Source organism: Anastrepha ludens, chromosome 3, assembly GCF_028408465.1.
Source record: "Anastrepha ludens isolate Willacy chromosome 3, idAnaLude1.1, whole genome shotgun sequence".
Classification (NCBI taxonomy): Eukaryota; Metazoa; Arthropoda; class Insecta; order Diptera; family Tephritidae; genus Anastrepha; species Anastrepha ludens.
This window is the reverse complement of record NC_071499.1, coordinates 52,683,287-52,738,004: the sequence shown is the minus strand read 5'-3', so window position 1 is coordinate 52,738,004 and position 54,718 is coordinate 52,683,287. Positions and strand designations below refer to the sequence as shown.

General features: G+C 35.9%; 1 protein-coding gene across 1 annotated transcript; it reads left to right on the top strand.

Moving 5' to 3' along the window:
• Nucleotides 1–24,374: 24,374 nt before the first annotated feature.
• On the top strand, nucleotides 24,375–54,056 carry LOC128857943 (alanine--glyoxylate aminotransferase 2-like). Its single transcript, XM_054093800.1, has 4 exons — nucleotides 24,375–24,833; nucleotides 32,469–32,587; nucleotides 50,727–50,961; nucleotides 51,044–54,056. The coding sequence occupies exons 1-4, from the start codon at nucleotides 24,745–24,747 to the stop codon at nucleotides 52,053–52,055; spliced, it is 1,455 nt and encodes a 484-aa protein (XP_053949775.1). The 5' UTR covers nucleotides 24,375–24,744; the 3' UTR covers nucleotides 52,056–54,056.
• The last annotated feature ends 662 nt before the right edge of the window (nucleotides 54,057–54,718 follow it).

Sequence of the window (54,718 nt, the reverse complement as noted above, 5' to 3'; positions counted from 1 at the left end):
TTATTTAACGGGAGTATTGCTAGGCATCAGCTGATAAGGACTTCCAAATGTAAACAAAAATCAGCTGTTGAAGGTAACTTCAAATTTCTCAAACCTGGCAGTTCGGCAACTGGCCTATCTGGTACCTTATTAATCGTATACAGTTTTAAAATATATACATACATACATCGGACATGTTTGCCAAATAGTCGTATATTCTAATTACAATGAACTTCATAGATATAATTCTAGTCAGCGCAATTTCCCTCTACCTCCCGTTTGTATATTTTCCGGGGAAGCTAGCGTTTAAAGTAACTGTGTAATTGAGAGCTCTTAGAAAAGCATACATATCGCTTATTTGCTGCAACGTCGTCATAACTCAAAAATTGTGATTTTACAGGAGACGCATTTTTCAGTTTTTAAATTGTTTTATATATATTAAAATTGTATATGAAAAGAAGATTATGGTCAAATTTGCTGAAATAGAATCTGGTTAAGACGTATATGTAAATTAAAGGTTGAAATGTATAATGGACTTTTTTCTGTAGCTTCAAAAGTACTCCGAGTTTTTTTTATGACGTTGTTGCTGCAAAAATAGGTTTTATGGTCTGACATAATTAAAATTGTGACTGCAAATAACAAAAAGTTTTATAGCTGAAAACCTATTGCAAATTCTGACTTGTGACTGTATTATATTTGCACCTTACTAAACATTATAAGAGAAAAAAAATATGGATATTAAATAAAATTTATTGCATTCCTAGCATATTTTATTGTAGCATAAAAATTAACATATTACTTCAGATAAAATAAAGAAACATAAATTCACGTAAAAAATAATATTCATTTTAAATAAAAAGATGAATTGAATAAGTATTACTATTGCTCGTAAAAAGGTCTATAATACTTAGGAATGCGATTTTTCTGTATCAATTCTAGCAGATCTTTTTTTTTTTTGCGGTCCGATATCTGAGGTTTTGTATAAAATGCTCTTGTCATTGTAATATCCTTTATGTTTTTCTTTTTAATGATATTATTTGCCACCTTAAATTCGTTTTCGTTATAAGATGTTTTAAAGAGAATGGTGTTAGGTGAATCGCGCCGAACTTGCAGAACCACCACTGTGGAAATTTTTACCTGTGCCATATTTTGGAGTCCCATTTCAGTTGCTAAAGCCTTCATATCAAAGAAGTCTTCAAAGCACAGTTCCGTAACGTTAAATGGCTGTTTTTCCTACATAGCCAAATACCAGTATGATCTAAAAATTACCATCCGTTCTTCTGTAAATTTTTCAAAACATTTTCGCTTACACTTCTCTGTACATGGAGGTTAAATTTTTCTCTCTTTTCGAACTTTTTGACACGTAGACCTCATTTTGTATTCTTTTCCACTATTTATCAACTTTTTGTTTACATTTCTTACCCAATTACTCTCATTTCGTTTACGTTTTACTCATTTTTTTAGTGGACTCGTTAAAATCATCGGAGTTTCGACACCGGTTGTGTTAACCTCAGAACTGTCTGATGTTGAATTTGGTTCGCAGTGACTTTCCATCTTGTTTTTTAAACTCATTCCCACCATTTTGGCGTATCGAGAATTAGTTTCCATTATTTTTTGACTGAAAATGACAACAATACTGACATAAATGGAAATGATTCATAGCAAATAATTTATACTTAAAAAATATTTAGTGCAAGAATGTCATAACAGTGAATAGTTCTTTAATACACTATATTGTAATAGTGTTTCAATACATCTTATTTGTAATAGTGTTTCAAAACAAAATAGTACTGAAATACAAATTATTATTTTCTGCAAAAACGTCATGACACTCAAAAACACTACAGGAATTCACTCTAATTTTTACATGCACAACGTCATATCTTAAAATAATGCAATATACACGATAGAGAAAGAGATATAAAAGTAAACTTACCTTTTATTAATATTGTCACAAAACGAAATATGACACTTTTCTAGAGAACTTCACGATGTTAACCACACAAAAGCCGACGCACAACTGAGATAATACGTTGTTGCAAATACGACACAATAGGATATGTAATTAGAGCGAAAGGCATCTATCGCGATGCTGCATGAAATGTTAAAACTTCGGATATAACACTTTGTCAGTTGATCAAACATATTATTTCCGATATATTAGTGATGTTAACTAAAATTTTGCGATTTTTGAGTTATGACGACGTTGCAGCAAATGAGCGATATATAGAAATTTTAAAAATTCTTTTTTTATTTCATTGAAAAAATTTAAATTTTCGAATTTTTGAAACATTTTCAAGTTTCTTATTCATATTTCCTTACATTTTCATGTACATATATTCATTAATTTTTGTTCCCCTCTTTCAATTGCGAAAATTCCATATCTTCTCCAAAATAGCAACACCGATTTTCACTGAGTACAAAGGCTACTCACAGTTATAAGTACACATACACTTACACATGTATATGAAAAACTGCCAACTTGCAATAAAAATATGAATAAATATGTAATTAATTCTGTTGTATATCCTTCTACTCACTTCGCAGCCAACACTACTGTTATACAGACATACATATATACATTAAAAAATGAGAATTCACTTTTAAAAATGCTGCATTTGTAAATAAGCACTAACACTAAAAAAACATGCGGATTAAAAAGTATAAAGAGAATAATGTACATACATACGAGTATATGAGTATTTTAAGAACTCTCCACTTATTGCTTGGTTATTCCTTTTAAGCATTTACTGATTTTCTATGAATTATAAAATATATTTGTAAGTAATATTAATTGTTTTTTTTTTAGTTTAAATATCTCTTGAGTTTAATGATCTCTAAAAGTGTCATCTGTTTGTCGTCTTTGACGCTAATGAAATATACCAACCAAAGAAAAAATTAGAAAATTATAATTATTTGACACTAAAAGTAAGAAACACGTACATATAACACCCATGACATCAACACATAGCAAAAGCAATATAATGGTTAACAAGCCATATAAGTTGAAAAAAAAAAATGTATAACAAAAAACTCAAAACGCGTGTGTTGTAGCAGTTGAATAAAAAAATAAAATATACACCTAATCATGTAATTCGAATATCAGCCACATTTTAGTGTTAATGAGAACTAATAACACAATTATTTAAAGCACACTTTTCGGCGCTGCATACAAAAAATATGAAACCAGAGAATGTTAATCATTAGCATTAACCATTAACATCTCTGCTAAAAGCAATAATTAGCAGCAGAGAATGTTAATGGAATTATTAAGGGGGCTTCAAAAAATCGATTTTTTCGTGAATTTTTTTTGGGAAGGAAAGAAATTTTCAATTGAAATTAAACTTTCAGGTTTTATTGTTAAACATTTCAACAGTCTTCTCAAATTTTTTCATTAAAATATATGTCATATTATGCCTGGTACAAGCATTTTGCCGAGGCGCCTCGAGTGTGCATGTGTCGTGCGGCGGGAAAGATGCAGGTCGCAATTTTCATCTGAAACCGAAAACCCAAAAAATTTTTATTTTAGTATAGTATAGCTTCTAGTTAAACCAGGAAAATTTAAAAATGTGAGAAGTTCAACAATTTTTCGCTAATTAAAAAAAAAAAATTTATTTTTTAGGAAAAACAAATTCACTTTAGATTGTTTAAAAAGTGGTTTAATCATAACTTTCTTAAGGTTTTTTAGGTTCAACTAGGAGAGAATTTAATTTCGAATACAATCAATGCTATCTCGTTCCAATAGGACGTTTAACTTTTTCTCTATCTTTCTCGCCAATTAGGAAAAATCGTCAAAATAAAAAACCGAGAAATCGCACTTCGAGCGATCCGGCCGCTCGCTCACAATTTCTTCTGTAACTCAGAAAATATTCTGAATTTGCTTCTGAAATTTTGAGGACACATTCTTGGATAGTTTGGGAAGATATTTATCCAAAAAAAAAAATCGATTTTTGGAAGCCTCTAAAGCAGGCTCCTCCCTTAACAAAATTACTACGTCTCTGTTATTATTATTAATGAAAACTAATGAAATTAACCTTCTCTGTTAGCAGGATTTTCGTTTCCAGCCGCTACATATGGTTGCTTAATATTTTATTTATTTAATATTTTATTATCATTACCCATTTGAGGTGGATGTTCGAGTTAGATAATTATATGGTAAATGGATAAGCTTAAAAAAATGTATAAAATGGATTTTAAAATGAAATTCAAATAGAAAAGCAGCAACTAAAATTGTACAGCGAAATGTTCAGTAAACAGTAGTGACAGTAACTAGCGTTTTGCGTTGTTAAACTTGTAAATAAATGCTAATCTCCCTCCAATTTTCCCCTCCTGAAAAACAAACGCAACTCAGAATTTTTGCAAACAAATACTTCACGTAGGCATTTACAAAGAAAAAAATTCATTCTTCGGGATTTGTGTTTGTATAGATTTAAACTAAACTATACAAACACAACTTAGTGTCTCAACTTTTACTTTTTATTGGTGAAATGTTTGAAGTGCCAGTCTGGCACTTCTCAAGTAGCACTAAATCGCCGTTTATTAGTTTTATTATTATAGTTCAAGATATTTTTTTTGAATCTCAAAAATAAATATTTGAATTTGTCTGTGAGCACAAGCAATAAAAACTAAGTAAAAAGAAAATTTAACAAATGTTCATCAAAATTTAAAATTTTTTTGTCAGAAATGTTATAAAAATTTCGAGTATACAGGATTATAGTCTATAGAATGTTTTTCGTAGACAATATTGAATGCCCTTTCCATATGAAATGTATCGAGCATTCGTTATATGGCGAAAATGCACAAGGCCACCAGCCTCTTGAAACTTATACTTTTTGGGTGTGGCGCGTACACCCTTTTGATGTTGTTCCACAAATGGAGCGACCTACAGTTTCAAGCCGACTCCGAACGGCAGATATTTTTTATGAAGAGTTTTTCATAGCAGAATTACACTCGGAGGTTTGCCATTGCCTGCCGAGGAGCGACCGCTATTAGAAAAATGTTTTTATTAATTTTGGTGTTTCACCGAAATTCGAACCTACGTTCTCTCTGTGAATTCCGAATAGTAATCACGCACCAACCCATTCGGCTACGGCGGCCGAATTTACCAAAATTCAATTAGCAATAAAATTGCTTTGGCGGCCGCCCTAGCCGAATGGGCTACGTGAGACCATCCGAAAGTGCACAGGCTCGAAGTTCCGGGCTCGAAACACCAATTGATGAAAAAGTTTGTTTCTAATAGCAGTCACTCCTTGGCAGTGTACAATGGCAAACCTGCGAGTGTATTTCTGCCATGGCTCGCCATCTGTCGTTTGGAGGCGGAGAACCCCGTAAATCCCTCCGTTTGTGGGAAACATCAAGACGCTCAATACAAATAGGAAAAGGAGTTCGGTCAAACACCCAAACAGGATCTAAGCGCCAGATAAATGTATATATAAAATTGCGTACCCGAATTTTTTTCAAAAATTCTGGTTAGAAAGTATGAAATTCTTGATGAAATTTTTTTTAAATTTTTTACATGGGCAAAAAGTTTGAAACTTAGATTTACATGGTTTTTTGGTGAGTAGAGGCACTCCATAAGACGGTGTTCCCTCACCTTTTCCCTGTGTTGTCTTTGACTTGATGGCGGAGTTGGTGAGAAGTGGCTGCAGGGTGATTGCTTACCCGGATGAAGTGGTACTAATTGTCAAAGAAAAGTTTGCGGATGCTTTGCACGATTTGATGCCGGGATTACGGCCTATCGGTGAATTCTCTCATCCTCTTTACGAGGAAATATTAAATACCCGGAGCTCAACTCCTTTTAAGGTACTTCCTAGGTACTTTCAGACGAGGTGAAAAAATTAGGTCAGAAAGCTAACGTGGAAGCCCAATACTGAAGAGAAGAAAGGAAGGCAACAGTTGCCTTGTATGGATGCAAGGGCACTATTAGCAAGAAATGGGGCCTCTAGGCTAAAGTTGTATTTCGGCTCTATAATATCATTATAAAGCCAATTCTGTTACGTGGAGATCTTCCATGATGGAACTCACAGCCGACGTCTCCATTGTCCGCCCAGATGGAACATAAATCATGCGTAGAATAGTTTCTGTTTTGTTGGAACCTCATAACATATCACTAATATGCCGTGAGTTGTACAATTTTCATGCTTGTTTTTACCAACTTCAAATCTACTTGATTTACCAATTAAGCTGAGTAGTTTGTCAGGAGTTAGTGAGCCCAGTCGTTCGCCTCTAAGCACACATTTTCCATAAGCGTCGTGTCTAGTCCCAGCGAAGGTGGAGCAGACACAAGTCAGTTCCCAGTGAGTTCGAAGTAATCAGCTGATTGGTTGACGTAATAAGTGAGATGATAGCGGTTTGTTTACAGCAGAGGTCGGCCCACATTCGTTTGTTGCCGTCTGAACCACAATTGATTGGAAGAGCGTAAGAATACGTGTGGAATGTGCGGTTACAATTGTGCTCCAATGACGTAACAGCCAAAGTTAGAAATTTTGTATTATATTAATCTTCGATTCTCAATCATAAACCACAGACATGGACCCAGTTAGGGAGCCAATAATGAGCGTTTTACAGGGTGTAAGCCGCGGTCTCAGCATTGCGCTTATTCAATATTGTCTCTCCTCAGTAGAAGTATAAGTGACAGTGGCCTACTCTTCGGGGACATGGAAAAGCTGTACGAATGTTGAGTTATGCTAGGCGTGCTGCTTTTATGAGAATTTACTCGCTTGTCATAGAGGCCTATTGCAATAGCTTGGACGGTTTTTCTCAGCCCCAATCCTACATGGGGTGAATTCAATCAGCTCTCTCAGTGAGTCTGTGCCTAAACTGTGCACGTACTCAAAGAATTGAAGTTGAAGCGTATTCTTCGAACTGTGGGCGTATACACCTGGTGGACTACTGACCTCTCACCATCCAGGCTCGCTTGTCCACATCCTATTTGCCCGGAAAATCCTTATGCTCTAGAAGTAACTGCAAGTTGGTGCTATACTGCCGGCTAAGTTGTAGACGAAGGAATCTTATCGCAGCCTGACTGTTTCTAATGAAGGAATGCTGACTCATATCTGTTTATAGGGTTCGCCATTATGCCAATTACAATGAAAACCAATTGGGGAGCCTCCTCGCATCTCTTAATAAAATTTGCTGGCGGAAATCATCTCACTTAAGCCCGGAAGTGATTTTAGTACGCGATATACAGAATGCAGTATTGGCAAACAGGCGGCATCCTATAACGAATCCGAAGCGGTAGAAAAGGCTGTCCTCAAGGCGTGCGCAAAAGGGAGATCTTCTCGCTATTCCAGAAGCAGGCCGTTGAAAGATGGACTAACACGGACACCTGTAAAAGAACTAAACAAACGTGTCCCATTTTCAACTAATCCAAAACTGTCGATTTGTTAAGAAAGACACGAGCAGACATATTCAGAATTACGTCAACGATAACCGGCCACTGGTCTGTGGGAGGCCATGTCAGGAAGATGCAATCAAGATGAATCTAGGGACACCGTCTTTCACTATCTGTGTGAGTGCCCGAGGCTGTGTGATCTACGACGTAGAATGCTGGGGAGCTCTCGATGGTTAACTTGAAAGAAATTGCAGAAAAGAAAGTAGACGAGATAGACAGATTCATAGTCAAATCATATTTTTCCGCGGGGGAGTATAGGGCCACAATAGAATCAAGAATAGAAATCAAGATGGTGCGCCTAATAAAAAGCAGTGGTTCCACAAGTGACGTATCACAATGGCATCTTTTAGGTTTTTTTTTTGTTTTTTTGGCGGGTCAGACTAGCAAGTGCAGCACTCAGACACAATTAAGTCCATTGTACTGCACTCGGATTCCCTTTTTAATTTTCTTTAAATCTACTCGACCTCGGAAGAAATCTGAGTAGATCGTGTGGTGCCAAGGAGCCAAGGTGATCGCTTCTTAATACATCAGTGCCAAAGACCTCAAGTCTGATTCGAGCGAAGGCGGGACAGATGCACAGGAAGTGGTCCGTCATCTCATTGGGTCTGGGCTGTGCCACTCAGACAACACATGCGCAGCCACCATCACACTGTGACACTTCTTAGCTGTTGATTTTCTGTGAGGATTATAAGAAGTGGAGAATTATTGCATATTGAAGTGGGTAAACCTCTTCAGAACTTCAAGTTTATAACTGCTACAAGTGGCATGTGAGACTTTTCGTGCATAGCGAGTTGTCTTAACTTTTTCTTAACTGCTCATCTTTTTGTTAATTTTGTTTTATTTATTGCGTACGATTTTTGCTATACAGGGTGACCGGTATGAAGTGTTACCTATTCAAAATACCATAATTTTGTTGGGTGAAATTAGTTTTTATTGATTTCAAAGACAAAATTATTCAAAAATGATTACAATTTTAACATACATATGTATGTATAATCACTTTAGCTCGATATGACCTCCTCTTGCCTTGACCAGAGCCTTCAAACGGTAAAAAAATGAGTTGCATGCTGCACGAATGTGATCTTGAGGTATTTTGGCGCATTCTCGTATAATCGCTTTTTTCAGCGCATCCATACCGGCATATTTTTTAGTCCTCTCCTTGCTCTCCAAGTGTGGAACATGATTTTTTAAACATTCTTGGTTCACACGAGCTTTATGAGACGGTGCCGAGTCTTGTTGCAACGTCTATGGTCTACAACCGAAATGTTTGCGTGTCCACGGCTCTAAAGCAGCTTCTAAAACATTTTCCCGATAATAAGTCGCATTCACTTTGACACCAGGCTCGATAAAAACGATTGGAGAGCGTCCATCAGCGGTCACTGCGGCCCAAACCATTACTTGCGATGGGAAATTGCTTTGAGTGGCCATACGAAGGCTCAAATTCTCGCACGAGCGTTCGGTCAAGTAAACACGATCGTTTTGAGTGCTTATGAACTGCTCAATTGGGAAATTTTTTTCATCAGAAAACACAATGTTAGGAAATTCGTCACGTTCGTGCAAGCGCAACAACTCCTTTGCTTTTTCGCACCGAACTGTTTTTTGCTGGGGTGAAAGATCGTGTGCTTTTTGGAACTTGTAAGTCTTGAACCTGAGCTCATTTTTCAATATACGTCGATTGCTGTCTTGCGATATTTTCAGTTCTTTGGCCATTTTTCTTCCACTTCGTCGTGGATTTCGTTCAAGTCGAGCCTTCACTTTCCGAACCATTTCTGGGGTGTGTGGGTTTTTTTTTTGGTCCACCTCCATAGCGTTTTGCAATGCTACCAGTATCATTGTGACGCTTTATAGTGCGATTCACATTAACATTTGATGCACTTTGTGGTGACTGAGCTCACGAACCCCCACTTTCCCACTCCTCATTGCTTTAAGGGGTTACATGGGTTTCGTCGGGTAAAAAGGCCTATTTTCAATATTTTTTTTTTCTATGTAAAAAATTATTTATTTAATTCAAACTTTTTTCTGTCTTATAGATACATATTTAAAGATAAATTTCTGACATTTTCAAAAAAAAAAAGTTAAAACTCCTCCATTGTGACGTCATTTCCGGTGACCCCTCGAAAAAAAGGTGCGTCCGCGTTGCCAGCATAACTCCTGACAGGCTCATCAAAAATGAAAAAACAAAATAAATGATTTAGTTAAGACCATAAACTCGTGCTTGAAGGAAGGAAAGAAAAAAAAGTAAAAATTGGAATTTTGGCAGGCATTTTTCCAAAAAAATGAAAATTTCGGTCAAATTTGCTTGACATTTTGTTTTTTTTAAATAGTTGTAATTGAAAAAAAAAACAAAATCCTTCGTTCAAGCACGAGTAAATTGTATTTCGATTTCATCAAGAGCGGTTGAGTAGTTTTCGAGAACATTTGACAACCGACTTTGAAAACACGGTTCCGAGAAAAACGCGTTTAAAGTTTTGAGTAACAATAAAAGTGGCTTGGAGCGCACATCTTTCAAAGGCTGTATCTCCGAATTTATTACTCGGATCGACTTGAAAGTTTAGGATAATATTCCTGAGATGTTGTAGAAATTAATAAGCAAAAAAAAAATAAATCGAGTTTTTGAACTAACGAAACCCATGTAACCCCTTAATCGCGAAAACTGTTTTCTATTTCTCCAAGCGAAATAATGTTTTTGTCCACTTATTACACACTTCCGTGCTCTACTCTCAATTAAATATGTATTTGTTTTTGCAATTTTGCAAGCCCCCCCCCCCATATATGTACATATGTTTGCAGGCTTTTAAAATGTATTCATGCAACTTTATACACACATACATGCATATATGGATATGTATACACACATACATATGTAGGTAAATAATTATATACACACATATACATACATATATTATTGCATGCATATACTTACATACATGCATACATACATATACATACATATAGGTGTAGATGCATGCACTTATACATATAAAGATAAAAGTAATATATTTACACTACATATTAATTAAGCTATTTAAAAAAAATGAAAAATTACCTCATTCTTTACAATTTTACAATTAATTACAATTAACATTAATGATAAATACTTAGCGTGTATGTATGTATTATTGCAAAAAGCAAAAGAATAATAATTTAAATACTCGTCACATGCAAAGTAGTTGCAAATGCAAAAAATTATTCAATTGCATAGACATTTTTAAAGAATTATGTAATTGCATAGGGTGGCAATGTGTCATTCAAGAAAATATTGTACTAAAATAATATACGTACATACGTACATACATATGCAATAATAAATACAAATGTACATATATATGTAAATGTATGTATGAAATAAATACTACGTAGCGGCGTTATAAATAGTTCAAGAGCTTGTAAATATGTAAAAATTTACGTGTGCTGTATGTGTATGTGAGCGCATACAGACATACTATATACATACACGAGGTAATGCGGGCAAATTTGTAAGAAATGTGCACATTTTTTTATATTTTTTTAAATTTTATTTTGTTTTATTTTATTTTATTTTATTTTATTTTATTTTATTTTTTGAGCTTAATCCATCTCGGCTATTGCCGGAGATTACACATTCCGGATAAAATTTTCAAGGGATTGTGCTCTGGTGGAGCGTAGTCCAAGTTCTACGCCCATGCGATTGCTATTGCTTAAATATTTAAAAATCTACGAACTATTGCACATGTGTCCAGTATGGTCGACTTCTGCATGTCTTCTAAGAGGTGTTGGCAGTCATACTTCTTCAAGTTTTTTATTAAATGGTTAGGCACTAATCCAGTGGAAGATATAATTATTGGTACTATATTAACTTTCCTCGCTTTGTACATCCGTTTAAGTTCTATGGCCAAAGCTGCATACTTCGATACTTTGGTGGAGTATGTGCTTTGGATGTTGCGATTAAGGGGCACCGCTATATCGATTACTTCGATCGTTTTATTTGTCTTGTCGAACAAGATAATGTCAGGTTTGTTGGCAGCTGCTGTTTGATCTGTGGATATAAATCTATCCCAGTACAGTTTAAAACTCGCATTTTCCAATATTGCCTTTGGTTCATATTTAAAATACAAGACTTCTGCTTGTAAGAGACCGTGTTTTATCGCAAGTTGTTGGTGGAGGATCTTTGTTATATTGTTATGTCTCATGACATATTCACCGGGGGCAATTACGCTACATCCAGAATTACATGGTCGATTGTTTTGCCATGTATCGATCTTCGGAAATTCCTTGTTGGAATAACTCGGTCTTGGATAGCGATTGCGAAACCTTCTGTTTCAGAAAATAGCTTTCCTTTTTTCAACCATAAATTGGATGATTATGCGTCTATCCATTCCATATCGAGATCATGCGGATGGGCACCGTGTATTGTTTTTGCCTTCCATGCTGCGATCATGTCTGCTGGGGATTTAACACTGAGCGGGGTAAAGCCATTATCTGCCCTAGCGATAGCTTTAAATAGATGAGACTCGCTGCTTAGAAAATATGTACGTAGCTTTAAAGTTTGCGAAAAGTGTAGACGCGCTATATTAATGATTCCTCTCCCACCAACGTTTCGAGGAAGCGATATTCTTTCCACAGAGCTTTGAGGGTAATGGCTTTGGAACTTAGAAAAAATTGGTGCGTATCAGCGTTTCAATCCGAAGGATGTCTGTCTGAGACCATTTTATTACTCCAAACGAGTAAGTCAAAAGAGGTATGGCCCAGGTATTGATTGCTTTGCATTTGTTTCCACTGTTCAAACTCGTTTTTAGTACAGCTTTCAAACATGCTTCAAATTTGTTCATGAGGCTTCGCTTTACTAGCATGTGGTTGATTCCTTTAAGTTGCAGAAATCCTAAATATTTATAAGATTCACTGCTATGCAAGTTGTCTATAATAATATTTTGGTCTACTGCGTAGTTTTCTTCGGATTCATCAAGCTGACCTCTAATCAAGTGTATTATTTTGCACTTATCTGGTCCAAATTCCATTCCCACGTCATCGCTAAAAGCTTTAGTGGCATCTATCAGCTCATATAGCTTATGCTTTTTGTTTGCGTACAGTTTCAAGTCGTCAACAAACAGAAGATGGTTGAACGTTTGCTCTCTTACTTCAGTTTTGAGTATAAAGCCATTTTGTTTAAGTGTGAGAAGCCTGCTAAGTGGATTGAGACCAATGCAGAACCATAGGGGGCTTAAGGCATCCCCTTGGAATATACCACGTTTGATTGAAATCTGTTTTGAAACAGTTCCATTTAGAACCAGCTTTGTATTCCACTTGCTCATTATTTTATTTTATTTTATTTTAATTAAGCTTATACAATGTTAATAACTATTATATAAACTGAGACTGTCATGCAGCACTTGCTTCAGAGGCTTACAGCTGTCCGGGAAGTATGAACGGTTTTAAATCCTTCGGAGTAGGTCGGCGTCTTTTAGGAATCCATACATTGTTCTTATGTTCTTTCAAATGGGTTCATAAGAAGTGCGGTGGGGTCAGTTCCAACGAAATTCTGTTGTCTTTTGGCATCGAGAGCACGCTTGTTGGGGCATTAGAGAAAGGACATTGGTTGTTCCGATGAGCATGTGTGAGTATGGTGTGTGCGATGCGGAGCCGTATAAAAGGTGTGAGCATGTTTGTTGGTATGGATGAAGGGTTTTTTTTTTGTTTTTTTTTGTTCCGGTATGACGCCCGTGAAGAGGGAACTCTCATGAGTACTGCTATACCGGCATAGCAGTACGCACGACTTGTAGCCTCACAGCTACACCTACGTACTAAACACCTCTCCACTATCTACCACTCTCCCCGCGGAACTGTCCAAGAAGGAATTACCTCGCGGGGCTGGTTAGCTCATAGGCTTCTAGTTATTTCGTCTACGAACCTCCGCGCGTCTTAGATCATTGTGGATATATTTTGCATGCGCGCAAATTCGCTTCCAGTTATCGCTCGATTTTAGCATAAAATCTATAATTTTTTCTCCTTTTAATATACAACAAGTTTCGGGAGCATAGCACGGACATTGGAACAAGACATGGTTAGCGTTTTCTTCCTTATCCGTGCAGATTGGGAAGTTTGGGGAACTGTCATGGCCGAATCTATGGAGGTATTTTCTAAATACTCCGTGCCCTGAAAGAAATTGGGTTAGGTGGAAGTTTGTTTCCCCATGGTTCCTTTCTAACCATGTCATAAGAATGGGTATTAGCTCATGCGTCCATCTACCTTTCGGTGAACTGTTCCATCGATCTTGCAAGTGGGCGATCGAACGACGCCTTTCTTCTTCTGCAATAGTTTTACGACTTGCTCTACCGTCGTGTTCAGATAGGCTTATATACACTCTCTGCATTTCTTTCGCCAAAATGTCGCAGGGGACTAGCCCTGCTATAACGAAGCGATATACCATATATATGTCGCTCTTGATGACGAGGCTGGATGTGACTGTCGGGTTGAAAGTGTTGTCTTTGCCCAATTTGGTCTGCGTAGGTATTGCCGTCGATGCCGGTGTGGCTTGGTACCCCCACATTATCTTTATCTTATTTGGGTAGGAGTTGGGATTGTCTCTAATGCAGCTGATGATGTTATTGGTGTTATTGCAATGATTGATGGCGTGCAACCAGGATTGGCTGTCGGTACAAATTATGTATTTTCCTGTATTTTTAGTAGCGTGTTGGACATCGTGCAATATTGTAGTAGCTTCCGCTGTAAAGATAGAGCAGAAGGGGAAAAGTAGCCCGTATGAAATTGGTCCATTTTTCTCGCTTACGAAAGCGAAAGTAGTGTGCACGTAGTGACGCTTTGAAGCCGTCAGTGAAAATAAACCGTTAGTTATCTTGCTTGAATCGAGCCATGGTTTCTATATAGTGTTGTAGACTGCGTTGGGAGTGCTGGATTTGGGCAGGAGCGGTAACTGATCTATATATGTCGATTTTGAAACCAGCCACGGGGGTTACGAGGTTTACGTAAGAGAGGACTTTTTAGTGATAAGTTATTTTCTTTGGCGAATATGGTGCATTTGTAGATAGACGATTGTAATTTTGGAACACTGTTACGAGAGGTAGCTGAGTAGAAAGCATTACGAAGCGTCAAATTGGTATATGCACATTTATATTTTGCGCTCCACTAGCCAGGTCGCGGCGTCTGACAGGCTCATGGAGCGGCGGCAACAAATCGACTGCAATTCCTAGCAAAATTAATAAGCAACGACTTTTTTTTTGGTGGGAGTGGTAGGGTTCAAAATGCCTTTGCACTTACAGCGACCGTCGTCTACTGCGTCGAGTGGTGTGGTCACTAAAACAATCCCTCTTTTCTCCTTCGGGACTACTTTCTGCATTACTTCGGGAGGGCCCAAACCGGCATCCATTAAGGACCAATTCTACTTGTGCTCAGCGTCATTGCTCGGGTCTTCACAGTATATGCACGTGGGAACGCTTCCCTTGCTCATGTTGTATAGGTATCTCTGGAAGTATGGGTGGCTCGAAAGGAACTGAGCAGCATGGTTTGGCATTTCCGTTCTGAGAAGCTAGTGATGACGTTTTTCTGCTTGCTGCGTCTGGTGTACTGCTGATAATCGACAACGTCAACGAACTGTTAAGCATCCAGTTAAGGTTTACGTTTGGTCTGCTTCTTCGAAAAAAGATTTGGCCATTTATTTGGGTGTTTAGCGCCCATTTGAATGCAGTTTTGATGATTTACATTTACCAAAAAGCAGTATTACCGTCAGCTGCGAAGATTTTTGGAAGAACTAGCCAACCTTTAATATTACAAGAAGACAACGATCACAAGCAGCAAAGCCGAAGGTGTGTATAATGGGAACAGCAAAATAGGATTGAAATGTTGGATTGACCTCCACAGTCGTTTGATGCCAACCCTATTGAAAATGTTTGGAGTTAAGCAAAAACTCTAAGGAAAAACAAAATATGGACGGTCAAAAAGTTATAAAGTCACATTCGGTTGATTTGAAGTCGATTACCTCCGAAACTTGAGCTGAAGCACAAATTATGACTCCAAAATGTGAAAACATTATAGCTAATGGTGGGGACTATACATTCTACTGAATATATTGCATATAATAAATATTATAAGCCCATATAATGCAGTTTGTTAGAATCGAATTGGTCAAATGGTTTCAAAGTTATGGCGGCCACGCTTCTATTAGACAGACTGTACATTTAATTATAGCAGCCATCGTCGACGGTCCACACTCGAGAGTGTTACAGTGTGCAGATACTGAATATCTACATAAGTGAAAAAGTTTACTGTGAGCAATTTTCTTGCAAAAAATTCATAAAATTCACCGTATCTCCCGTTGGGATACAAATTGCACGCACCTACGAATTAGGTCCTAAACCAGAAACGTATGTAGATTTTATTTTTTGGTAGGAGGTTAAAATCCAACTGTCAGAAACAACATCAAAGGCACCGTCGCACCATTGGTATGTGCGGCATGCTTCCACTAACACATTCCTTCAAGTATCCACCAGGTACCTGCGCACAGGTCCTGCCTTTTTGGACGTATGGAGATTTTTGCGCTAGAGATAGTATACACCACTCCCACTGTATTCACAAGTGCAGTATTTACGAAATATCGTCTTGTCTTTTGTCTGATTTTATTGTGAGTGATTGACACAAAAGTCTGCGTTTGTCGTTGTCCTGTCCAGAAACAGCCAATCCCCATGCCATACTTGCAACTGTAGCTGTTGCTGCTGGGCTTGAATTGAAGTTGTCGCATTATTTTTGCAGCAAACGTTTGAACCGCTTCCCACATAGCATTGGATGAGCTCAGGTCCCGGATGAAGTTGATAGGACTAAGTGAGTGTTCCAAAACTACTTGAAGTATTGCACGTTCTCTCGCTTCTTGAGCATAATGGGCTATCCGCCAGTTGAAAGCCGTGGAGAAATTCCATAAAGCAGCCGTGACCGATGAGTACCTGCGTTCGTACGACAGTCGGTTCTATGTTACCGGAACGACCCGGATGTATATCCGGTCAAGTACTGCCACTTCAGCAGCATTCCCGGTACATGCATGGGGAATTTTTATGTTGCTACAACAACAACAACAACAAGTACCTGCGTAAGGTAATAATCAGTATCACCATGCTTTCTCTACACCCACTCTTCGAGATGTGATATTAGCTTGTACGTACATCGTCCTTTAGGTGGCACTTCCCATCTTCTGTGCCACTCGTACATTCATCGCCTTCTATCGTTGGCTTTTTCTGTTGCCGTTGGTTTTGCTCCTTGCTCGCTATAGAGGCGGCGAAGCTCTCTTGTGTGAATATCAACAGGTAATTTTCCAGCTACCGGTTTCAATATGTGCTGAATCGTCTGATACCCTTCGATATGCGTCCTTTCTCTTTCTTATCAATGCAGCATGGGCATCAGCGCCCAGACGTATTACAGTTCCTGTTTGGTTTAGTACTTATCAGTGTACTAATTTTTATTACGGAAGCTATGGGAACGTTGATGGAATCAAATCAAAGCTCCGCAGGGTCGTAGACCTTGATTGCAGTTCATTAATGCTCCCTGAAATTTTCCTTGCAAGTGTTCAAATCCATGAGAATGCGTGCAAAATATCATTTTAATTTATGCAAGCGCTTATTTATGTTTATGTCTCTATTGTTCAATCTCTCTGGATCATTAAATAAGCGATTGTTTTGAAAAGAAATTATTCTGCTTCACCTCCGTTAATAACAAAAAAAAAAATGTCTGACGCAATATCGAAGCAAATTTTTGTTGACCAAAATTAAATGGAATAATAATTGAATAATGAATAAACGTAATTCAAGAAAGTAAAGAGCTATCAACAATTATGCAAAAAAGCCGTGCGCGTATATGCATATGTATGTGTGTATGCACTTACACATAAGCCATACAATAAGAAAGAAAATATGAGTAAATAATTAATTATACAATTTTAAAAGCGCAACATTTCAGTTTCGCCTTCGATATGGAATCTGTGTCGGAAAGCACTAAGAAACTTTACACTCTCGCGAAAATAAATAGCTCACTGCACTATAAAATATACACATGTACATACATGTATACTTATACTATATACTTACATACTTATGGTATATGAATTAAATAAATATTAAGTACAGGAATATATCACATATACATACGTGCATATATATTATGCATACATACATAAATTAGCTGCTGTATTTCGAAAGGTTCTAAAAGGAAATAAATCAAACAATTTATGATATTTTAATTTTTTGTTACTTAAGTGACTATGCATTGAAGACAGTTTTTGCTTTCGATTTATGCGACAGTACTTTTTTGATCATACATGTTTTTAAATACATACATATGTACATACATAAATGCATACAAAATGTAAAAAAATTAATAAAAAGAATTTTAAATAAAATTAAATATTATAAAATTTACGAGTTTTGAAGACAAACTTTTTAATATTGCAAAATACATACATACATACACACACATATGTATGTGTTTCGAATACTTTTCATTGAAAAGCACGACTCGAGCCGCATGCAGTTTTAAATCTACAAAACTATAAGTAAATTGGGAGCAAATTTTAGTGAAAATAATGCAAGCAGTGGATATGTTGGGACGTACATGCATACAAACGTAATTAAGATTTTAATGAAGTTAATGAACAGCTCGATTTGTAAAAATAATCACGAAAAACTAAGAAAAAAAAACATCCTATATGCATATGCATATACATAAATATATACATACATGCATACAACAAATATTTCAATGGGCGTTATATACCTACATACATACATACGTGCATACATTCTAGCATATATGCAATATATATACAAAAACATATGCTATAGTTATACTTAAATTAAGAAAAAAGCAAACACACCTATACTATATACATACATACACATATACACACATGCAAATATGAATAGTAAATGAGATACACACACACATACACAAAATAATTTATATAAAATGTATGCGTTTTAAAAGACAAGTAGTTGTAGCTAAACTCTCATGCAAGCATGCATACATACATACATATATCTATATACATACATACATACACACATAATTATTAGATGTATGTAATGACAAAAAGTGTTCTTGAACAACAAAAAATAACTTGTTAAAAAAGGAGAATGAAAACAAAAACGCATAGGCGCTAAACTACCAACTAAATGCGCAAAAAACGAAAAATTTAACTAAAATAACTGTAAAACAAAAGCAAATGGATTTAAGACAATTTTTAAGCTGTACATTGAATGCAAATAGTAGTTCTGACAAAAACATAAAAAAGAAAAAAAAAACAAATTATAATAAATTAATAAAAATGAGAATTAATAAAAATTGAAATCAATGCCTGTACCGCCTCCCACTCTCCCCACTCCCCATTAACTCCAAAATCAAAACATAGTCCAGTTAAATTTCAAAGCCAACGAAAGCAAAAAAAAAAAAACAACAGCAGAACCTTACTTACATGTAAACATACACACATAGTACATACATATGCGCATTCTGCAGTACTGCACTCTTTTACTTTGCTACCGTGAAAAAATTACAACAAAAAAGCGTATAACTAAATATACCATACACAAAATTTCTCGCATATGCAGTTACTCTGCACCGCAATGTAAACTAATTCTTCTCTCAGCTTATTCAATCGTCTCCCGAACCGGCTTACTTTCGTATGTATACAACAAAAACACCATAACGAATGAATCTGTACCAAACAACTGTACGAAAAATGTGTTTATACTCGTACATGCATACATACATACATATTTAGCTGACAACAATTAAAACACACAATAATCAATTGAATACCTTAATACCAACAGAAAATAAAAACCAAAAAATCAGACTAAAAATAAAAAATATAAAATAATATGGCAGAAAACTACAACAACAAATTATCTAAACAATAACCACTGTAACCATTTTAAATTATTACAAAAACTGCAATCAACCAACAACTATAAGTACATGCAAATAAAGTAATCAATTTTAACCAACAAAACAAAAGAATATTATTCGAATTTTATTATTATTTCACGCAAAATAAAATTTTTAAACTACAATAAAATTACCAACAAAAACAATATACCAAATTGCTTACAAACAGAAAAGGTAGTACATACCTACATACATATTTTGATTTGTAATAAAAACTGACCGATTTGGTAATTGTTCTTTCATATTAACCACTTACATGCATACCTACATATGCTCATAGGCGAGTACATTACATAAATAAATAACCAAATAACCAATACATGCTTAACTAAGTACATTTACTTATACACAAAAATGTATGTACATATGTATTACATACAGTTATATAAAATGTATTTGAATATGGAAATAATAAATTGAAAACTGAAAAGCAAAAGATCCCCAAAAAGCAAGCGCATACAAACAAACATAAACCAAAAATTAACCACAATTTTAAAAGGAAACGAAAACACTAAACATCATGAAAATAAAGCAAAAAATAAACAACTTCAAAAACAAAAAAAAAACTTTTAATTTTTTCTCTTAAAATTAAGGAAATTAATGAGTATATTGTGTAAGGTAGCTACCGTTAGGTAAGGTTAGAAGAAGGATGCAAATCACTAAAGCTCTATAAGAAAGTTGGTGCAAGAGTAGCTATCTTCTCAAACAGTCAAGCAGCTTTAAAGGCCGTAGATTCCAACTCTTTTTCATCCAAACTGGTCTTACAGTGTAGAGAGGAGCTGGAATTGCTTAGTCATTGACTTGAAAGGACTCTGATATGGGTTCCCGGTCATAGGAACATTCGGGGTAATAAGATAGCGGATGAGCTAGCAAGAAAAGGTTCGACACTAGAATTAGCAGAAGCAGTGGCAGTCGCCACCCCACTCAACACATTAAAAGCATCCATTACTTCACACTATCATGCTTTAGCCGAAAGAAGATGTAAGCAATTAACTACATGTGTTGCAACAAAAAACACATGACCGTCGTACAAAATTCAAAGGGCGAATGATCTTTTAGGATGTTCTCGGCCAAACATCTCACGCATCACTGCAACCCTTACAGGCCATTGGAAAGTAATCTTATCTGCAGAAGCTGTCAAGCGGAAGGGGCGAAGGAAAGTCTTTTCCACTACTTATGTGAATGTCCAGGGCTAGCTAGGGCACGACTCCGCCCCTTCGGTATACATCGAGATAAAGAATTTGCTGCTATACTTGGACCTCACTAAATGGATCTGACTTAGAACAAAAAAAAAAAAAATCATCACACCAGGACAGTGGTGGTAAAACGGTGCTGGTGACTAATTAGGATTATTTCAGTGGAAATACGCAACCACTTCAACAACAACCACTCGCTTGCCTCGGGTTCGAGGGCATGAAACATCAAAATGCCAGATAAAGCTTTTTCTAAAATCGGCCGTCCATTGACAAGCAATGGCAAACCTCCGCGTGTATTTGTGCTATGAAAAAGCGACTCATAAAAAATTCATCTGGCGTTCAAGGGCGGCATAAAGCTGTAGGCCCCTAAATTTTGTAAAACAACGTCAAGACGGACACCACAAATAGGAGGAGGAGCTCGGCCAAACACCCAAAAAGGATGTACGAGCCAATTATATATTGTATATATATATACAATAATTTATGGCGAAAAGTCCTTACTCACTTTCAATATTCGTTCATAAACTTTCTTTGCTTTTAAACGTTCCAAAAATAAAAATTCAGTCCCAGCACGAAACTTGATTTTTTCCATTGTAGAAAATTCTATGACACGTCGATACTAAATGGCTTGTAAGCAAATAATGTATTTGACAGATGGAAATGAAACTTCACGGACGTTCATATGAAGAGTGTACCCAAGAATGAGAGAAACAAGATTAGGCCCATCAGAGCGTGCGTGACGTCGCATTAGCTGAGCTGTGCAGGGTTGCCAACCATTTGCTCATGCGAAAATTTTTAAGTTTGGTGTTTGTTTCTTTTTTTATTTACCAGGTGTATACTTATGAAGTGAGACTTTTTTTTTTATTTATTAACAAAAAATGGTCATAAATTTAATCTTCAAAATAATAGCCATAGCGACACATTTTTCCCATCTCTCAGGCAATTTGTGGATGCCGCGCCAAAAAAATTGGCCGTCTTTGGCGGCAAACCAATCATCGAGCCAGTTTTTGGCTTCTTCGTGAGAATTGAAGCGCTGCTCGATAATGATAATCGGAGCGCGCCAAGTCTGGTGAGTAAGCCGCATGCACTAGCGGTTCCCAATCGTACGTCTCCACCAATTCCCGGGTCGCTCTTGTTCGATGTGGCGGTGCATTGTCATCAAGAAAAATTACTTTGTGACGCCGATCGGCATATTCTGGGCGTTTTCGGTGTATAGCGCTGTTCAAATCGACCAATTGTCGTAGCGTGCACCGTCAACTGTTTCACCTGGTTTTAATAGCTCGTACCAAATCATACCACGCTGATCCCAGAAAACACACAGCATTGCCTTGCGGCCGAAGCGATTTGGTTTGGCCGTTGTTTTTGGCTTGTGGCCGGGCGGACCATACGATCGTTTATGCTTGGGATTGGAGAAATACACCCATTTTTCATCACCCGTAACGATTCGATGCAAAAAAGACTTCCTTTTGAACCGGGAGAGCAGCATTTCACAAGTGGTTTCTCGATGTCCGCAAATCGTAGTTTGAAGGCACGAAATTCGACATTTTTAAGAGCGACGAAAATGCATTGTTGTATGAAACGTAACAAGCAATGAACTGAATATTGTTGACAGATGACAGACGAAAAACAAGACCTTTGGGAAGGTTTAAAAATACTCCTAGCGACATCTATTGGCTAATAGCTGAAAGTCTCACTTCATAGGTATATACCTGGTAAAGCAACAGCAACTGTAAGTTACAAAAAAACAGTATTATTAAAGGTTAAAAAAGTTCACTCTGAGAAGATTTTCATGCTAATGAAAATTTGGTGATTCTTATAAAATTTGACATTTTCAAAGTGAAAATTTAATTTTTTTGTTCCTTTTAAGCTTTTGTGTTCTTCTCTCAACTCTTCTTAACATTGAAGACCTTTTTACACATTTTAAAAAGCGTTTGAATTTACTGAACGCGTATTAAAACCATAGAGGTGTAATCGTTTCTTCCGGTCCTAAACCCTTAGTGGGGCATAGGGTATCAAGAGGTGTATTAATAGTAAAAATAAACAAAAAAATACCAGAAAATACTAAGTAGATCATAACGACGTTTTTACAAAAAGAGTACCGTATCTTGTTATATAACCTCAAATATAGCAAAAAATCGCTCGCTTAACAAAAAACTCATAAATTAAATTGTAAATAAGTATAACACATTTATTTAAAAAAAACTCACATTTTAAAGATAATTTGTCACGCATACAATGTTCTTTCAGGAATTCAATAAAAATTTGGTATTTTATTTGGTTTAAATGGGCATTTTAGGTCGTTTTTATATCCAAGGTTAGGCAACACTGCAGTAGCGAGAGAGAGATTTGAAGGAGAAGAACACCAACAACAACCGCAATCGCGAGTAATGCGACCAGATGTTAAAAAAGTAAAGCTAAATAAAACTGAGTGAATTATTGAACTAATTTTTAAAAATGTATATTTTACAAAATTGTAAACATTACATTTTAATTAGAACAGGCTAGAAAAATGTCATGAAGAAAGAACAAAAACTCCGAGACTAAATAACAAAAAAAAAAAAATGCTAAATCAAGTGTTGGAAATGGTAACCTGGCCATACTGGTGATAATACGACGTCAGTTATTGTAAAATTGGCTGAGAGCAAAGTAACGGTACTAAGATAGGCGCCATCTCATTATTCTTTCCATCATGGAGTGTACCAACATAGCCAAAATAAATTTAGGTTGGTAGCAACGCCCTCTCTTATCGAACCGCACAACTTAATTGAACAACCTAGTACTTAGCGAATTAAGTGCTGTGGGAACATAGCATTACAAACAAACGCACATACAATTATTATTTTTTGTTTTTTTTTGCACATATTAATCAACATGGGCATGTGCTTGGGTACAACACAAACGAGGACGGGCTGCAATGAAATGGAAATCGATGTCAACGCGGCAGCGCTGCTTTGTTGATAACCTAAAGCTTCCACATAGCAGTTATCATAATTAAAAACATTTTATGAGCTTAATTTAATAATAATCATATAATAATTCATATAATCATAATATTCAACCATAAAAGATGACCCTGTATTGCTTTATTATGGGAATGGTGAAGTGATGTTTAGCTTAACGCCGCGTCGCCGTTGAGATGTTTAGTCCACATGTTGGTTTGTTCTCTCCATCGTGGGTTCGTTGGCTCATCTGTTACATCTGTCACTTTGACTGTCTGCCCCTCCGTTCGACTGCACAATTGTTAGTCGGTCACTCCATTTATCAGTTTATTGGTCTATTTGTGCAGTCTCATTTGTTTATCACTTATTAGCTAAAGCAATATTTAGTGCACATTACATATATACATACATACATAAATTACAATAATAAACTTGATACACATATAAATCCGCGTGGCAATAGGCCCAAAGCTGCATGGGGTGTCATATTAAAGCGTAGCGTAGCGTTGAGTACTGATAATAAAATCCAAATAAGAAGCCAACCACATTACTGTGTGTGTGTTTGTAGGAGGGTGGTGGTGGTGGGGTGATCCACGGCATGTCAGCGCTGGCGCGTAAATCAGAATGCAGATGATAGATAGACTTAACGCCACCAGCGCAAAACAACAAATGTGGCACTGTAATCAGCTGCCACCAATTCAACAAATCCAACAGCCAGAATATCTTGCCGGATAATCAAAGCTAAAGTGAGCGCTCGTATTTGCCTATTACACATACTAATACACACACATACATACTACATATTTGTATAGGTCGCAATAAACCGCGCTAACCGGGCCTGTCTGCTTGCCTGCCTACTTGTTAAGTGCGCTCTTGCTCGCTAGCCGGGCCTGCCTGCCCATCTGGTGCTAAATAGCGGCACATATAAAAACACTGCTCGCACACAACGCATTCGTCATTCACTGGCAACAGGCAAGCTCAAGCAGCGGAGCGTTACCGGCAAGAGTCACCAAAGAAGAACAAGCAATATTCTAAAACGTTCAGCAAAGAGCAGCCAGCGTATATCTACTACGTCTATACGTTCATTATCATCGGCAACAGCGCAAAAGCTGAAACTTACGCGAATCCGAACGGCAAGGACAGAACATCGACAATTGTCTTAAATCAGTTGCTCACAGGCGGTGAAAACGACTGCAGCACTAATTTGTGAAATTTATGAAAGTAATATAAAGTCATTTAAGACTATTTTTAGTGTTTTTCGTGCTTCGTAAAAGTTTGTTAAATTAAACAAAAAAAGAAAAAACAAAGTTCGTTAAAAATGCCTTTTACACGTGAACAACTGGAGTCGACGATGAACGAGAAGCTGCCCAAGTCGGACACCATCAAATTGCGAAACAAACATATTGGGTAAGGATAGCAGTGTGATTTGTTTTTTTTTTGTTAATTAGATGGTTAAGTAACTTTTAGAATATTACTAGAATTTTTATTTAAGTGCAATACGTATGTATGTATGTATTTATTTCGACCGTTTTGCTAAGTACTTTTAATTAGAGAAAAATACTATACATATATAGATCGGCTGGATATTTCGAAAATAATAAGACTACAACAACACTACATACTCGTATATAAACCGTTAGTATAGAAAGCAATTTACCACAAATAAAATTTATTAATTTAACATTTTTTTAATAAAATTTTTTTTAATAAATTTTTTTTTTTAATAATTTTTTTTTTGTTAAATTGGATAATATGGTGTTTTTTTTATTTTTAGCAGTACCCAGATATTAAATTAAATTGACAAGATTTTGTTTACCGCAATTCTTTGCAGTTCTTAGTTTAATTTTCGTAAAAAATTAAGTCCATTTATGGCGAAAATTCTTTTTTTATTAACAATTTTCTTTTTTTTTTAAATAATATAATTTAGTTTTTTAATCATTAGCAATATTTTCAGGTATACAATTAACAAATAATTTAAATTAAAAATTTGACCTTAAATTATTTTAAATATTTAGTAAAATCTCACAGTTTGTTATTTCGCCTAAGTTTGTATAAATTATTTACTTTAAAGTCGATCTTTTAAAGTAAATAGCTCAAGAAAATTTTTCTTCTTCCTCTTTTGAAGTTCTTCAAATCGATTCCTTAAAATCCAAGTATTCAGTATTTTGATTTGGAAATTTAGAATTAATTTTCTTGATTTTTTTTTTTCAAAACGGCACAATTTTCTAAAGCAAACAGTCTAAAAGAAGTTTTATTAAACTTGCGAGCTAAATTTTTTTTGAATTTGTTATTAAACACTCAAATTTTTGCGTAAGAACAAAAAACAAAATGATTAAATTTTTCTTTCATTTAAAATTATTTTAAATAAAAACTCAAAATTTTTAGTGAAGCTAACGCGTTTTCATTAAATTTTTTGCTTCCAAAATTGCTCAAATTATTTAGTAAAAAATCAATTGGCTCAATATTTTAATGTCAAAGGTAAAAAAAGTATTTTATTTTTGTTTTATGCAAAATTATTATTACTGAAAACTTTTACTAGCGTTCGTTTTTATTAAATTTTTCGATTCTAAAATTGCTCAAAAGCGTTTTTATTTTTTGCATTATTTATTTTTATTAGTTTTTATTTAATAAAAAATCCATTTTTCAAAGCAAACAAACTAAAATAACTTTTATTTAAGTTTTAGTGCTAAAATTTTCCAAAACCTTTATCGAAAATTATTTGTAAAATTTTTAATACTATAGGGTGGGCCATGTAAAATTTGCTTTTTGAACACTGTCATTTATGAATGAAAAATAATATCGTTCAAATGACTGCCACGACTGGCTTTACAGTAGGCCATTCGATCAACCCAATTTTGAGCACATTTTCGATTGTTTGGGCTCCAATTTCATGAATGGCAACTTCGATTTCGTGTTTCAAAGCATCAATCGTGTCTGGATGGTTCGCATAGCATTTGTCCTTAACGGCTCCCCACAAAAAATAGTCCTACGGGCTTAAATCATAGCTCCGAGGCGGCCAATTGATATCGGATTTTCGGCTGATTATTCGGTTTTCAAAAACGGTAGCCAAAAGTTCGAGTGTAACTTTTGCAGTGTGACAAGTTGCACCGTCCTGTTGAAACTAAATGTCGTCCATGTCATCCTCTTCAATTTTTGGAAATAATGTAACGGTAACGCACGCCATTTACTGTAACCGCGGCTCCTCGCTCATTTTCGAAAAAAAATGGCCCGATGATGCCGCCAGACCAAAAACCGCACCAAACAGTGACTCGTTGTGGATGCTTTTGCTTCTCTACAGTAACGTGTGGATTTTCTGAGCCCCAAATCCGACAATTTTCTTATTGACGTAGCCACCGATGTGAAAATCAGAAAAGAAGAAGAAGTCTCACTACCTTGGAAATAGGTTTTCAATATTTTCCAATTTTGTTCAAGCGTATAGCGTCCCATTTCGTAAATGTCAAACCTTTAAGGAAATTATGAACACATTTGACATGTCATTTGTGTTACCATTCTCAAAAAAATAGGTGGTTCAAAAGCAAACGCAATATGGCCCACTCTGTAAAACACAAAATTAAAAATCAAAATTAATATTAATTTCTATTAAATTTTTCATCTTCTAAAATTGGTCAAAATATTTATTAATAAAATCAATAATATAATAAATGTAAGTAATTCCATAAGTATTTCATTTTTTCTTTGAAATTATTTTTTTTATTTTTCAAGCGATTAGGCGTATCACAAATAAATAAATCATTCTAGCGTCAAATAAAGTTCAAATGCATTTATATTCCTCTTAATCTATTCACATTTCTGCTTTTCGTTAGCATTTCACAAGATTATTTTTCACAAACGATAATTATCTGTCCATACACAAAAAATGTGTGCGTATGTGTGTTAAAATATTATATATTTTTTATTTTTTTACTTGGCTATGAAAAAAATACCTTGTTGTTTAATGCATTTCAGTTATTATTTTAACTCGTACACTGAAACACTCAAATATGCATTTTCAGAATAACGCTCTTCATATCAATCCTAATTTTGCTCCAAAAATACACATTTAATCACGAAATTAATTTTCAATCATTAAATCTTTACAACGATTATCTAAATGAGCAAATAAAGTTAACGCAATGATTTAAAAAACAAACAAAAAATATATACATATGTATATATAGGTACATACATATGTATGTGCATTCACACAAGTGCACATGCATATGTGGTTTGTTGGCCACGCTTAAGCGCAAAAGTTCATGCAAACCAAAGCAAACACAAATTTGCGACTTAAGTACTTTCAAATGCACACACATACATACGCTTCACACTCTTATCGTGCGCTGGTTCGTGTGCCCGCTGCCTGAGATTCGTGGGCAAGGTCGTCGCATTGAGGATTTCGTTGCCAAGGTCATGTACTCGTATATGGCGCCAAACGTACAGTGCCGTACAGTCCTTCTTGGCAAATGCTGTGCGATGTACGCTGGCGAATTATGTGTGAGTGAAAAGCAAAAACCAAAGTATATACACACATAGTATGTGTATAAGTAAGGAAAACGGATTTTTTATGGAAAACTTTTAGCATCCTTTGTGCGCCTGCGCACCCCTTTTCACTTCTCACTTGTGCTTACCAAAATAGTTGAGTAGATGTGTACATACGAGTATATAGAGATTATTTTCATTGTAGGCCTACATAAATGTTGTATGTACATATACATACATATATAAGTAGATATGCATTTGAAAATTTAAGTTAATATTTTACTTGTACCTACAGGAAAATTCACTGAGCTCTCACACTGATGCTGCTCCAGTGAACACTCCACTACTTAGTCGTGTTGCTTAGTTTATTACGATTCTTAGCTACACTTTGTTCATATCTGCATATGCACTATATCTGCAAATAAAGAAATCAATAACATTTCGATAAAAAAATTTCAATTACAAGGTTGCACTCAAAGAAAAAAAAAATTAGAAAATTAATTTATTAACAAAAAAATTTTAAGTTACACAGAAATATTTAGTCCATTTGTAGTGGCTCTTGTAGCGAAAATCAGTTTTTAAAATTTGCTGCCCATCACTTTTAGCCCTCTAATGCACCAGGATATCGCATGAAATTAATTTTGAATGTCAAACATTTTAATCGTAAGCAAATTTTTTCTCTGCCGCTTTATGTGAATCGCTCTCACTGGCGTTACTATTAACAGATTTAGTTAAGTTAAATGGAAGTCATTTCTCAAATAATCTCGCCTGATGTCTAGGCTATGCTAGATAATGCAAATCCGACTTAAGCTATCCATTTTTCGTGCCTAAATTACGTAGAAAAAAATACGGATTCCCAATTTGCAGCAGTTAGGGATTGTACTAGGTGGCGCCAAATTAATCATCCAATTTAATTTTTGAATACCTTTTTTTTAAATAAAATTTTTTTAATACTTTTGTTTTTAATAAATTTTTTTTAATAACAAATTTTGAAATTATTTTTTTTAATAAAATTTTTTTTATTAATTTATTACAAAAAATTTTTGTTTTATATAAAAATGATTTTTAGTTATGGAAATCTTTATTCGGCTTTGTCTGTCTGCATACTGCAGCTGTATAGTTTAGAAGTAAGTTGCAATTAGTAGTACCGTAGCCATAACGCCATAGCCGCAACATTACAGCATTTGTCGATTAGTCATGTCGTAACCATAAGCAGCTGATATTGAAGTAGAATTAATGACACCATTTGCATTTTGTCATAAAAGCACGGGCAATTTTCCAAGAAGTCAATGAATTTTTCGTCGTTCATTTCTGATATTTAAATTTTTATCGCAAATATCAAAACAAAGGTAAAGTGTTTCACAGCTTCATACGGTTACAGGGGGAAAATCAAAATTCAATAGATACATACAGCTACGGTTATTGTTACGGTGTTATGGTCCGGCACCTATAATAGTTACAGTGATGGCCATATGTTTGATCAGAGCAGCTGATTGCTATGTTGGAAATGTTAGTTTTAAAATTTTTTTAATATTATACTTTTAATTTTTTTTGTGAATTTTGCAAAAAGCGGCCTCAAGGCTAAACTTGTTTTGTGGTAGAGGAAACTATATTTAAAAAAAATATATAGCTAGAAATTTGAAAAAGTTAAAAAAGTTGCGGTACTATTTTTTGGAACACAGGTGCAACTCGTGCAAACATAACGAGTTTAAAAATTTGGCAAAATTGCTAAAAGTCAAAATTTCCTACAAAACAAGGACCATGAATATGCAAATTTCATCAGATATCAGTGATCTTGTGTCAAAAACCTTCAATATGACTGCTTAATAGCCTAGACAGACGGTGGTCTTAATCCTGATTAATGACTTAATACGGATTTATCTCAGGAATTAAGTGCAACTTTTACGCATTGACAACTGGACTTAATTTCCATAATTTAAGCGGATTAGGGGAATTTTCGATGGCAACATTGTCGAAAAATGACAGTTAACATACATATATTGTGAATGAAAAAAATGGCACTCTTAAGAGAAGAAAAAGGAAGACTAGATGCGGTGCTAGTTTCCGCCAACACATTCGAAATTACACAGCTTGAGAAATTGCAATTTAAGATTTTTTGTAATAAATAATAACATTGTGTTTTTAGTATGAGGGCAGCTAATATCCGCATTTGTTGCCTGTTATCCATCTTTTACTGACAAAACCATCCAATAAGCAAATCAGCTGTTCACTAATCCGCCTAACAACCGTCTGTCACGCTACAATTTGAATCAGAATTAACTGCGCCGGTAATCCTGATTAACGCCGCCATCTGCCTAGGCTAGTAGATACTCAGCCCTCATACATTTATGTGTGTAAATAGATATAATATTAGTAACCTCACCCTGCATCATCAAAACGTTATACAGTTTCTTGTTCACCCTTCAATTGCTTTTATGCTCATGAATCCATTGGAGGTCTTTATATTTTTTATGAAATAAAAGCTAGAAGTGGTTTGGACTGGACTAAGGTTTGACGATCACACAAATTTTTTATAATGACTATAATAATCTTTTGTTGTTGTACAAATTTCTATTTCTATAATTTCGAGTGAGTCGACTAATTGTGGAACAAGGCAGGCTGATAACAAGTCCAGTGAATTGCCTGTTAGCACCTTTTTTCTCAAGCTAATAAAAATGAAAATATTTTCTTACTAATACATCATAAACAAATACATACATACATAACTAACAAAAACAACTAGTGAAAGAATAAGTGAAAAAAAAAAGTTCGCCAACAATTAACAACTCAAAGCAGTGCAAATAGGTTGTTTAGCTTATCAGCCGCAAGTGTCGGGCATTCACTCGCCGTTGTGTGACCGTCATCAGCGCTGAAAATCAGTGATGGTAAATGGTTTTTTGAAAAATCCCTACACAGCCCAAAAATATTCCCTACTTTTCCCTATGCTTACAACAAATTTTCCCTACGAAATTCCCTACATTTTTTTCTCCTGTGTTTACACTATAATGAGGCAATTGCAACGTCAAAATTGAATTGTTTGCTTAAGATTTTTTAAAAATTCCGTACAGAGCAGTCCTCCAGTGCAATCAGTTCTTATTGGAATTAGATCCATCAGCTTAACCGCAAGCCGCTCGCTTTCCTCGTCGAAAAATCTCACCATGAGACACATATGCTTATTGAGTGCGATGTCTGTGCTCTCTTCGATCATTATGGAAAATTTGTTTACTTTTAATTTTTTAACTAAATTGTCTTTTTCTTCTTTTGCCAATTCATTTTTTATTATGCTGGTGCACTTATTTCTTCCAAGCTCAAATTTATTTATTATTTCAGAATCGGGCACGATTTCTTTTAAGAGTGGGATTAAATGGTCCACCACTTGCAGCGCAACATCATGCTCAGCGAAGAACATGCTAAGTCTTATATCGAAATTTCTGGAGCCATTTGGCTTACTCGCTTTTTCTAAAAAAAAGCTGTTTATTTTAGATGTCTTTTTAATTGCCTTAGTATTTTTTGGTGCATTTTTGTTTCGGCGTGCTTCTGTAAATCAGACTTGCCACAGCTCAAAACTTTGTCGCACGCAGTGCATTTGCATTTGAATGGATCGTTAGCCACAGCTTCAAACTAGCCACTAAAATTTCGTCGTCAAGCCTCTTATTATTGAACTTTTGTTTCCGATACTTGCATTGTTTTTCCTGGTGTTCCTCCGAAGAGTCAGTCGAAGAGCTCATTTCTGTAAAATATATGCATTTTAAATATAAAAAAAGCTAAATTTAAAATAATTGCAAACTTACTTCAAAAGTGAAAAGCACCAGAAAACGTAGGACAACTAACAATTTTCGCGCAAAGAAAAAATCGTGCTAGCGTTAATGAAGAAAAAAAGGCAATGCTGCCGTATTAACGCTTTTAAAAGTATGCAGCCATAAGGAAAAGAGTTCTGGCATGAAATCTTACTGCGGATTTTTATTTTAAACGACCTTTTTTAATTTTACCCCGCTATTTTAAAATTTTTTCTGTCCTTCTTGAAAATTCCCTACATTTACAGAATTTAAAAAAATCTGTCCTTCTTTTCCCTACACCCACATTTTTCGACAAAAATCCCTACATGTAGGGAATTTTCCCTACATTTACCATCACTGCTGAAAATCATGATCGCGTGCAAAAACGAAAAAAACTTGAAATTGCGCCGCTAAAAATGCTTCACACCCAGCACCGAGCTTTAGAGTGAGGCAATTTCAAGCGCCTGCTTCAAGTTTACGCGACACGTGAGCGCGCCGAGCCTTCATTTCATGCCACACACGCACAGAAACACACAACTAATTTTAAGCGATTTTTATTGAATAGTTTTTTGCTTAATTTAAAGTGTTTTTGTTTTCCTTTTAGTTATAATTAACTTTATGTTTCTAAGCCTAACTTAAATATTTTCTTGTGCAACCCAACAACAAAATATGTTTTTGTTTTCTCTTGCTCTTCTATGTGTTATCAAACGAATGGATTCGTCGTACTTGAAAAATTCTAATAACTGTACTACAAAAAAACCAAACAAAAAAACCAAAAAAACTACAGCCAAGCTTGCCAGTTATTCTATCGTTCTGATCCCTTAAAAATTGTACGTGGACAGGGTCAGTATATGTACGATGAGTTGGGCAATCGTTACTTGGACTGCATCAATAATGTGGCGCATGGTAAGTTTGTGAGAAAAAAAGATATTTTATAACTAACAATTTAGAAATTGATGCGGATATTGGGGAGGTCAATAATTAACCTAAATTTAAGAAAATATTTCTTCGTCAATAAAATTGAATATTTTTGGATCTGGATTTTTTTGCGCAAAGGTAGTAGTTATTTGAATTGCTGGAAAATGAAGAAGGCCCATAAATTGACGTATGTTTTTAATGTATTTTCCTACACTGAACACGATTCTGGGATCAAGCAGCGTCAAGGTTTTAAGAAAATAAACGGTAAAATCCACAAAGGCGTACTATTTCGTGTTTTAATCCCACTTTTCTCAGAAACCTGAGGTCTCAGAGGCCTCAATCTGTACTTTAATTTAAGCTTATGATTTACTTTATACGAGTTCCAAAACAAAACAAAAAATAAACCTCCTTAAATGAAATGAGTTTTAGCACCTTAAGGGGGGGGGGGGAAACCGGTTTAGGAGGCCAACATTTTGGTGGTGTTCGAGAATTTTTTGACCAAAAAGGGAATAATCAGAAATTGTTTAAGTTTAGAGGATATTTTATTTGTATTCTTAGGTACACTTTTAAATTTTTTTTAAGCTATTTCCGCGGGAGATAGTGGCGTTAGAGCGTGCTGTCCGTGGACGATCACCATCCGAGTGCCTTGCTGGTGGGAATTCCTGAAGTTGCAATTTTTCTCTAAAATCAACAGCAATTTTTTTATTAACAATATATTTCCTAAGAATATGAACCTAATTGTGGTAAAAAAATATTGAAAATTGCAAACTTTTGAGGCGCTTGAACACAGAGTAGTTTTTTTATACCATATTTCTTCATCTATTTTGCTTAAAAAGCCATATTTTAAGTAATAATATAATCCCAGAATTGGGTTCATATAGATTAGAATTGAATAGAGAAAAAATCCCGCAAAATTTTAGAACGATTGGTCGATAACTTTTTAAGCTAGAATTCCCACCAGTTGAAGAAAAGTAGTTTCGAGAAAAACGTCGTTCTAACAAACGTGCTCTACGGTGCGGAGCAGACGGGCAGACTTAAGTGCTCATAGAATCGGGAATAATGCGAATTTCGCTTGAAAATTTTTACCATATTCTTGAGTAGTTATGCTAACGATTTATGCAATAAAAAAAATCGATTTTTTGATCGATCTAAACCGGGTGCCCCCTTTAATGGGGCTCATTGTAAGTAAAAAAAATCAGGTTACAGTTTACAATTTACTACATATGTACATATGTATAATCGTAATTTTATAAAAAAAGTTTTGACGATATACTTGTTGTTGTTGTTGCTGTAGCAGCATGAACGGGGAGTGCTGCTGAAGTGACAGTCCTTAGCCGGTTGTAATAGTCCCGTCACAATAGGTCCGTTGCGGCAACGAATTTGTATACGAAATCGTATACCCATTCACTGCGACATCATGATTAAATAACCCGGACGATGAACGAAGCTAGCATAGTCTCCTCCCCGCTCATACTCTGAGGAGCGATTAGAGCCATACATTTAGTTTGTAAAATTACTTTTATTCAATTCAAAGTAAAAAATATGTGAAAATAATACAAAATTAAGAATTGATGTACTTTTGCTCGATATGGCCATATTTTGCCTTGACTATGGCCTTGAGACGGTCCAGAAACAAAGCGTAAGCTGACCGAATGGGACTTGCAGGTATTTTGGCCCACTCGCAGACAATGGCTTTTTTCAGCGCCTCGAGACTGGTGAAACTTTTAGTTCGGACCTCGCTCTCCCAAATGGCCCGAAGAGAATAATCTATCGGATTCGCGTCTGGTGAATTTGAGAGTCATTATGTGGACGTTATGAAGTTCGGAACGTTGTTTTTTTGCCATTCTTGGTTTCCTCGAACTTTGTGAGACATGCCGAGTCCTGTGGAAACGTGCCCGCGCATCAGCTGCGCGAGCGGTCTGAAGTTGGTTACACTTCGGGGGCCGGAACCTGTAGAGAATCCAAGTATTGTCCATTCCTTTTTCAAGAGCTTCAAGTTCAGTTTGGTGCATGATTTTATATAAGTATGCCATCATGCCTTCGTCAATAATCTTACCGAATCAAGCATAGGCAATTGGACCCGAGACTTCTTATAAGTATCTTTTATGCCTAAATATTGACATTACCTTGGTGGACCAAATTTTTGTTACAATAAATTGATCTAATAAAAATATATTAATGACGGAATGATGAAAGAGTTGTGAAAATAAGACACCTATTGACACCACTTAAATTAAAAAAATTGACAAGATTGATCATGAATGTTCAAGCGTCAGCTTTCTTTAAAATTCTGATAAGAACTTTCTCAACTTTAGCCATAAATTTTATTTGCTTAAAGCAATAAATTGTTAAATTAGTTTATGAGTCAACTCTCCTCTATTTCATTACGTAAATAAAAACCAAATAATATTTCAGTTTTATTATAGCAGTAGAATTTTAAATGAGTCAAATTGGCTCAGTTCGTAAATCTAGTGTAAAGGAGTCGATATAACCAAATAAGCTTTGGAATCTGAGTACCGAAATTCTGAGTAAACGATTCTGCAAGATGTAACATATGCACGTACATACAAGTATGTATGTACATATGTGTGTTTATATTTTATAACAAACTACACATTAGTGGGGGAAGTACGGCTTGCGAAAAATGCGCCGACTTGCAAGCAAACATTTAATTCAGATGCCTTATTATAGTATACATATACAATATGTATGTATGATATTAGTACACACGAGTGCATACATACATACATACATACATATGTAGGTGCTTAGTTGTAGATCTTGCTCGGAGCACTGCATATCATTGCCCAAAGTCACTTTGGTCAAGGTCTTCTTGGCACGAAATCTAAATATGTGCATACATACATACATATGTTTGTATGTATATAATTATGTGCATGTGCATATGTAGCTATGTATATATATATATGTATGCATTTTGTGTATACATATCTCTTAAACACTTGGCACCTGGCAAGCCACCAAGAAATTTGGGCGCTCCTCATTCGATTCAGTAGAGGTGCTTGCTTTGCTTCTTTAAACGGAAGACTAATAATTAAATGTTTGGATGTAAATAATTTTTATTTGAACACTTGTGCGGTACAGATAGTTCAAAGAAAACATAGTAACAAGCATGCAAACATCTTCATCATCATCAAACTCTTTTTCAACTAGAACCAAGGCGAATCTATTAAGGTAGTAGTCCGGTGTAACGACCGAAATCTCGAATTTTTTTAAAGTTAATTTTATATTAATTTGTTTAAAATTTTTCACGTCAAAGTGGAGTCCTTATAAAAAAGATGAGTTGGTTCGGGGAAACACACAGCCTTCCAAAGTCATCTGAAACAAAAAATTCAAAGAGATTATTATTCTGTAGACCTTATTTTAGGTCCTGAACCTAAAATATACATAAAGTAAAAAAAAAAACAAAAACAAAATGGTGGTCTCGTGAAAAAAGTTCTCAAAATCTAATTTTTTTTCTTCATAAATTGTTTATTACTAAAAAATTAAAATGAAATAGTTTATTATTAAAAAATTAAATGTTTTAAAGGTCCGGGATCTAGATATGTGTGCTTAGAATAACGGGTTACATTTTTAGCCAAATCGGTTGAATAGTTTTGAGTCAGTGATTCCCCGAAATTTCGAAAATATGGTTTTGAGAAAAATGCTTAAAGTTTCGATAACAGCTGCTGCTGGCGTGTCACACGCTTTCATACACACTACGGAGCGCTCTCTTATTATAGATATAATTTTAAAAATAATTAAAATTAATATTTTTAAGATGTTTTTCTTCCGAAAAATGTAAACAACAAAATTCGATTTTTTGAACCCATTACACCGGGCTACTCCCTTAAAGATGGTATCGGCAAACCAGCTGATTTGTTTTTTTTCTTTCGCCGTGTGCATTTAGTTGTCAAGCCGAAATGAATTAAGGCGAATTCATATTTTGTTTTCTACTTTTCCAATAATTTGCTTTGACAAACGTCCAAAATATTGTTGTTGGGCTAGTGCTAACACCTTTAATAAATGACTCTTGATTAGAGCAAATGCCTTCGAAAACAATAAAAAGTATATGTAAAAAAAAATCGAATTGCCCCACACTAATTTTGGACAGTTTTGCAAATACACCAGCAATACATTCACACTGTTTTCCTAGTTCATTCCCATGTCTGTCATTGCCTTCGTCACTGCCTTTGAATTTTTCAAGTCGGTAAATTTGGCAAAACATTTGATGCCAATTCGGCGACGTTTCGTAGTAATTCGCGAATGAATCAAGTTCAGAGCGACCAATGACACTAACGGCGTTTGCTGAGAAGTGAAACGCCTAGGCTATACAAACCATTTTTCTCCTTTTTGACAGCGAAATACGAAATACTGAAATAGCGAAAACGTATTTTCAGTTGTCATCAGAGTTTTGTAAACTCACGGTAAGGCATCTAATACCAGTAAAATGTTCAGCCATGATGACGAAAAAAGCTCTGTTTGCCAAGACAAGTTTCTGGTTAGCCTAAAATTCACTTAACTTAGGCTGTGGTTACAGTGAAGAAGATTTGTTCGACCAAGCAGACGTAAAATGTGGTGTCGCCATATACAAAACTTATTGAAGATCACATCATAAACAAAAAGACGACAAAGTAAATGTCGTGTTGAAGCGTTTCGAAGGTTTTGAAGCTTCAATATGTATGTACATATATATGTATATGTATATAAATATAAATATCCCGTCATCCCTAGGAAGAACAAAGGGTCTCAAAAGACAACTTAAAGTTAGGTTTATTAAAGCAAGAAATTTTATTTATCTCCATTAACGGCCTTCTTGTAGCGCTTCTGCTTTAACTAGTCGCCTCCACGTATTGGATGATCTTTCGCGCCTGCGACATCCTTGTGCGTACCAGTCTGTTGCTTTTGCAATATTTCGATGAGGCTTCCGAAGTGTATACCCAATCGATTTCCATTTTCGTCGCCGAATTTTGAGATGAACAGGAGCCTTCTTCGTCATACTCAGTGTTGGAGTTGTGGTTTGGTCAGAACAACCGCCCAATTCTGCGGAGGCAGCGATTGTTGAAGCTCCAATAATATTTCCTGAAATTTTACGGCTTTTCTTACCAAATACATATCTATGGTCTTCTGTCCAAAATTTGACATTTTTTGCCTATTCGTATACCGCGTGCTTGTTTCGTTATTGATTTTTGACGTTTTTTTATGAATTCTACTTCATTTAGTAATGCCCATAGGAGAGAAAAACAATTCTCAAACTTAATTTGTGTTTACTAATTCAGTTTGTTGTCAATTGTTTTATATTTTTTCTTTCTTCTAAGCCACTTACTGCGACACCACCTTGATCAAAAATATATTTAGAAATTTCAAAATACCAGTTTAGTCCTCAAAAGCAATATTATCGCCTTCAAAGTACGCCCCATCAACTGCAACGCACTTATGCCAACGTTTTATCCAGGAACTCTATTTTTGGTACAGCCTTCAGAGCCGTCTCCGATTTTCGTATTACTTACTTTTGGTTGTTGAAACACCGAAGTGGTTCTCCTTAGTGGGTCTTTGACTAGTTCAGTAATAGTCGTCCCCATTAATTGTCTAACCTTCGGGCAAATTGTCGTAATTCATTGTTTCTCCAATCCGCTACTCTGCAATATCTCATAATGAGCGGCACTCTTGAGGCACCCTAATGTATGTACACACGTACGTACATCCATTCATACATATGCACATGCATTTGTCAAAAGAGCACAAACAATCTTTTGGGTATTTTCCGCAAATATTATTCGCACACAAAGCGAATCATTGGCACTTGGCATTTTAACGGACCAAACGTACATACATATCTACACCTAAATACATGTGGCCTTCTGCCGCGCGATCGGTCTCTAGGTAAACAGATTGTTTGTTTATGGTCTTTTCTTGTTGTTGTTATTTTAAATTTAATTGATCTGTTTATCCAGGCAAAATGCATTGTGTGTTTTTTTTGGTGAGCACAACACGTGTTCACTTGTTGCTCTTGCCTGCAGAAAACGGTCAATTTCCCCAGCCAACTACACAAACAAAGCAAAAGTGTGAACTACCTGCAATCGACACTCGTGCAAATATGTATGTATGTGTGTGTGTGCTTGTGTATGCATTTGTCTGGTGTGAAAAGAAATCGGCATTGTTTTGTTTCTGCATTGTGATACGTCTGTAAAAACATGAGCGTATTTTTAATACATTTGTTGACAGTCTGGTAAATATCGATTTGTTTGTTTGAGACTTGGTAGAATTCCGTTGGAAAACAGGCAAACGACCGACGACTGTTCACGTGCTTGCTGATTCATTGAGCGTCGTTATGCACTTATTCTTAAATGCATTTCATATATGTGTGTATATATGTATGTATGTACAAACATACTTACAATGGAATCGGTTGATTTGCATAAAACGATTAAAAACTGAAACTCAATGGGCCATACAACTGCATACCAAGAAAAAATTAAAAAATTCTGGTTAAAAAGTTAAAAGTTTGAATGAAATTAAAAAAAGAGAGTTTGTTGTTTGTTATAAAAAAAAAAAGAAAAATTCTAAAGTCTCTGGTTAAAAAGTTTAAAGTTTTGATAATATTTTGAAACATTTCTAAAAATTTTTTTCAAAGTTTGAAACTTTGCGTTAGTGGTTTTTGTTGTAGTACCAATCGTATTTTCGTAAAGAAAAAAATAGAAAATTTCTAAAAACTCTGGTAAAAAAGTGGAAAATATTTTGAAAAATATCAAAAAAATTTTTAAAAAAGTTTGAAAGTTTGCATTATATGGTTTTTGTTGTTGTATAAACTTTATTTTTATAAAAAATAATTATGCAACGGGGTATGCGTACATACATCTGTGGTTATTAAAATAGGTACGAAATAGAAGTAGATACGATACAAAAAAAAAAATAGTGATTTTATTAAATAGGCTTTTAAATTAGCGCAGTTTAGTAGTCATTGTGTCCGCCATAATTGTCACTTACTTTTTGTATTCGATTTGGCATAAAATTTATAATCCTACGGCAGGAATTCCATGGTTCTTGATATTTGAATGTTTCCTTCCCGATTCGCTTTTTTAAATCTCCCCAAAGTTTTCAATAAGGCTTAAGTCGGGTGACTGGCTTGGCCAATCAATAACTTTAACATTATTACAAAACATTACAAAAACCATCCACGTACTAACATTGAGGAGTCTTTTGGGTCATTATCTTACAAAAAAGCCACCGAAGTGGCATATGCTCCTCAGCAAATGGTGGCATTACTTCTTGAAGTACATACATATGTCCTTGTAAATAAATTTGTCCATTTTATTGGTTATGAGGTGAATAGGTCCTACTCTGCGTTGGAAAGATCAGGTGGAGAAGGACTTGGCTTCACTTGGTGTCCAATTGGCGCCGGTTAGCACGAGAAAGAAACGACTGGCGCGATTTGTTAAACTCGGCCAAATCGCGTAAGCGGTTATCGCGCCAATTAAGAAGAAGAAGGTCCTATTCCTTACCAAGAAAAACAAATCATTATGTTGCCGTCACCGTTCTTGACTTTTTCTTATGAACCACGGTGAGAACTTTTGTCCTTTAGGACGTCTGACATTTCGCCCAACAACATTACTAAATAAATTTATTTTTGTTTCATCGCTCCAAAGTATGTTATAGCATTTTTTCATACCCTTCGGTCCATGCCATGACTTGTGCTCATCAGCAAAATTTTTCCTCTTCCTTGAATTTTCTTGCTTCAATAGAGGAACTTCACGAGCTATTCTGCCTGCTAGGTTCGCGTTATACAATCGACGTCGTAAAGTTCTGTGCTGTATACTACGTTGTTGATTTCCGCTGCAATAGCTTTTGACGACTTAAAAGGATCCCGCTTGGCAAGAGTCACAATTCAATTATTAGTAGTGCAAGTCGTTTCCTTTTTGCCACCACGTAGTTCTGTGTATTTTTTGGGCTTACGGCCATTTTCAACAACATTTTTGGACCGTCCAAGTGTCTCAGCGATAAATTTGTACGATTTTTTCTTGTTTCTGGACGAAGACTGTCAACAAACCTCCGCTCCTCAGCTGTGGAATGAAAGAAATTCATATTAATTACACTAGTCTACAAGGAAAAGTATCCGAAATAATTTAAACTAATATCTGCTTCTCTGTCCATGCAAAATTCGGATTGATAACTAAAATTAATTTATTAGTTTGAGTTTTCGAGATATCCTAACCTAAAAGTGCAAAAAACCCCATTTTTGCCCATATTTGAGGTTATGTAGCCTTGCAGATGTTTTCTTTCACCAAAATTAAAGGATGGCATCTTTAAATACAATCCTTCTTTTTTCAAATGGCGTTTTGTTTGCTCAAATATCATTTTTTTTCGCAGAGATATCGCATTTTGAAATTTTCATGTTTCGAAATTTTCCTACACCTGAAAATCGATTAAGATAACATAGACATGATATAGTCGCTTACTAATTTTCTTGGGTTTGAGGGCCTGAAATATATGGATTAATAGTATGTAAATTTGGAGTTTGTGGGAAAGCCTGCTTGCGGTTATGTGGGTTAGCCTGCTCGCGGTATGATAGGGGTGGTTTCTAGGGGTTAGGGCTGTGTGTGACTCGGTACCCAAAGGTTAGATAGTGTAGGGATGTGGTGAGTCAGCACACTTATGGTGTGAGACAAAATTTTAAGAAAAATAAGACTCAATTCAAGAAAATTAGTAATCGAATATATCATGTCTATGTTATCTTAATCGATTTTCAGGTGTAGGAAAATTTCGAAACATGAGCATTTCAAAATGCGATATCTCTGCGAAAAAAAATGATATTTGAGCAAACAAAACGCCATTTGAAAAAAGAAGGATTGTATTTAAAGATGCCATCCTTTAATTTTGGTGAAAGAAAACATCTGCAAGGCTACATAACCTCAAATATGGGCAAAAATGGGGTTTTTTGCACTTTTAGGTTAGGATATCTCGAAAACTCAAACTAATAGAGCAATTCTGAGGCCAGATTTGGATTCAGCGCATCATAAACCTTCGGAAATATATAGTCTGGTTTCTGGGTCTGAATGTTGGTTAAATTTTGTCGGCCTGTGTTATTAGTTATTAAACGAACTATCTCATCATCACCGTCATCATTCCTTTGTCTCCGTTGCGGAGCATAGGGCCAAAGTAAAATTTTTCCACTTTGTGCGATTCCCGGATATACTTTTCACTGGCTGCCAGGTCATTGTTTTGTCCACGGGTCATTGTTTTGTCTTGGGGGTCCCAGTCCAGCGCTTGTCTGATTTATCTAGATAATTCATTAAAATGCAAAAGTTATCCGCAAAGTACCCATTTTAGTGGCCACGCAAAATTGCACTTTATGAAAATAGACGAATCTGTGCAACCACTAACACAACTAAATATAACGGGGCTTTCAAATTCACAAGGAAGCAGTGACGCCATTAGCTTTACATTTTTCCGAGCGGCACAAGGAAATCGATAGATAAAGGCAGCAGCGTACCTATTTTAAGGACCCTATGTGTATATGAGAAAAAATCGTAAAGGTACGAGTTAATGTGGTTAGGACAAGTGACAAGATTGTGACATCTAATTATCAGAGGAAACTGCAAAATTTCTGTTCGAAAAAGTTTTTACTCGCAATAATTCTCCAGCAAGAAAAGGTATAAGCAAAAACAGCTAATTGCAATTTTTGCCACATATACATACATATGTATGTATGTACAAACATCGTACATATGTATGCACACAACTATACATATTTCTATGGCTCGTTTTCTTATCTAACCAATAAAATTAATATTCCTAATCGAGCCAATAAACTATTCCTAACTCTAAATTGCTCTTTCGCTCTTTACTTTTTTTAAGTGCCAGACAAAAAAAAATTTGTTAGGTGCCAAGAAAAGGTTAGATTTTATTACGATTTACGATTTTTTTCTAACCTTGTTTTTTGGAGAAATTACTTTCATTTTAAAGACATTCATTACTAAACTTAGTAGCTACTAAGCTGTTGTAATAATAAAAACTAGCCTGGAGAATGCACCAGGGACGCCAATATTAGCGGAAAGTTTGGAAAGAAATATTATATAACCCGTATTGGGTTCGGCCATACGAAGCAAAATTATGAGAGTGTAACTTCGGCTGCCACGTCATAGGGGACTTGGCAGCAGAATTGTGCCCGCTCATTTCTAGAGATGTCACGAATATTCGGCAACTATTCGGTACTCGGCCTATTCGGCCACTTTTTTTGCTATTCGGTATTCGGCCGAATAATACGTACTATTCGGCCGAACGCCGAATACCAAATCATGTAAAAAAGACACGTTATGTTACTCAAAATTATGTATTTATTTTCAAATTACAACACTTTAGTATTTAAAATTGATCAGTGGTAAGTTGTGATGGATAAAAACAAGCTTTTCAGCATTTTTTGGTAGCAAACGATTACGCTTTTCATCGTAAATGTTACCAGCCTCAGAAAATAACCTCTCACTATACACGCTACTTCCAGGAGAAGAAAGATAAACTTTAGCGAATTTCGAAAGGTTTGGGTATTGGTTTTCATTTGCTAACCACCACTTGTAAGGATTGGCCTTCCGATCTAGGCGACCTGTTTTCAAATAAAAATCCAACTCGTTTGCCACAGTATTCCGCTCCAAAAACAATTGAAAATGAATTTAGGAACAAACTTCTTAGCAAAATAGTAATTAAGTTTTATTTTATGTATTATTCAACTAACAAAGCGTTCCGTGACATGATTTACTTGCAATTAACTCCCGCACTGTGTTGTGTTTGCGATTTGTTTTATTGGTTGCGTGCGACTAACAGGTTGCGACTTGTCTTATTCCAGCTAACGCGCCCCCGACAAGCATGTAGTTCGTGCCGAATATTCGGCGGCCGAATATTCGGCGCTTCGGCCGACAGCGTTGCCGAATATTCGGTATTCGGTATTCGGCCAATTCACTATTCGTGGCAACTCTACTCATTTCACACGCCATTCCGCTAAAGTGTTGTACTTGGAGCAGATGATTGAACTATTGTCTTTATATGTATGTATGTACATAATAACTAGTTTTTGTTAGTATACATTTACTGTTCCAAAAGTGGCATCATATGCAGGAGTGTAAAATTACACCTTCACCGTCTTAGGGAGCTTTCGTCAGCGGCAAGCCCCTCACAACTATTTGCTAACGCAATTTGCTTTCATGTGACTGACGTCAATGGTGATACTTGTATCAAAATATGTATATTACATACATATGTATACACACACATATGTATATACATACATACAAACTAGCACCAATGCACCAATGTACTCCACAAAAATTACGCGGCGTCACTATTCTCAATGACGAACTACATATATAGCCATTTTATAAAATCATTTAATCAAATCATAAAAACCCGGAAAAATGATTTTTAAATAGATTCAAAATTATGCAGATGGGGAAAATTACCTAAGCGCAAAACGATCAAGTCTCATTAACACCGAGACCTGGCGTACCAAACTGCGCTACGCTCGTATCTACCAACAACAAGTGTTAATTTAAGCTAATGAACAAATAAACGCTATCTGTCGCACTCTAATAAAATCGTCTAAATAAATAACACATAATAATTTCCTTATCAACAACAAAGTGTGTCGTCGTGGACTTTGTTTGTGTTTTTTTTATTTGCTTGTTTGAGTTAAATAAATTCATCAGCGCTGTTAAATTTATTTAGCTGGGCGAGCATAAACTACTACACAGTAAAGAGCAGTGGAATGAATAGTTCAACAAACAATGAGCTTTGGTCGTCAGACTACACATGTTAGTAGGCATGAACAGATACCCAGTAGGAAAATCCATTTCTATAGGGCAGATTATGCCGTGAAAAACGCTTCTCACAAGAGCCATTTTTTTAATAATTTTTTTATTTAATTAGTAATATATAAAAAGTTATAATTTTTTTAATTATAAATTTATAGTTTTTTCAATATTGTACCATTACCTCTCAGTTTTAGCACCATTATTCTGAAAATATTTCTGAATAACCCATGAAGCGATTCGCAATGAGTGAAATAGCATAAGTTTAGCGCTGAACCGGTAAACTGCTCCATTACTTCACGTTCTCCCTACAGGGTAGGTTGGCATTAACAGAGAATAGAGGTGAGGTGGCGGTGGCCAATTAATGTGTGCGCGTTACACGCTCTTCGCAAACGCGTGTGGATCACGTGAAGATCGCGTTGTTGCCGGACTAGTGATTTCAGCGCTCAAGCCTTTTATGATCGCTCAAAGTACATGTGCATATACATACATACATACATATGTATACACAAGTGTGTAGAACGTGATTTTTTTTATAGCAGTACTCGTTGAAGTGTAGAACAGCAACACTCGAGACGAGTTTTATAGGAAGGTCGTGTGTTGGCACAATCAACATGCACATTCGCGCTAAATGCCACTTAATACATTGGAGCATACACGGCCACCACATCATACACAAATAGCATTTTATTTTTGTTAACCGTGTGCACTTAATAAATTTTATAAATAGTTTATACGATTAAGGAACGCCTTGAGTGCTGAGATTAGCTAGAAATGTTTCTGCATTTGAATTGTGTGAAGGTATGCACACACATACATATGTATGGTATATGTACATATGTATGTAGTCAATAAAAATGATAAACGTAAATTTAAACATGTGTGCATGTATGTATGTAAGTATGTACTTAGGTAAGACTGCTTATATGATTAAACGTTTATGGCTATTCAATTCTGATTTAGATTGTCATAGTTTGCAAGAGGTTTGAGCTTTGTAAGCGTGATTGCTCTAATCTCGTTAAGGCCGCCTATCAATTGGCAAAGTTGTTTATTATTGTTTGTTAAGCAAATTATTAAATGTTAGGAAATGTGGCATACTTTTTCAAGCTAGCAGCTGATTAAAAGTATTGGATTACATGAAAGCGTACAGGGAGAGCGATTATGTATGTATGTATGTGTATGTGTTTGTGCGTACTATTCACTATGTATGCATAGATAGATACATACATACATACATATATGGAAATCTAATTAGGTTAAGCTTCTGCTTTGTTATAACATTTATTATACACTGTTAATTAATAGAGCGCTTTTCTGAGAAAAGACAAATTGCCCAATAAGCTTATTGAACTCGGTTATCAGAGGTGCTACAAGTATTGCACATACATACATATGTACATATGTATGTACGTGATAAAGCTACTGTAGCTTAGCTCTCTTGCAATCACAACATGAGAGCGAGTTGGTAACCACTGATTTCTCTCATAATCAATGTGTCAATGAATCTGTTAAGAATTCAGAGCAAGGAGGGGAACATTTACACGAAAAATATCCCTTTAAAAATTGCTCAATATGGGTGACTCTACGGTGCATGTATGTACATACATACATACATATTTATGTATATTAGCCCGGCGAGTATGAATTAAAGCTATGACAGTTGTGATCCAATTTAATACACTATAAAAACATCCATTGCTTCTCACTACTATGCTTAACCGAAAGAAGGGGAAAACAATTACGCCGTCGTACAACATCCAGAGGCGAAGCACCTGCTAGAATGCTCTCGCCAAAGCGTCTCACGCATTACTACAGCCCTTACAGATCAGACAAACTCAACCTTCTCTTCAATCCTATCTGCAGAAGCTGTTAAGGCTTTTTCACTATTTAGGCGAATGTCCAGGTCTCTTGCTTTACTTCGCTCTTTCGGTAAGCCTTCCTTACAACAACTTAATGAAATGTCAGACATAGAGATTAACAGTTTGCTGCTACACTTGGATCCCACGAAATGGATCTGACTCAAACAAAGAAAAAAACATCAAACAAAAAACAAAGACATCACACGAGAACAGTGGTAGTAAAACGGCGCTAGTCGCTGATTAGGATTATTTCAATAGATGTACCCAATCACTTCAACAACAACAACATCAAGTGAATGCGGAGGGGTATGACATCTTCAATTCAATATGCCATGGTAAATTGTAAAGGGTGGTTAAGTTTCAAGGGCCGGTGTTGATTTTGAATAAAATACAATTTTTTTCGGAAATTATTGTATTCAATTACGTATGGAACAAAATATCGGCCAAATGGCCGCCGCTGTCTCGGCGGCACACCTCCATCCGATGCCCAAATTTTCGATGACGCTGGCGCATAATTGATGGTTTATGCCATTAATGTGCCGAATTATTTCATCCTTTAGCTCTTGAATTGTTGCTGGCCTATCAACGTACACCTTTTCTTTCAAATAAAGAAGTCCAAAGCGTCGTTGACGTTTAGGTATGGTTCACATTCAACATCGATGATGGATGAATTAAATGCATTACTTATTGCAATTTTTTTCTGATAAATTAGAAAAGCATCAAATTGCTAATTTTCCTATCTAAAAAAATATGGGCCTCATCTTTTGAAGAAAATAACATGATATTGGATTCTGCTTTTTTTGGAATATGAAACCAAATTTTTGGCCGCAACTAATTTACCAACAAATAAATGAAATTAATGCTGCTTTAATTTGCCAAATTTTTCAAATATGTTTATTTTTTTTAATTAGCAAGTAAATTTTTTTTATACAATATATAAAATCAAACTGTTTTTGCGCAACCTTTCATATTTTCGATTTTCAATTTCTAAGGGGAAGCTGTAATATGATAAATACCATATCTTTTGAAATTTGAAAATATATCAAAAATTTGCAATTAATACCGCGAATTTCACGCGGAAACTACTCTTTTTTCAAATACCATTTTTTTCTTGTAAAACGTGATCTAGCTAAGGAGGTATGTAGCTCCTCCTTATCACTCACTGGGGTAAATCTACATACATACATACATACATATGTATGCAAGGCCACACATTGTAATACATATATTGTCGTTACGAGAACATAAACCATTTAAAGTGGGGCAGATCGGCGCATGAATATGAAATACGAAATGTTGTTGTTACTAAACAGAACTTAGAGATACACTATTAGGCAACACAGGGGCAGCAAACGCTATTGGTAAAGTGGAGCACATTTCATATGAAAGCAACTAGAGAGTTCAGAGAGGGATCAGACTAGAATCCACCTTGCACTCTCGGCAACGGTTAACGCATATTGTTTGTAAATTAAATATTAAATGTTCCCCATTCTTAACACCAATGAGAACACACTTCTCACCAGTTACGTATACAAAAATTGCAATAGCAGTGGAATTTACACATTGATGGCGCTGGCTATAAATGTATGAATATTGGAACTGCACCAACCTCTGCTAACATCATCCAGTTTATTGCATTACAAATATGTATGTATGTATGTAGCTCTCAACATCTAATGTTAACATTTTCAAGTGTATTGCGTTCTATCGTAGAAATGCGAGTAGAGTTAGTTTCTGTACTCTGGCATAGTTTTTTTAAAGCCGACTGAAATAGTTAAAAGGCAACGTTCCCGACAACTATTACTCCAAAATCGGCCAAAATATCAAAAGAGGTAACACAAAGCGATTTTTCTTTATGACTATGAACTAAGTATCTCCGAATTTCAATTATTAAGGCATACCTGTCTTAACACTAACTGCTATTCATACCGATTTTGCATACCAACTTAAGCGACTTGCAATAAATATTACCCACATTAGCACCCAACTGTAAAATATAGGAGTTTCCTGATTACTTTATTAGAGCGAGTTTACATACTGGTAAAATCACTAATTCTTAGTCTTTTCAATATGAATTGAAATAAATTATTAGTTACAAAGTTCCGTAGTTTATTAACGATAAATGACTAAGGGAGATTTTAGACTATTATTAGATTAATATAACCTTTTGCAATTGGAAGTGATCTATAATATATTCTATAAAGTACAGTTAGTCTCACAAGTATTAAATGCGTCGCGGATATAGTGAACTCACTCACGTTTCTTTTCTATCAACTACTATATATGTACATATTTACATGCATACATATGTGCACATGTATTTTATTTAGAACAAGATAATTTTTAGAATTTTCCACTGCAATTCAAATGGCTGATAACAGAGAATCTTACTTATACATATGTAAACATACAAAACTAAGCAGGCTGTTTGAAAACAACTTTACAACAAGTGTACAAACTAACATACGAACTAACAGCCTGGTAAACTACAAAATTATATAAGTAGCTCGATGCACATGTTTGCATACGCGTGCACTTACATACACACATATGTTTACAGTCTTATCAGCTGTATAATTCCACACGAGATGTTCACATGTTTCCTCAAGTCTTACTACAATACAACAGCAGCAGATCACTATTGGCCGATAAAGTGCTGTGTAAGCATTCGCGAGAAGCACGCGAGTCTATGCGATCATATGGAGAGAACACTATCGCTGTTTGCCTTGTGATGTGTTGTTGGCATTGCGTGGATTGGCATACCAGCAAAGGGGAAATCCATTTAGCAGCACACTTACGGAAAGTGAAATGTGATTCTGCGAGTATAGTATGTGTGTGTGTGTGCATGCTTGCATGTGTTTTTGAGCAGAGAGTTTATAGAGAAAACGAGATGCTTTGGGGCTCGCACCGAACGTGGTGTTTACGAAGAAAAAGTTTACTAAAAATAAAATTTCGAAAATGAAATTGATTTTTTGCTTTTTAATGGGGTACACATTTACAGATATCGGGAGGTGTGTTGTTTGCTTTTATGCGATCCGAGCGTTTGAGTGACCAAGCAATCGCATCAAAGCTCATAGCATATCAAGTGATTGGCTGATGATATCACAGGGGAAGATGCAATGGAAGCGGCAGAACTAACAGCGCCGGTGATGTCAATATCACGCCAACAATTGTACGCTCTCATAAAAAATTGTGCCTGAGCGATTCAGTTCTGCAGCTCACACGATCTTTTCCAGAGTCCCGAGAATCACGATCCCTCAAACCTCCGTTCGGAAAGATCTTTTCCAATTCTGACGGCGCTGCTGGTATTGAGCAGCGTCATTTTGCATAGCCGCATTAGTTTTGCGGGGATACCAAATTCAGACATTGGGCATGTAAGCAACTCCTTTTCATGTTGTCGAATGCAGCTTTGAAATCGATAAAAAAGATGGTGTGATCTGTTCTCCACACTTGAATTCCAATCGGCAGGCATGCTTTCATCCGCCAATATTTTGCATTGAAGCTAATGCATGCACCTTACCAGCTCCTTGCTGCCATGTTTAATTAGCTCAGCCGACAGTCCGAGAGAGCGCCCACCTTTGTTGTTCTTTAGCCGCATTATCGCTATTCTCACCTCGTCAATGTCGGGTAGCGGAACGACGGTCCCGTCGTCAATAATTGGGGTATACGGATTTTCACATTCTCTGTGACATGCGCAGTTGTCACTATTTAGCAGTACTAAATAATTCAAGCACGTTCTGGAAGTCAGCCACCAGATCGCCGTCTTTGTGCTTACAGGAAAGCGCCTCGGTCTTGAAAGCCTTATGGACTTATATCATGCAATTTAGGAGGTAGAGAATTATGTGCAACGGAATTTTGGGTTCCTTGTTTTTTTTATTCATGTAGTGATAAACTTTATAACTGGTGCTTTTAGTCCGCCTCTTCAGAAAATGTTTCAAAAAATGCAACATTTTTCGTTTTACTCTCTCCCTCACTTTCTCTCTCTCTCTCTCTCTCTCTCTCTCTCTCTCTCTCTCTCTCTCTCTCTTAACTTCACAGTCTGTGGTGGACTATAGCTTCATGAACAATCCTCCTCCAATACAGTCTCTCTCTTGCCTCATTTATCCAATTACGAAGGTTCATCGCTTTTAAGTCTGCTTCTACGTCATCAAGCCATCTCTTTCTCGGTCGGCCTGTCTTTCTTTCTCCAATTGGACGCAGACCCTTTTTTGGATTCTTTCGTTGGGCATTCTTATGATGTGACCAATCCATCTAATCCGCTGCGCTTCAATAAAACTTATTACATTTTCACCATCAATAAGGTTTTCAATTTCGTTGTTGTAACGGATGCGATAAATGCCGTTTTCAGGCCGGTTATGGTTCTTTCAATAGCTGGTTTATATCATTAACTTTCAGTGTCCAGATTTTCGTTTTACCACTTGTCAGATTTATTTCTAATTAATCACTTTGGTATTTCTTTCTTTCTATTTGCAGTGGGCCATTGCCATCCGAAAGTTGTGCGCGCCGGTAGTCTTCAAATGGCTACCATTTCCACCAACAATCGTTTTCTACACGATGAACTGGTACAGTGCGCCAAAACCTTGACCAGTAAAATGCCCGGCGACTTGTCGGTCTGTTTCTTTGTCAACTCTGGTTCGGAGGCAAACGACTTGGCTTTGCGACTGGCACGCAACTATACCAAGCAGCAGGATGTAATCACACTCGATCAGTAAGTTTCTCAAACTAATCTAAATTTTTTATATTTTTACTAACTTTTGAGCTTTTTCCTAATTTGCCTGTTTCTGTTTCAGCGCTTACCACGGCCATGTGACTGCCGTCATGGAGGTCTCACCATACAAATTCAATCAACCCGGTGGTGAACCGAAACCCGACTATATTCATGTTGCGCCCTGCCCGGATGTCTATCGCGGCAAGTTCACCGACAAAGATCATCCCGGCGCCGATATGGCCAAACTCTATTGCGCACCCATTGAGGATATCTGCAAACAATTAAAGGCGCAGGGCAAGGGCGTAGCTGCGTTCATTGCTGAGAGTTTACAGAGCTGCGGTGGTCAAATCATACCACCAACTGGTTACTTTCGTACGGTCTTCGATACCATACATGCCGCTGGTGGGCTCGCCATTGCCGATGAAGTGCAAGTCGGTTTCGGCCGTGTGGGCACACATTACTGGGCCTTCGAGACACAAGGTGTTGTACCTGACATAGTGACAGTTGCCAAGCCAATGGGCAATGGGCATCCTGTGGGTGCTGTTGTTACCACACCGGAGATTGCGCATGCCTTCTACGCTACTGGTGTCGCCTACTTCAATACCTATGGCGGCAATCCGGTATCTTGCGCTATTGCCAATGCAGTGATGCAGGTCATCGAAGAGGAGGGCCTGCAGGAGAATGCACGCATTGTGGGTGACTATTTGAAGAAGAAATGTCGTGAGTTAAGTTTAGAATTCGATATTATTGGTGATGTGCGTGGCGTAGGACTTTTCGTTGGCATAGAATTGGTGAAAAATCGTGAGACACGTGAGCCTGACACTAAATCCGCTCACTGGGTGGTGAATCGCATAAAAGCATTACACAAAGTGCTCGTATCCTCAGACGGTCCCAACGACAATGTCATCAAGCTAAAGCCACCTATGTGCTTTGATCAGAAGAATGCCGATGAGTTTTTGCAAGCATTCCGCGAGTGCTTGTCCATGCTGATGAAGGAGGGTAGTGATGCGCTGTATACGGTAGGCGCCACCGAAGCTATGAAAGACACGAATACGATGTTCGAGAATCGGCAAAGGCTTATTAAATCTTCATGAGAAGTTTTCGTCGTTGTAGTTTTAGTCAGCTAGGAAATTTCGTTAGGTGTAGTGATTTTTAGAAATATTCAGTATGTATAAGTACACATACATATATATGTTTGCCATAGTACGCATAAGTATGTATATGCTTAGTAAAATTAATTAGTAGTTAAATCATTGAGTTGCCATATTAATATTGGCGTCATAATGAGTGAGTATACAGAAATTCACAAAACAAGAAACCAAACATAAAATTATATATGTATATATGCATGTATGTGTGTAAACCTCTGAGCAATCGGATTTTGTAGAGGATCTTTATTTAAAATTTTTACAAAATTTATAGTAACGCAAAACGAAAACTGTTAGAATCAAAAATTGTAGTAAAGCACATTTGGTTTAGTAACCTGCGCGAGTCAACTCTGCGCACACTGCAAATACAGATGCGCTAGCACAACCGCTATGTGGCGACCAGCCATTGCTTTCCCCACTTCAAAGGCAGTCATGTGCGAGCAGAATCGTTTATCGCCGATCAGTAAACGAAATGTTCAAGTTTCGAGAGCGCACCGGCCTTTTATAGGGAATGGCAGTCCGTTATAAAATCGGTTATATCATTCAGATTCACTTTTGGAAAAGATACAACTAGATATTTTTCCGGCATTGCCATAAAAATCAAACTTCAACTGTAATCTTGACAAGTGTAAGGCATTGCAATATTTTGTATAAATGCATACATTTGATAATAAATTATAAATTAAGCATTAAAGTATGCGACTTGCTACAATTTTTTTAAAGGTTCATTGTGCGTAAACTCATTTTATAAATTTGTAGAATAGTCTTATAGATAGTTGTATCAATATTAGCTCCAATAAACATATATTTAAAAAAAACCATAGCTTATACTCGTAGTTGAATTGAGAGAAAGGAAGATGAACAAAATTTATATACAATAATTTGTATTAAAATTGTATTACACTAAGATAATATTTGTTTAAATAAATTCTAGTATCAACATCAAGCAAATATTGATTGAAAAATTAATGCGCATACAGAGTCCGGTTCACTTGAATAGAGGCAATAAATTGTATGGTTATTAACACATTGACTGCCAAGGCACTTTCAGCAAATAAGATGCTCTGGGGCCACAGCATTTTTTTTTTTAAATCTCATCAGAGACGTCAAAATTGGAATTTAGGGTAGTGCTGGTAATATTTTCTGCTTAGAAACAGGCAGTTTGTAACTAATTAGTATGTCACACACATATGTTCGACGTGGCGCCTACCGACTTTTTTTAACTCAGGGCCATGGCGGTCGTGATGTACGGATTCTGTCAACAAAACACAGTCCCAGAATGGTAGAAGAAGCTCAAGATAATGGCGAACAAGCATTAGCTTCTGACCTTGACCAACCATCAACCAGTAACACCTCTGGCTCAAAATGTCGCCTGGCGAAGAAGAATAAGAAAAAGCCAATAGCCATACTTCCTTACAACAAAGGAAAAGCAGGGATTGATTTATCAGACCAGAACTGTTCTTATGCTACTACTTTGAGGAAGGGCGTGAAGTGGTACCGCAAACTGGGTATAGAATATCTTCTTGGACTATCAGTAGTAAATGCTTTTTAGTGTACAAGAAAGCTACGAAAAAAAATAATGCACAAATACGATGATTTAGAGAACAAATTACTTCATCACTTCTAAATTTGCAGAAGCCAGAAAAACATATGAAGCCAAAATCAGGCAATATTCATATTTTAAAAATAAAACTAAGTGCAAGTAATACAAAATTACGTCGAACATGTACTTTACGTTATTCCAGAATAAAACAAATGGAAGGAAGGGAGATCGCCAGAAAGAAGGCTATTGCCCGGAATGTCCCCAAGAGCCATTTATGTGTTTAGAATGTTTTGGGAATCACCACAAACAAGTTTAATGGGTTCATTTGTATAACTACTTTGTAAAATAATATGTAAAAAATTTTTTGTTACTGCAATAAAATGAATTTAATTTTTTTTTCAAAACCAGTTTTTTCCAATTATTTTTTGAGCTGCGCCGAAGCCACTATAACAGAAATTTCATGGGAAGCCATATATTTTATTATTGCAATAAAATCATATTTATCGTCAATCGTTGCTGTGTGACATGGCGAGAGAGAATAATAGTCGTGTCGGACATATGTGTCCGACGTGGCGTAAACCGCATAGTACTGTGTCACACATACATATATGGGTTAGGGGTAATCAGAATTTTCCAAAAATTTAATTTTTTTTTAAGTGAATCCGACAAATACTTTTCAAGTTATTCAACAATTAACAAAAAGCCCTTGGGCTCTATATAAATTGATAGGAAAACTTTAAATGTAAAGGGTGGTTAACTTTCAAAGGCCGGTGTTGATTTTGAATAAAATACAATGTTTTTAGGAAATTATTGGGTATATTCAGAAACGCATTATAAATGCGCAGTAATTCCAGCGCTGGCAACACTGCCAATGTGACAAGTGATGCAATTGATAGATTTGTTGACGATTTGCAAAATGATTTGTTGCATTTATGAACGCGTTTTACACTAAAATGGAAGTATTATTGAATTTAGTTGTTGACGATATATTTGAAGTAAAAAGTGATAGTTTTTTGCTAAATTTAAGAAAAAAAAGACGTGTAAAGCTAAAAAGAAGATCACATAT

Excerpts from the sequence above, each read along its gene's own strand:
- LOC128857943 (XM_054093800.1), top strand. The coding sequence starts at position 24,745 with ATGCCTTTTACACGTGAACAACTGGAGTCGACGATGAACGAGAAGCTG. Across the intron at positions 32,588-50,726 it reads CATCAATAATGTGGCGCATG|TGGGCCATTGCCATCCGAAA; the intron begins GTAAGTTTGTGA and ends TTCTATTTGCAG. Across the intron at positions 50,962-51,043 it reads GATGTAATCACACTCGATCA|CGCTTACCACGGCCATGTGA; the intron begins GTAAGTTTCTCA and ends TTTCTGTTTCAG.